Source organism: Gymnoscopelus microlampas, assembly GCF_963454915.1.
Source record: "Gymnoscopelus microlampas genome assembly, chromosome: 8".
In the NCBI taxonomy this organism is placed as follows: Eukaryota; Metazoa; Chordata; class Actinopteri; order Myctophiformes; family Myctophidae; genus Gymnoscopelus; species Gymnoscopelus microlampas.
Genome location: NC_139945.1, coordinates 16,773,638 through 16,845,726, shown reverse-complemented (window position 1 = coordinate 16,845,726; position 72,089 = coordinate 16,773,638). Strand labels below are relative to the sequence as shown.

General features: G+C 41.0%; 4 protein-coding genes and 1 long non-coding RNA gene across 5 annotated transcripts in view; 1 reads left to right on the top strand and 4 right to left on the bottom strand.

The window, feature by feature from the left end:
• Positions 1–10,011, bottom strand: part of clns1a (chloride channel, nucleotide-sensitive, 1A) — a gene marked incomplete at both ends in the record, with an annotated part of 192,086 nt that extends 182,075 nt beyond the window's left edge. Inside the window, 6 exons of the mRNA XM_084063780.1 lie at positions 5,917–5,975; positions 6,668–6,839; positions 7,363–7,517; positions 8,907–9,010; positions 9,149–9,331; positions 9,805–10,011. Of these exons, the coding sequence (XP_083919906.1) occupies positions 5,917–5,975; positions 6,668–6,839; positions 7,363–7,517; positions 8,907–9,010; positions 9,149–9,331; positions 9,805–10,011 (880 nt within the window). The remainder of the gene's footprint in view (positions 1–5,916; positions 5,976–6,667; positions 6,840–7,362; positions 7,518–8,906; positions 9,011–9,148; positions 9,332–9,804) is intronic.
• Positions 10,012–21,607: 11,596 nt separating this feature from the next.
• On the bottom strand, positions 21,608–39,065 carry LOC311050492 (uncharacterized protein; the record flags this gene model as incomplete). The annotated part of the gene is made up of 7 exons (XM_084064574.1): positions 21,608–21,773; positions 22,306–22,620; positions 24,911–25,112; positions 38,056–38,167; positions 38,263–38,387; positions 38,560–38,703; positions 39,029–39,065. The coding sequence occupies 7 exons, from the start codon at positions 39,063–39,065 to the stop codon at positions 21,608–21,610; spliced, it is 1,101 nt and encodes a 366-aa protein (XP_083920700.1).
• LOC311049881 lies at positions 25,362–26,280 on the bottom strand. The gene is made up of 3 exons (XR_014601252.1): positions 25,868–26,280; positions 25,553–25,677; positions 25,362–25,457 (listed from the first exon to the last, which is right to left on the bottom strand). It is a non-coding gene; the product is annotated as an uncharacterized lncRNA (long non-coding RNA).
• Positions 39,066–52,986: 13,921 nt separating the features above from the next.
• Positions 52,987–69,162, bottom strand: LOC311050490 (uncharacterized protein; the record flags this gene model as incomplete). The annotated part of the gene is made up of 10 exons (XM_084064573.1): positions 52,987–54,381; positions 54,681–55,040; positions 61,631–61,832; positions 62,669–62,780; positions 62,872–62,996; positions 63,713–63,923; positions 64,266–64,384; positions 64,793–64,893; positions 67,553–67,690; positions 69,080–69,162. The coding sequence occupies 10 exons, from the start codon at positions 69,160–69,162 to the stop codon at positions 54,243–54,245; spliced, it is 1,590 nt and encodes a 529-aa protein (XP_083920699.1). The 3' UTR covers positions 52,987–54,242.
• LOC311050307 (DNA polymerase lambda-like) lies at positions 58,099–59,796 on the top strand (the record flags this gene model as incomplete). The annotated part of the gene is made up of 1 exon (XM_084064318.1): positions 58,099–59,796. One exon carries the CDS (start codon positions 58,099–58,101, stop codon positions 59,794–59,796), a length of 1,698 nt encoding a protein of 565 aa, XP_083920444.1.
• Positions 69,163–72,089: the final 2,927 nt, after the last annotated feature.

The following is a 72,089-nucleotide window of genomic DNA, read 5'->3' as shown; positions in this document are numbered from 1 at the left end:
GAAAGCATCAACGAGACATTGTGAAAGCGAGACTTCTTCTGCGATACAGTGCATTCAGTTAGGAGCTGTGCTCATATTAGACTCAGATTCATAACAGTACTGTATGTTTTTTGGAAAATATTTTTTTAATGTTACTTTAATGTTATTTTAAAGTAATTAATTGACATATTTCAACCAATACTAGTAAAATAAATGTATGTTTAGAAATATACAGAAATGTACAAAAAAATAACATTTTGTAGACTTTTGTCGATATTGTAGATGGGGCACAGATGGGGTCTCATCCTCTGTAATGACGAAACATGCACACTTTATCCTGCCAAAAAAAGGTGGGAATCCTGGGCGTTACAATGGTGCCGTGCCCTGGTTGGGTTTCCCCGTGGGAGGAGGTGAATATAAAAGAGTGGTTCACAACCTCAGTCTGATGGCCTGAACGACTAATATCTCCCCTCAGTCATGGGGAATTCCCTTTGGCTTGGTGGTTAAGATGTTGGCTTTATATGCGGGGGACCCGGGTTTGAATCCCGGGCGTTACACATGCACACTTTATCCTGGCAAAGAAAAGGCATAGGATTAGTGTTGTGTATAAATGCAGATAACCACTAAAGCTCTATATACTTCGTCGTGGGAAAAATTGTATAACTTGCAGATGTACAAGCTTGCAGATTGGCTATTCTTGCTATTTTTTTTAACATTTAGGAAAAAAATAATTTCCGGCCTAAAAACATGCCCCAAAAAGTAGGACAAATGTCCTATCTCCAAGATCACAAATGGTAATTCTCCCAGGAGCATACCTTTCTCTCACAGGCATCTGTTCGATAGTTTCAGGCAAAGGTTGACCAAAGGTCTCTGGAAGGAAGAGAGTGGCCATGGCAGACAGAAGAGCCAGAGAACCCAGCAACAGATATGGTAGATACTTGTAGTATATACCTGCATATGGAGAAGAGCACATTTTAATTACTTAATTTAGTATGCAGCTGCAGCATGTGCATGGTAGTTCACAAGTGTTGAAGTACCATACTTCTGTCAGGAAACTTTAAATGAATTAACTAATTATTGCATATGGAGATAGCAATTATAGTTTGGTGGTACACGCTTCTACTCTTGGGGATGCTCCCTGCAGCAGCACTACACAGTGTTCCCACACATTTATATCAATACATTTACACACACACACACACACACACACACACACACACACACACACACACACACACACACACACACACACACACACACACACACACACACACACACACACACACACACACACACACACACACACACACACACAGATAGAGCAGAACCCCCCACGAGAGAGAGCAGAATCTACACAGCTGGAGGCTGGGGTCGGAGGAGATCTTTTCCCATAGTAGCAGCAGCAGCAGCAACAGTAGATTTGATGGATCAGGAACGATGGGATAAGCTTCGCTGCCATCAAGTATAAGTATAAGTCAAACTATTCATCTATGTAGATCTTAAAAATCCCAGCCGTAGACCTATGTCATTTGACACAGGTCTACGGTTAGCTACGGTTAGCTATTCTTCTTCATATTCAAATTCAAACATTTTTGTACTTTTACTCAAGTCAATTTTGAATTCTGGGCTTTTACTTGTAACAGTACTTCTACATTGCAGTATTGATACTTTTACTTAAGTAAGATATTTGAGTACTTTTCCCACCCCTGATAAGGAGCTGCTTGTATGTTTCAATCAAACAAATGTTTTAAATTAGTTTGTTTCATTTATTAAATGATAAATTGTCTGCATTCATAGGTTCTCTAATGACTTCTGCTTTTAAGAAGTAAAACTGTATCTTCAGTAGGCTAGTTGCTCTCCTCTGCTCTCCTCTGCCACCTACTGTCCACTTACTGTATTACAAAAATGAAACAAAACACTCCCCTCACGGCATAGCCACACCCCTACCTTTCAACCCCTCAGGGAATGATTTGGGCTATACTGGTCGCCTAGGCTGACGAAGTCAATAGTGAACCACTGTATAAGGACAGAAACGTACCCAGTTGCATGGCATAAGGAGCAAGGATAGCGCCCACTTTGGCAACCATGGCACAGGTGCCAACAGCTGTGTTTCTGAGGACTGTTGGGTACAGCTCTTCGGTGTAGGCAAAAATGGTTTGGAAACTGGTGGAAATGCACAATTTACCCAGCATCTCCAGTGCTATGGACAGGTCAGCTAGACCTAAGCAAACAGAAGAATAGAAGAGAATAAAGTAGAATAGATGCATGTATCTATTTAGATATGCTGTATGTGTGTGTATATATTTATGCATGTATGTATTTGTGTACATATGTGCATGCAAGTGCTTCACATTACTGAATGTATGGTATATCCAAAATTTGCAATAATTAGTACACACACAAACACACACACACACACACACACACACACACACACACACACACACACACACACACACACACACACACACACACACACACACACACACACACACACACACACACACTTCTGACTGGTATTGGTTTTATTTGGCATTAATGCCAAGTTAGCCGCTCTTGGAGCCTGGCCTTTCCTCTATTGATAAGATTACGTCCCAAAGCTGTATGGAATGCTGTTAAGGATGAAATGTTGTTTCATCTTTAGACTGAGAAGGAGTAGTCTTGTAACTTCCAACATTCAATAGTTTATGATACCCCCCCCTACAGTCACCTTGTGGCACCAGCTGAATCAAGTACAACATTCCGCCTCCGAGAACCAGACAGAGTGCCACAGTCAGCCGCCTTGGAAGATAATGCAGCGCCAGCAAGCTGGAGAAGGACGCCGGCAACCCCACGGCTGCCGAGATGAAACAGTTGAGAAATCGGTCGCCGTGAATACGGGATGTGTTCAGGGACAGGCCATAGTAGCCAGTGTTTATAGTGAACCTGGGAGGGACACACACACAACTGTCTTTGTAAGTACTGATCAATGATTGACAGATGGATGGATGATGGCTAGCTGGATGGGCAGACTTATAGATAGATATATGCATGCATATAGGGATTCATTTATATATATATATATATATATATATATATATGTACAATTTCTCCCTATAGATTCAGAACATTCACTAGAATACAGACCAAAACTGTACACTGTTTTGAAGCACACACACTGACAGATTCCCAATAATGAGACTCTTTGCCAACCCCTTCAGCTTTCGTTTTTAGTGTGCTACTCTGTGAATTTGCAGTCTTTTAACTTGAAAAAAAGTACAATTACTGATACATTTTCGAAGGTAAAATTTTCATCCCCACTGACATGCGCTCACATATTCACACGGATAAGAAAAGGCACCCTCCCTTTTCCCTTTGCTACCATCGGTCACAAGAGACACACACACACACACGGTGACCCACTCTGAGACAGTTGACACATACTCAGTGGTGGAAAAATACTCAAAATGTGTTACTTAAAGTAATAGTTGGTAACTTTTTCAAAAAAGTTAAATTGTATATCTTTTGTGAGTGGCAAATGTTTCACAACACCCATTCCATGAATTTCACCCCCGAAAGCCTTTTCTAAACATATTTTCTATTGAAAGTGGACAGGGGCGGAAACGACCGGAAACGACCGGTTTCCTGTTTGGCCCGGAATTACCGCGCTAGTAACAAAAAGGAATTTCACGCTGTTTTTATGGGATTATAGGATTTGAAGATGGATAAACAACAGCAAAAGAAAACACAGCTCACGGTAACTAAAGCTCCACTGGCTAAGAGAAACAATCTGCAGATTGTATAAAACAACTAAAAGAACGCTTTTTGAAACGCTTCCACCTCCCGGTGAAAACAAATGGAATTCTGGGTAATGCAGGCATCAACTAAAGACCTGCATTGACGGTAGTGACCAGTAGAGGTTGCTAAAAATCGTTATTTTTGGACTTTCCAAGTAGTATGGCTTTAAGTAAAAGTATCAATACTGCAATGTATAAATACTATATAATACTAATATCTGGAATTAAAGATTTACTTGAGTACAAGTACAAAAGTATTGGTATGAAAATATACTTAAATTACCAAAAGTAGAAAGTACTCATTATGCAGAATGTCCCATTTCTAGTTTTCAAAATGTATAAAAATCTTTTGAAAATAGCAGATTTACAAGCTCACAATGTGTCGCATTGTGAGCTTGTAGATTGGCTATTTTCAAATGGCCGAAATTGATATAAGGCTGTGGGTTGTGGGCTGTATGTTTTTTATTAATAATCTAAATCTAAAAAGTAACAAGTAACTAAAGTTTTCAAATAATTGTAGTGGAGAAAAAAGTACAATAGTTGCCTCTGAGATGTAGTGGAGTAGAAGTAAAGGTACGGAACATTTGAAATACTCAAGTAAGGTAAAAGTACCTCAAAATGTTACTTCTGAGTAAATGTACTTAGTCTATGTATCTTAAGACATGCAAAAGAAGCACATACATACCCTTCTACAGTATATGTGATAAGGTGAGTGCTAAACAACCTGTGGATACTCACCACACTAGGAAGAGTATGAGTGTTGATTTTCTGGCTTTGGTGAACCTTAGCAGGTCTAGAACGCTGTGACGCTCCTCTGGGTCACATCTGTCCTTTGCCATGTCACTCTGCAGCAGTAGTGGAAAAAGGAATCAAATGTTTTACTTAAGTAAAAGTATCAATACTGCAATGCAGAAATACTCTGTTACAAGTAAAAGTTCGTAATTCTAAATTTACTTGAGTAAAAGTACAAAAGTATTGGCATTAACATGTACTTAAAGTACCAAAAGTAAAAATACTCATTATGCAGAATGTGCTATTTCAAGTTTTCAAAATTGAAAATAGTAGATCTAGTAGATAGTAGAATAGTAGATCTACAAGCTCACAACGCGTCGCATCGCATCGCGACGCGTTGTGAGCTTGTAGATTGGCTATTTTCAAGTAGCCGAAATATATATAGAGCTTAAGTGGTTAATGTTATGTTTAGTAATAAAAAACTAGTAACTAAAGTTTTCAAATGATTCTAGTGGAGTAAAAGTACAATAGTTTCCATTGAACATTGGAAATACTCCACTAAAGTAAAAATGTTCATTGTGTATTCTCCCTCCATGCCAAAATGTTATAGACGGATTTCCGCGCGACGTCATCACAGAGCAGAATGCGCAATCTGCGCATGCTCGGGGAAAACGAATTGTTGCGCCGTTCACTCTGTTGTTATGTTCGGGAGTTAGATAGCCATAATTCTGCTATTATAGGCATAATAGGCATAATGCTGCTATTATATACAAACAGATCCAACTTCCGACAAATCATTTTTATTGAGTAAACAAGGTATTACAAACTGCATAATTTAATCTACTTTCATTAAACCCGGTGAAGATCATTTATTTTATGAATGGACATTTGAGCAGAGCTGCTGCGGGTAATGGCGCCCTCTATAGGCTACCCCCGGATCTGTACGGTCATATCCTCTCATGTTTACTAACAGGAAACCTGTCTATGTGTCTACGGCTGTCATCAAAGACAAATGTGAAGTCAGTTATAATGGTGGCTGTCTATTTGTGAACATAATGTTAGATGTAGCAGGGCCCTTTATACTGTGTCTATTAGGCTTCATGCCTTGCACTCCAAAACGTCTGTGCACAATGCTTTTTGAAGGGTTTTTGGTGACACATCTGGTAGCTACGTGGTCATTACAGCATCTGGTAGAAATGTGATTCCCAGTGTTGGGGCCAGAAAATTGGGATTACAAATAGTATTTTATAGTGTTTAGGGAAGTGTTCACTTCACACATGTATGTGGAATGGATATTGTGAAAAATATGCAAGTGAAGAATTATATATATTAGAAATAAATGTAATTTAAAGTCAACTTACATCATAACCTTCAAGGATAACCTTCGGAATCTCTACGTTGTTCTTCTTAGCAGCCTCTCTCAGTACAGCCTCAGCCTCCTCTATCCTTCCCTGGGAGATCAGCCATCGAGGAGACTCTGGGATGACCCTGCCTCGCAGGTAGGAGAGAGAAGGTCCACGCTTTGGTTATGGAACACAGTAGAGAGAGTTTCACGCTCAAACAGTCGGAAGGGCTTTACCTCAAAAGCAGTTCATGGTCCCATACAGGTGATTACAGCGAACAGAAAATATCATCCTTTTAAAATGTAATCATTTTAAGAGAAAAAGGCGTCTCCAATAAAACTAAAATTACCTTCAAATCTGAAGGTTATTCATTCAAGTCAAAGTCATTGAAAAAACACAGAACCAAGGTCACCAGAACCAAGGACGGGTGTTTTCAATGAATCCATCATGGTTAAAATGGAGTTACAATGGGTTTGTATAGGAAGGGGGCGTGTCAGACAAAATGAACATCAAATATCTAAATACTGAATCAAGCAACTTCTAGGGTGCTCACAAAAGCCTGAGTAGACGTAAAAATTACCCCAAACATGTTTGAAAGTGAAATATCCCTTTAAGGATTCAGTACCTGTTCTTTTTCTCCTGTAAAATGAAATAAAATGTTATAAAATAAATAAAAGAAAAACCCTTGAGAATTTGAATTCATAAAATAATGAAAGAAACTATTAGCATCTATACTACAGTGAGCTGTCACAGGTAATAGTGATAATATTAAGTCCCCAATATTATGAGTAAAAAAACCTCAGTAGTGATGGTTCGTCTACAATGACTAGAACTCACCACCAGAGGGGTGTGTAGAGCAGGCCAGGCAGAGATATAGCCAGCAGAAGATACTTCCAGTCCCTTATGAAATAAGCAAAGAGAGGCAGCATCATGTAGCCAGAAGTAAAGAACAGATTCATTCCCAGAGTCAAAAACAGGACACGTACGTTTCCTGTCAAGATCTCAGTACCTGGAGGGAAGCAGAGGGAGAGAAATACACAAAAATAAAACACGTTTATTGGCTAAAGCTCCTCCGTTCCACAGATTTCCATAAACCCCTTAACAGACGACGTCATACTGGCTGCGTGCAGCCAGTATGCGCGAAACGAAACCCATTATATCAGGTCTCGTTAGGACGCGTCTCACTAGCCAACACACACAAGAGGGGGTTGGGGTGTGCTGAAACCAGTGCACCCCGAAACAGGTTGGGAATTGATTGCGTGAAACAATCACCTGTGCGTCCAGGCTCAATGTTAGTAAACAAATAATTGGTCTATGTTAATGTATCATTTCATTGAATTCCTAATGCTGGAGTCGCAGGCCGAAAATAGCAGATCTACAAGCTACCGTGCCGTGTTGTGAGCTTGTTGATCAGTTATTTTCAGCCATGACTCCATTGCACAACAACATATAAATCAGGCTTAAATAGTAGGCTACATGTTACATTCAGCACATTCCCATCCATTCTCAACATGTGAGTAGTTGTTGCATACCTAAGACAAAAGCAGATATATGGTTGGAGTTCTGGCCCAAAGCAACGATGAAGAAGAGGATAGAGAACACCGTCCACGAGGGAGAGAAGATTTGGACAAAGGTAAAAAGTGTCTGGACTGCCATGGTTACAAACATAACGAGCTTTCTTCCAAACCTTAAAAAAAAGAAAAGGAGACAAAATTAGACCAACACGTCAACAACTTCTAGCTTTGCAATTTACATGTCAGCAGTGGTGGAAAAAGTACTCAAATGTTTTACTTAAGTAGCCTACAAGTAGCAATGCCACAATATAAAAATACTCTGTTACAAGTAAAAGGCCTGTGTTCAAAATGTTACTTGAGTTAATACTTAAAAGTACACAAGTATTGGCATCAAAATATACTTAAGTACCAAAAGTAAAAGTACTAATATGTTTGAAAATAGCCTAGGTATAAAACAGGGCCAAAGTGGTTAATGTATGTTTTATATAATAATTTATATCTGCAAAGTAACTAGTAACTAAAGTTTTCAAATAATTGTAGTGGAGTACAAGTACTATATTTGCCTCTGAGATATAGTGGAGTAGAGGTATAGTATTGAATATTGGAAATATAGTAAAGTAAAAATATCTAAAAAGTGTACTTAAGTACAATACTTGAGTAAATATACTTAGCTACTTTCCACCTCTGCATGTTAGACATTTTGCAGATGCGCATATCTAGGCGGACAACTTACAAAGTGCAAGATCAGAGTAAATGGCTGGAACCCTAGTCAACAAATGACAGGGTCAATGATCACGTAAATAGCTTGTAGATCTGCTATTTTCAAACATTTTTTGTACTTTTACTTTTGGTACTTTAAGTACAATTGATGCCAATACTTTCGTACTTTTACTCAAGTAAATTTTGAATTCCGGACTTTTAATTGTAACAGAGTACTTCTACGTTGCAGTATTGATACTTTTACTTAAGTAAAATATTTGATTACTTTTTCCACCACTCACAATAACCAACATACATCTGGATCATTTAATCAAAAGAGGCCTTTGAGCAGTTATAACAATACAAAAAAGTTTGTCATTCTACTAAAACATTATCTAGAAGTGGTACTTTCACCCAACATACACGTTCACAGATAAAATAAGTTATCTTCTTTTTAATAGGCCAGCCATACACATCTGGACAAAGGGTCAAACTGTTAGTTATTATTGGTGGATTATAGACCAGATAGACCAACGATAACACAGGATAACAGACTATCCTGAAGGTCAAAGGCTGCAGTCACATGACCATGAATCCTTATGTCACACATGGGCAGTGGAGGACAGTAACGGTGTACATGTACTTGAGTACTGCACTTAAGTACATTTCATGAGTAGTATCTTTTTTTGTATACTTCTTTGATTACTTTCACTCCACTATACATTTCAAAGACAAATATTTTACTTTTGACTCCACGGCAACTCTAGGAAGGCTGTGAAGTACTCAGGCCATTTCCCCACAAGCCTGAAGAGACAGAGTGTCATGGGTCATTATTAAATAATCATGCCATGGGTTTCAAATACCTGTCTGAGATCTGTCCAGAGAAGAAGCATCCACACAGAACTCCCAGGAAGTACACTGCGGAGGTGAACGGTTGCTTCCACTGGTTGCTGCATACCAGGTCAAACTGCAGGTTGAGAATTTACATTAAAGAAAGATTGACACTTCCGGGTGCACCTTTGGTTAAAATAAAATTGTATTCACTAAAGTTATGGATTGTGTAGCGTTAACTTGAAAGTGCAAACACATGCATGCACGCACTGACCTCCGTGACGATGGTGGACTGGTAGATGTCATGGCTGTAGCTCCATCCGTCCACACAGCTCTCCTGTCTCAGTTCAGTGAGGTTCACGTCCCGACCGGGGATGTAGCCCAGAGCAGACAGGTTCCTGACCTCGTCCAGTCTGTACCGGTGGCATCGGCTCTGCTCCTCCTGTCCGTTCACCACCTTGTCAAATATAATGACCTCTATTACAGTGCAATAAGCTGTATGTATGGTATGTATGGCGACTAGGGATGCACCGATATGGAAATCCTGGGCGCCTACTGATACCAATGTTTATAATTAACAATTTGACCGATAACAGATAGCCGATACCGATGTATATTAACGTTTGGAAACATGTCGTAAAGCATTGGTTCTCAAAGTCCCCCCAGGGGTCCTTAGGGCGGGTACCAGGGGGTCCCCAGCAAAATTAGTTAATAAAGCATTACAATCATTTTAACCCCTTTATCCATATTGTATACTTTTAAAGCGAAGATTTGTACTCAAATCTTTGCTTCTGGGGATCCCTGGAACAAAATATTTTTGAGATGGGGGTCCGCGGTCAAATACAGTACATATCATTTTGGGGGTCCTTGACATGAAAAAGTTTGAGAACCACTGTCGTAAAGAACAATACACTGGCATCAGGTGCTCACCTCTACTGGGATCATGGCCTTGCGCCACTCTGCAGTTAGGTTGACATCTGGAACCAGGCAGTGGTGGCGGGGGGTGTCAGCCAGGAAGATGACAGAGAACGCACTGAGGCCATTGGGAATGGTGCTGGCACAGAGCAGGAAGAACACGATCTGCTGGAAGCGTCCCCACTGTCCAAGGAAGGCTGTGGTCTCCTCGTAGTCCTTCATGGCCAAAGACGCATTGGTCTCCTCGCAGTCCTTCATGGCCAAAGAGCCAGGAGTCTGAGAATCAAGAGAATCAAGATGCAAGACTCTCCTCTTCTTGGTGACTCTAAATACCTCATCAAGTTAGGTGATGTGTCAGACACGTCCAGGTCCCATGAGATACAATCGGACATGGTAAAAGAGGAGGCGTGAGAGCGGACCTCAAGGGCACTCGTTAAAGTAAATTACAAAAATAAAGCACTTGTCTGACACCTCTCTGACAGCACCCGTGTTATCCTCTAACTCTGTTGCCTAACCAAGAGTAAACACAATAGGCCTGACACCGTCACCGTGCAGGGATGAGATGAGATGTCAAGACGTGGCCTATGCCACGTAGTAGGTTAAAGACTAGTAAAGGTAAACAAGAAACCATTAAACAAACTATTTAAACACCTAATGCCTGATTCATACTTAGTTGTGTGCATCATGGCACACAGAACATAGCAGATCTACAATCTCACAACGTGCCACGATGCAACCAACGCGTTGTTCGCTTGAAGATCTGCTATTTCATAGTACATCAGGCTTAAGGAAGTGCAGGTGTCTTTCCGCTGATAACACATTAGCATTCTGCAAATACTCTGCACATATTTCAGTCTACTGGGTGGTCTTTATTGAATGTGATGATAGTTTAGTGCAGTGGTTTTCAACCCTATTCATGTCAGGGACCCCAACTTGACACTTATTAGCCCGCAGACCCCCATTTGAAAAGATATGCCAGGGACCCCCACAAAATATTTTTTACGTCTCTAGCAGTGATCCCTCAACCATTTTAATTTGAAGGACCCCCAGTTTGACCTACATTAGGCCCCCCATTTAATGGTATTTATATCCCCAATTTATAGTGTAAAATCAATGTTAATTTAACTCTGACAGTGTACAAATGGAACCAAATGGACCCGTTAGAACCATGGGTTTAGTGTATGATATTTTTTTCTTTTTTCATATATATAAATATATATATATGTATATATATATATATATATATATATATATATATATATATATATATATATATATATATATATATATATATATATATATATATATATATATATATATATATATATATATATATTATCATGAACAGAGTTTTGCATTCTCTAGTCAAATGATGGAGACAAGTCCCCAGGACTTTTTTGTGTTATACTTTTATCCTTTAATGTCTTACAGTACCACGTTCTAGCATTATGAGATGAATAACAGACCATATCATTGAGATTTGTTACTGATCAAAACATTGCATTGGTCCAATGTATGAACCTGTCATGAAGAAATCAAAGCCTAACTCCCTCTTGCCAACATAGTATATGTATATTTATGTGTTGATTACACTAGAACTAGATGTCATATTTATGTACAATATTTATGACACCTGCGTGGTATTTGACTGGAGGCTTATTCTCGTATTCATAAATCTTTTCCCAAGCTGCAGGCATAGAACTCAAGTTCACACAGAACCTAAATTTGTTCCATAACGGTGATTGAAAGCTGCTTGCGGCTGTTGGAGTGGTGGGTAATAAAGTTATACAATTATGTGAATTGCTCAGTGTGTAGCGCGGGGGCAACTTTGATGATGGAGGAGAGGGCCACTATATTTCCACACTCACTCCAGAGGGCCACATTGCATATACGGCAGACACCTCTTATCTCCGTATTTTAACTTTGTTCTTAAATTAATGCCGTACTTCGCCATTCTATGTCTCACAAAAGTAGCTTAAATAGCCGATCTACAAGCTCGGATTTTGTGGTGCTATTTTGGAATTAGAATCCTGAAAAGTAAAATTTTTATTTCATTTGAAATGCATTTAGTTATACTTATGTAAAAGACAGTACAATTGTAATTCTAGTCATTAAGCTACTAATATAGACTGAACTAATTAAAGCGGGTCATGTTTGCATGTTTGGAATTGTAACAGCTGAAATCAATAATAATGTTGGGCCGCATTAAGTGAAGGTGGGGGCCGCCAGATGCCCATGTATGCCATAGCCTAATGGTTTGTCACGCCAGCCTGTTACTGCAAAGTTGTTGGTTTAAAATCCCTGGATTGGACTAGAAATGATTCTGAATGGATAAAATGCTTTCCCTTGAGGGAAGCATTTCCATTCTAACTTAATATTATAATGTGAAACGTGTTTTTGATTCATTGTTTTTAATGAACAGGTATAAATGCAATAAAATACAAATACACACATAATCAAAAAGGATGATACACAATATAGGCCAGTGGCTTATTTCCATTGAGGCCAACAAATAGGTTAGTGTAGAAATAGCCTGGGATCAATACAATTTTCTGGGTTTCTGATCCGGTCAGGTGGCCGGAACCCTCACAACCCGGAACCACGGGTGCCTGAGCATCACCCCAAAATAATTCCCCGCGATCAAGGACATTTTAATTTTTAGGGCCTATCCAATAAAACCCTTGATTCGGCGTAGTTTAGCTTGTAGTTTGTTTGGTATATCCAGCCTTTAATCCAACTCGTAGCGACTGGCGAGACTAAACTAGCGTTTAAATGCTAACTGTATTTAGTACTGTCACTCATAGGCGGAGTTTAACATTTGTGCGAGGAGGGGGGCAAAAAAAAAGTCATGATAATATACGCATGCACGCACACAGGCGAGCATGCACAAACACACACGCACGCACACGCACACAGGCACATGCACACGCACACACGCACGCACGCACGCACGCACACACACACACACACACACGCGCACACACGCACGCACGCACGCACGCACGCACGCACGCACGCACGCACGCACGCACGCACGCACGCACGCACGCACACACACACACACACACACACACACACACACACACACACACACACACACACACACACACACACACACACACCTGAAGCGCAGACTCGCACACAAGCACAGCCTGATCCAAATTAGTATGCCTGTACAGTACACTGTTTACAGCAGGCTGTAATAATGTGTCATTCCTTGTCTTACTTTGTGTAGAAGTGGCGTCCCGCATTATGTCCACCATCTTCTCAGGTGACAGCTTTGCTGTTATGTCATCCTCAATGTTCAGAATTGTAAGTGAGGAAAACTTCTATCTCCCATTGTTGACCGCAGCCAATTTAACATTCTCCTAATGGCAGAGAAACTCCTCTCTGTGGTGGCAGATCGGAGTCATAGAAACTCCTCTATGTGGTGGCAGATCAGAGTCATAGAAACTCCTCTCTGTGGTGGCAGATCAGAGTCATAGAAACTCCTCTCTGTGGTGGCAGATCGGAGTCATAGAAACTCCTCTATGTGGTGGCAGATCGGAGTCATAGAAACTCATCTCTGTGGTGGCAGATCAGAGTCATAGAAACTCCTCTATGTGGTGGCAGATCAGAGTCATAGAAACTCCTCTCTGTGGTGGCAGATCCAATGGGCAGATTCAGTGCCAACTGTTGCATATCGTACAGATTCGGATAGCTGTCCTTTGTAATCCTTTTTAAGATGATCAAGTGAAACAGCTGTGTCACGGGAGGGTTTCACAAGATCCATCTCTGGGAATTCTGATCAAATCGGCTGCTTGGGACCGCAGTGTTTTCCCTCAAGATCATCCACTGATGGTCCCGGGGCCTCGCCCTCACCGGCTCTGCTGGGGGACCCAGCGCTGGTAACTCTGATGCTGTGGTGGGGCTCGTTGTCGTTTCTACCCGCTGTATAGGGTCAGAGGGCATAGAGTTGCTGTAAGACTCACTTCCGTCTCAAGTCATTACGAAAATCCTGTCACATAAAATTGATTTATACCTTGTACTCCAGCACAGGCAGTCTGTGTATACTGTGCTGTGCATGACTTTCATCGCAAGACTAGATGGCGTTGTCTGTCATGTATTTCACTCTGTTGGATAAAGGAGCACAGAAGGAGCAGAGTAAAATTAACTCAGAGGCACTTCATTGTGTGTTCCTCATTTGCGATGCGATGCGACGCGTTGTGAGCTTGTAGATAGGCTATTTTCAAATGGTCGAAATATATATAGAGCTTAAGTGGTTAATATATTTAATAATAAAAATCAAAATCTAAAAAGTAACTAAAGTTTTCAAATAATCGGAGTGGAGTAAAAGTACACAACATTTGCCTCTGAGATGTAGTGGAGAAGTAAAAGTACTGAAAATTGGAAATTCTCCAGAAAAGTAGAAATACCTCAAAATTGTACTTGACTAAATGTGCTTAGTTAGCCTACTTTACACCACTGGCAACAAGTGTTATCCTTTTAGCCTAAATGTTTTACTGTACTGAACCTATGTGCTGTTTCAATTTCAAAATCAATATATTCAATATTCAATCAATCAATCAATCAATCAATCAATCAATCAATCAATCAATCAAAAAAACGCTCTAATAACCGCTTTCTGCTGCTGTTGCGAGCATCATGGCCATCATCAGGGTTGGACGCTGCTAAGGGGCTGCATGCCGTTATCGCTGATGGGGCTTTCATGGCTGTCATCATCACTCATTCATCAGAACCTGCTGCTACTGTTTGGCCTGCAAAATCTGGGAGCGCCAATAGAGGGAGACGGCTGCTTCCCTACTGGCACTGCCTGGACCATGCACAGAAAGCAAAATATTGTCCCTTGTCCCTTTGCCCGGGACAAATGACGTCCCGTAAGGGATGCGCCTCTTTAGGTCAAAATACGGGGCATCCCGGCAAATACGGGACTGTTGGCAACCCTGATTCTAGACTAGACTGTAATCTAGAATCCTTGTTATAATCATGTTTCACTCATCAGTTACAGTATCTGTGGCGAGGGTCACAGTAATAGTTGATGTAACTCTCACTACAGATTGAATCTATCATTGCATCATGAGCATACTCCGTACAGCCCCCCCCAACCCATCAGATGCTATGCATTGTGGGATCTGTGGTCTGAGAGGTGACAGAAACCCTCCAAGGCTGTTTTCACAAAACTACAGTTTGAGTCTATAAGCTGTGTTTCTAAAACTGGTGGCTCAAACTGTACAACCAATGTTTCATTTCATAGCTATGATTCTCCACTTACTATGAAGTATAACTAAGAAAAAACTTTATTTGTTTTTTTTAAACCAAACATTTTAAAATACTTAGCCTTTGTCAGATTGCGCCATATGATCCACAGATGATGCATACATTTTGTTTTCATGCCCAATTATTTCAAAATTCAACAACAGATGATTGGAACACAGTATTATTCACAAACAGAATATTTTAAAAGTCTAAAAACTTGTCACTTGCCTTCTGAGGTCACAGGGCTGGTGGCTGCTGAAGTGCCGTGGCAGTCCTGTCACTCTTGGTTCAATAAAACCCTAAAGTCCAGTTTATAGACGACATACACAGAAATTACCGTTCACCTGAGTTTATTGACAAACAAGGGAGATTCTCTCTATCATGTGAATAAAAGAACAGCAAATTAATGATATTAAAACAATACGACCTGATATATCACGAAGGCAGTTCGCTCCACATCAGAATCTGCATGCAAACAAGCGTTCAGTTGAGCGCCTGGAGAATTCTGAAGTTCTTATTTATTACATTCAGTATATCAACGCTGTGGCTATCAAGGCCTGTTTTCTAACTAGAGCACTTTTCAGAATTTTCAAAAAGAATCAGGATCTGGGCCCCACACGGCCCTCACACTGCCCCAGGAAGGAGCTTTGTGCTGGGAATGTTCCATTTATACCTAATGGCACCAGTTGGCCCTCCCCCCAGGTCATAAATGTTTACGACCTGGGGGTCGTAAAATGTTTTTCAAAAAGCTCCAGGATCTTGGCCCCGCGTGGCGCAGGGACACCCCCAGGAAGGTGCCTCACGCCCGGGCATGGTCCCTACCTATCCTATGGCACCAGTTGGCCCTTCTCCCCCGATCCAAAATTTCACTCAGGGGAGAGGCCAAGAGCCCTAGGCCTCTTTGGGCCTCCCAAAATGGTGTGTTTTTCAGATTTTTGGGCCGCACTTGGCCCAGGTAGCGACCCAGGAACCCGGGGGGTAGGGTGGGGGGAACCACCGCATGCGCACCGCCGGCCCGGATCCAACGAGCCCTCCACCGACCCACGGCGGTCCGAAAAAGTTGTTATCCTCTAACTCTGTTGCCTAACCAAGAGTAAACACAATAGGCCTGACACCGTCACCGTGCAGGGAGGAGATGAGATGTCAAGACGTGGCCTATGCCACGTAGTAGGTTAAAGACTAGTAAAGGAAAACAAGAAACCATTAAACAAACTATCTAAACACCTAATGCCTGATTCATGCTTAGTTGTGTGCATCATGGCACACAGAACATAGCAGATCTACAATCTCACAACGATGCAACCAACGCGTTGTTCGCTTGTAGATCTGCTATTTCATAGTACATCAGGCTTAAGGAAGTGCAGGTGTCTTTCCGCTGATAACACATTAGCATTCTGCAAATACTCTGCACATATTTCAGTCTACTGGGTGGTCTTTATTGAATGTGATGATAGTTTAGTGCAGTGGTTTTCAACCCTTTTCATGTCAAGGACCCCCAACTTGACACTTATTAGCCCGCGGACCCCCATTTGAAAAGATATGCCAGGGACCCCCACGGAATATTTTTTACGTCTCTAGCAGTGATCCCTCAACCATTTTAATTTCAAGGACCCCCAGTTTGACATACATTAGGCCACGGACCCCCATTTAATGGTATTTATATCTTTGGGACCCCAATTTATAGTGTAAAATCAATGTTAATTTAACTATGCTGTCAGAGTTACAGACCCATAAGGGTCCATTTGGTTCCTAACTTACCATTATTTAGCTGGGGACCCCCTGGAACTCCCTCAAGGTCCCCTGACCCCACTTTGAGAACCATGGGTTTAGTGTATGATAGTTTTTTCTTTTTTCACACACACACACACACACACACACACACACACACACACACACACACACACACACACACACACACACACACACACACACACACACACACACACACACACACACACACACACACACACACACACACACACACACACATATATATATATATATATATATGAACAGAGTTTTGCATTCTCTAATCAAATGATGGAAACAAGTCCCCAGGACTTTTTTGTGTTATCCTTTTATCCTTTAATGTCTTACAGTACCACGTGCTGTTTACATTTCTGACTAATAAAGTATTCAATCAAAAAAAGCTGTAGAGGTTGCTGTTGAATTCTAGCATTATGAGATGAATAACAGACCTGAACCATATCATTGAGGTTTGTTACTGATCATGAAGAAATCAAAGCCTAACTCCCTCTTGCCAACATAGTATATGTGTTGATTACACTAGATGTCATATTTATGTACAATATTTATGACACCTGCGTGGTATTTGACTGGAGGCTTATTCTCATATTCATAAATCTTTTCCCAAGCTGCAGGCATGAAACGTCACACAGAACCTAAACTTGTCACTTGCCCTCTGAGGTCACAGAAGGCTAACAAATCAAGCAGATGTTTTATGATGGTAAGGTTGACATTTTAACTTTCTCTGAAACTAAACTTGATCATACGATAAAGGACTCTGAGATTCAAATTGAAAAATACAAACTCTTCAGAAATGATAGGAGCATTAATGGGAGAAATGGGGGTGGTGTATGCATGTATATACACAAAGACAATGACTGCATCCTTCGGGAAGACCTGAAAGATGCAGCCATTGAAGCAGTGTGGGTCGAGATCATTTTTAAACATGCTAAACCTGTGCTAGTCGGTACCATATACAGACCTCCTAACCAGACCGACTTCTATGATAGACTTGAGGAGTGTTTAGCTAAGGTGGACCATGCGGAGACGATACTTCTTGGCGACTTTAACACTGACATGCTCCGTAAGGAAGCGTCAGTGTTTGAGTCTTTCAGGGGATTTTGTAATCGGCACTCACTCAGCCCACAAGGCTGAGTGCTTCCTCTCAAACTACCATAGATCTCATTCTAACAACGGACAAGGACAAAATCCTCAATAGTGGTGTTACTACCTGTGGCATATCTGATCATAACATGATCTTTTGCACCAGAAAGAAACGTAAACCTAAGACCGGTTACCACAAATCAGTCACGATCAGAGACCTCAAAAACTACAAGAGTGAGGACTTAGATCACAGACTAGAGGAACAGGACTGGTCCGACGTTCTAAACAGCACACAGGTAGACGAGTCTTGGCTTGATTTCAAAACCAAATTCATTCAAATTTTGGACAGTGTGGCTCCCATGAAAACCATTAGGGTCAAAACCCGCTCGGTACCATGGATAAATTCGGACATCCTCACTACCATAAAAGTCAGAAACAAAAAGTGTTCTGAGCTTCATAAAGGTAGGATCAAACTCGTCAAATGCTTTAACAAAGGTCTCGAATCCCATGTAGCTAAACTCGAAAAAGAGAGAAACAAGCTAAGAAACAAGGTCAATGGCATGCTCCTGTTAGCAGAAAAAAGTTACCTCGATGACAAAATTGAGGAAAATCAAAGCAAACCACGTGAGCTTTGGAAGCTATTCAACAATCTACTTGGCTGCAGCAAGAAATTGAAAACCAGGTTTACAAACATAAACCTCATGGTTAATGGCTCTCTCACTACAACCAAACAGGAAGTGAGTAAAATCCTCAACATTTTCTTCACGACCGTAGCCTCAGATTTGGTTGAAAAACTACCCCCTTACTCTGGGAACTATGGTGGAGAGTATGTTGACTCATTTTACGAAAAACAGGGTGTACACAAAGATGATTTTAAACTCTCCCCTGTGACAACAGATGAGGTGTTTAAAAAATTGGGTGCACTCCAACAACACAGAGCCACTGGTCTCGACAACATCCCCGCCAAATTTCTAAAAGACTCAGCCGCCTCCATTGCTCCAATCATTACTCACATAATAAACCTCTCCATCATACAGGGACGGGTCCCTAACGACTTCAAAAAAGCAAGGGTGACCCCTCTGTACAAAAAAGGGAACCAATTAGACCCTGGCAACTATCGCCCTATTTCTATTCTAAGCTCCATCTCGAAAGTCATGGAAAAAATAGTCTATGAACAGATCGATAAGTACCTTGCCGAGAACAATCTAATTTACAAATTCCAATCTGGCTTCAGAACAAACCACTCCACTGACACAGGCCTTCTCTATTCGAACGACTCTATCAAACAAGATGTCGACAAGGGCAAATATTGCGGCATGGTCATGCTGGACCTCCAGAAGGCCTTTGACACCGTTAATCACCCAATTATGATGAATAAGCTCAAAGCAATAGGTTTTGATGATACGTCAGTAAACTGGATGAGATCCTACCTGGAAGGGAGGGAGCAAGTGGTGGAAGTAAACGGCACCCAGAAGTATACTAGGACCTTTACTGTTCCTTATATATGTGAATGACATGTCTTCAGCTTGCGACTGCAAACTGTTCCTGTTCGCAGATGACTCGGCTCTGCTGGTCTCGGACAGGGACAGGCTGCAGGTTGAGAAAATTCTCAGCACTGAACTCAACAAGATCTGCATCTGGCTCTCCGACAACAAACTTTCATTACACCTGGGTAAAACTGAATCCATCCTCTTTGGGTCCAGTCCTAACCTTAGCAAGGCTGAGAGTTTCACGATCAAAGTGGGTGATGATGTTATCACAAGAAAGGAGGAAATTACCTACCCGGGTTCTATCTTGGAGGCAACCCTCTCCGGTAACAAAAACGCCGAAAAAGTGATCAAAAAGGTCATCCAAACAATACGCTATTTGTGGAGGATTGATCGTCTAGTCTGAAAATTCTTGCAGGGGCCCTCATACAAGGTCATTATGATTATGCATGCACTTCATGGTATCACAACACCTCCAAGGCCTTAAAAACAAGGCTCCAAACATCCCAAAACAAACTTGTAAGGCTACTACTTGGCCTCAATCACAAAAACCCATCTAACCCCTGCTCATTTTGCTAGGATTGGATGGCTTAGGGTTGAGGACAGAGTACAGCAACTTGCTATGGGCCTGGTCTTCAAGATACGCCACAACATTGGGATCCCCCTGTATTTGTCAAAATACTTCCAAAATGTGAATCAAGTCCATGATCATAACACCAGAGGCAGCTCCACAAATCATGTTCAACCCAGATTTGGCTCAACAAAGGGAATGAACTCGTTCTCATTAGGGGTGTCACGATTCACTTACCTCACGATTCGATTCAAAATCGATTCCTAGGGTGCCGATTCGATTAAAATTGCGATTCTGCGATTAATTGATATTCGATTCGATTCTGCGATTTATTGCGATTTTCTAGGGTGCCGATTCGATTAAAATTGCGATTCTGCGATTTATTGCGATTTTCTAGGGTGCCGATTCGATTAAAATTGCGATTCTGCGATTAATTGATATTCGATTCTGCGATTTATTGCGATTTTATAAAAAAAAAAAAAAAAAAAAAAAAATTAAAACAAATTTAAAAAATCGATTTTAATATTTTGAATCGATTTTTAAAATCGTGGCATTAAGAATCGCGATTTATTCATGAATCGATTTTTTTTGACAGCCCTAGTTCTCATGCTATTCATCAAAAATGTGGAATGCCCTACCAAAAGGAGTAAAGGAGTGTAAAACCCTACTCACTTTCAAAACTGCCTTAAAGTTACACCTTCAGGAGGCTGCAATTGAAAAATGGCCCCTGTCCAAGTCCTAACCTACCCCACCCCCCTACCCCCCCCTCTCTCTTTCTTCTTTTGTACATATTTTTCACTCCTCATACCAGTAACCTGTAAACTGATTGTATGACATTCTATAGTAGCGTGTATATCTGTCTGTCTCTTATATGTCATCATGATTTGTGTGCGTGGGGAACTAATTTGAAACAAGTTCAGTGCTTTAATGAGTCTTCCAATTTAGTAGACCTCGTATTGTGAATTTGTACTTTCATGTACTGTTGTAAGTGTTGTTCTCATGTCTTACTAAATAAAGTACATCAATCAATGAATCAATGCTATGCAGAGCAGCAGAAGCTGCAATTTTACAAATTGAGGCTTCACCACATCGACAAAAGTTTTTCAAAAGTGTTATCTTCCAGGATTTTTTATTATTTTACTTTATGCATGTATTTGTTTGTTTATTTATTTACTTACAAACCATTATATTATAATGCTCTGCGTTGTTTAAAAAACACATTTTAAGATAGTTCAACTAGCCGATCTACATCGGCACGTTGTGAGCTTAGATTGGCTATTTAAACTATTTGAAAATATTTTTCAAAATAGTAAAAAATGGCAAAGAAGTTTAGGTATAATGGGCAAGGCGGCGCCCAACAAAGGGCCCAATGTATTCTTTGAGCAACAAGGCAGCGTTTGACACTTGAGTATAAATTGGCCTTTAGCCTACTGTACATATTACTGTGTTTTATGACATGAAAGGCAACTATTGTGCTCAGTGACATCGTTATGTTGTTTTATGTTAAAAAAAATAATCTTTTTAGCCTTCCTTTCTTTATTCATACCACATAGCCACACACAGCTCCAATGTCATCATCAAGTATGCTGACGACATGACGGTGAAAGGCCAGTTCGTCAACAATGATGATTCTGACCACAGAGTTGAGATCAGTTTACTGGCTCTCTGAGGCCAGGAGAACAGCCTCGCCCTCAGCATCAACAAGACCACGGAGCTGATGGTGGACTTCAGGAGGCCGAGGAGAGAGCATGCCCCTATCTTCATTGATGGAGATGCAGTGGAAAGAGTCAGTGAGTTCAAGTTCCTCCTTCGAGGAGGATCTCAAATGAAATGCACACACACCACGCATGTGAGGAAAAAGGCTCAGCAGTGACTATACTGGTTCTGTTGACTGAAGGCTGTTCTACAACAGCTCCAATGAAATCGTTCTGTCAGGCTGTGTCTCCGCCTGGTATGAGAACTGTACTGGCGTATGGAAAGCCCTACAGTGGGTGGTGTGGACAGCAGAGCGCACAGTGGAAGAGGAGCTTCCCTCTCTCCAGGAACTGTACAAGAAGTGGTGTCTACTCTGTGTGGAGTTTGCATGTTCTCCCCGTGTCTCTCAGGGTAGTTAAAACCCTCACAAAAACATTTAGAAATTCTGGTCGCTATACCGCCTCCCCCATGACAGCTGGGGTGCCTGATGGAGGGGAAGGGAATTGGTTGGGATAACGTGTTCCTTCCACGCACTACGTCCTACCGGGGAAACTCCCCCCTGTCAGGTGACAAGAAGGTCAGTTGGCTCTCATGCATTGAAGGAGCTCGGCCCTCGCCTCCCTAGGCTGGTGAGGGGAGTGTAGCGCCCAGGATTACCTAGTATGATACATCTTTGCCACGTTGTTGTCAACCCAAACACAATCCTTCTTGGAGTCCACCAGGCCGTGGACCGTGGGGCTCCACACAGCCTGGGTGTTGACAATGATCTTATAGTTGGGTTCATGGAACAGGTGTGCCAGGATGTTGATCCCAGTTACTCCCTCCCACTCTGGGCAGCATCCGGCTAGATGCTCATGAGGTTGAGAGGTGGGAGGAGGACGTGAGACAGTGTAAGGAAACACGTTGTTATGAAACTTGTAGCCGAAGTCTGCACCGTATTTCTGCTCTAGTAGTGGAAGGAGCTCTGTCCAGCTGGTGATACAAAAAGAAAAATATTTCAAGGAATGAATGTTACTCTCTACCTAAATGTTGGTCAGTGTAGAGTATCTGTTTGCAAACATGTTATATGAAGTGGGGTTTCTCCTGGCAATCCTATCTTGTTTTGTTAAAGCTACAAACTGGAACTTGTTTTGAATAAAATGTTACTTTCCTTCAGGAACAATAATGCCATATAGATTAGATGTAACTATTTATTGCAACAAATGGTATACAGTTATACTTGCCGTTAATGGCTCTGTTCATAAGATGCTCCATGAATTACCCAAGCAAAATGCTAAACTAAATCAGGGAATGAAATGCAGAAACCCCCCATGAGTATACAAGAGCATTGAATTTCAGTTTAACTTTAGAGCCATATTGCTCTATCCTATTATAATTCTAGTAAGCTCACGGTGGTGGTTGGTGGTGGTGGTTGGTGGTAGGGTGGACTCTTGATCAAACTGCGCATGCGTCGTTGCCAGGTTTCGTTGCCAGGTTTCGCGAGAGAAACAAGCAGCAAGATCTATGAAAACGAGGCCAAACCAAACGAACCCTATACCACCAACATTGGCCCTACAGCGCTTACAGTACGCCGACATGGCAACACCCAGACCCCGCCCACTCTCTGACTACGTCTACAATTCTTTCTGTGGAAAGTAAACACATGACCAGACGGCCCGGGCCGGGCGAGTAACATGCCTACGCCATTCTCCGTGCTGATATATATATATATATATATACGCCCGTGGGGAGGGGTGACCGCGGGCCGGGGGGGGGGGGACGCGCGGGGACGTGCGCGGCGGAGAAACCGCGCGACAGGACGTGCATTAACCCCAAATTTGCAACTGGGTAGCGTTAGCAATTAGCATGCTACGGCTAACAGCTACGTTAAACATCTTACCAACAACCTGTATGAACGTTCTTCCAGTCGTTCCTTCACAATAAAGGTTGCATCATCAACTCACAACGCGTCGCCATGCGTTGTGAAAATAGCTGATCTACAAGCTCACAACGCCTCGCGATGCGTTGTGAAAATAGGGAGATGGGGAGAGAGAGAGAGAGGGACGGAGAGAATACTCAAATACCTTGAGTAAAAATACTTCAGAGTACTCAACATGAGTACAAATACTTAAAAGTACTGAAAAGTTGAAAAAAAGAGTAAAAACACTTAAAGATTGATGAATACACTACACATACCTAAAAGTTGATAAGAACAGTAAAAATACTTAAAAATCTGTAAAAAAAACTTTAAAGCTAATAAAGTCATTAAAACACTTTCAAGAAAATACATTGAGTAACAATACTTAAGAGTACTTCAAATGAGTAAATACTACTACTACAAATACTCTTTTAGTACCGCCTCTTTTAGTACCGCCTCAATACCAGCTTCAATGCATTACTGAAATTACATTTATATGAAATACACAACACCCTCCTATAATATTAAAAAAACAGGCGAAGGGGTCCGCCATGTTCCACAGGGGTGCGCGGGGACCCCCAGGAAAATAAAAAAGAAATGTTGCATTTTTTTCTTTTTTCTTTTTCACTTTTGGATTTTTTTGTCCCACGCTTTTGGTACCCCAAAATAGGGGGGCGCCACGACGGGGCGCGCGCGGGGGAGAAACCGCGCGACAGGACGTGCATTAACCCCAACTTTGCAACTACTTTCGCCTGCGCCCTTCACCGGGTATGGTCTAGTGAGTCTAAACTAGAAAAGTGGGGATGGGCTGGGGTGGTGGAGGCATAGCTTCACCATCTTGAGTCAAGTGTGACACCATGTGGTTAAATGTGGTATTACTAGTCCGGACTGGTATTATGCTTTCCACCAAATTTCAACCTTATTTGTTGATTAAATGATTTCATGACATAACTAGAAACTGGAAGTAGTGATTCCGTTTACTCACATTAGATGGTGGAACAGGTCTCAAAGCACACTTTTATCTTTAATGCAAGTACAAGAAGAGTTGTCTATGGATATGACCTGGTAAGACATTTTCAGGAAGGTAATCACAGTGTACAACCCAAAGTTCTACCGAAGTTCAACATCACTTTAACTTTCTTAATCAGTCAAAACCGCAATAATTTGTTTCATTCTGTCTGTTGGCCAGTCGGTTTAATATTTCATATAGCCAAATTATGGACAACTAGACCATACCCGGTGAAGGGCGCAGGCGAAAGTAGTTGCAAAGTTGGGGTTAATGCACGTCCTGTCGCGCGGTTTCTCCCCCGCGCGCGCCCCGTCCGAATTAGTGTTTTTACATGGTACAAACACTCCACAATATACCTGTCCACTTGTTGAGGCAGTATGAGCTCATCTATGTCATGCAGGGCGATGTACTGTGTCTGGTACATGTATCTGTAGACACAATCATTCAGAGCAGGGATCTGGCCATAGTAATGCATCTGACCAGGACTGAGTTGAGGCAGCCAGCTAGCAGACATTTTCAAATGCCTGGACATAGACCAAGGAATCACTTCCACCAGACCTTAGAGGGAGACAGAGGGAAATAAAAAAATAGTGTAACTTATAATAGGACCCACACGCACAGGCACACGCACACACACACACACACACACACACACACACACACACGCACACACACACGCACACACGCACACACACGCACACGCACACACACGCACACGCACACGCACACGCACACGCACACGCACACGCACACGCACATGCACATGCACACAAACCCATCTTCTACCTGTATGTGTACTGTATAGTAGTCCAGAATCCTCTGTGTATCTGGGCTACAGCTGGTCTTATAGATGACCACTCTGGTCACCCCCAGTAGTCTAAACATCTCCATGCTCTGGACCAGCTGAAAGGTTCAACACACACTGTAAATGATTCACAAGGGTCACCTAAACGTTGACAATGCAGTTACTGAATATGTTGGGTGTTTAAGACCAGTACCTGCAGCACATTGATGAAATTAAACATGGTAGAGAGGCAGACGGTGAAATTATGAGGAAAAAATGCACTTCTCTTTTCCTGGTTCAACACCTCCAGAAACACTGGCTGCTGCTCTTCAATCGTGACTGAGAGGACAGACAAATATTTAAATAAAAAAATCCACTTTTGTCAATTGGCCACTTCTGCTGAGTGCTGACAGCTTAATCTTTAACGACCAATCATAATAATTCATGTTTAATACTGTTGTGTTTTCAACTGAATCAAGTGTTAACATGCGTCACAATGACAATTAATTAAGATATATGCCATTTGTACCGTCTTTGCCAGTAGAAGTCACAACGACGTGAGAGGGGGCCCCACAGCCCACAGGGAGGGGACACAGGATATCCAATGTTCCGTACTCAAAGCCAAAATGGTTTGAGTGAAAGCTACTGTCACCCACAGAAACGTGATACTGACCTAGCATGAATGAAAGAATGAATTAATGAATACATTTATTTGATGATTACAAATAACAACCTACAACACTGCACTGCAGTCGTTGCATACATTAGTATGTACATTGCCTACCAAAGGCACCCCCATACCTTCAAGGCCTGATCCAACTCAACAAGGCTTCCCGCTCACTTAGTTCAGCTAACACAGGAATGCGCTGCACGAGCCTTTCCTAAAAGGGTTAGCGTTAGGGTTTCCTAAAATACCCTGGACAACCCTCCACACGTCCTTGAATCTTCTCCCTCCTGGCTCCTAAAAGTGTGTAATGAACTCCCCCACCTTACCCCCTAGCACTTCACTCTCCCTGTACCCCTTCTTGGCACCTATTCTTTCAAATAATATGGTGATTGACCAAGATGTACTATGCAGACATGTCTTGGTCACTTGTTCTCATATTTGTTTGTTTTTCCCTACCACAAATGTCAAAAATGTGGCTGTGAAAAGTAAACATATGGGAATATGAATGTGAAAATGGAAAAAATGTATGTTGTGTATTTTGATGAATGTCTAAGAAAGAAGAAAATATGGGTTTATTGATATTTTGTGAACATGTGATAATATTGGTGAATACAGTAACTAAAACGCTTTAAAACAAAGAAAGAAAAATAAATAATGGATTGTTAATAAATGAGATGCACAAGGTAGAGAGAAAGAACAACACCAAAACTGACTCTGTCTCCAATGTTTCCCTGTTTGTTCAGGTGAACATATATATTGATCTCCTCCTGACCCCAGGAGGAGATCAAGTTCTACCACCAGTACACACCATGTGTGTGTGTGTGTGTGTGTGTGTGTGTGTGTGTGTGTGTGTGTGTGTGTGTGTGTGTGTGTGTATATATATATATATATATATATATATATATATATATATATATATATATATATATATATATATGTATATGTATATGTATGTATGCATATATAGTTATCTCATACAGTATATACGCAGATATACTATCATCGTAAAACATGTAGCACATTGCCATAGACATTATGGCACATTAGGAGTTAATAATGTACTGTATTTCACTTAAAATTCACTTATTTTGTATGTCTGTGGCAAAAAAAACATTTTAATGTTCAGTCGACTTTTTTGTGTTTATCCACGTTGATGTTTTTTTAAATGGTTGTACTGTACACTTAAACAATAATAAAAACAATTAATTAAAAGATCTATAGAAAATTAAAAAAATAAATTCAATCTCTGCCCGTTGTGACCTAACCCGACGAGATGGGGTTGGTTTGGTCTTTATTTCTCACACTATTCCACAGGCTTACGTTTGGTTCAAGTTTTAAATGAAGGCTATACATTTATAGTTCCAAGCTGTTTTATTAAATACAAACATTTGGAAACAGGTAGAATGACCCATGTTCTTGACAAAGAGCTGCCGCTGTCAATTTGAGAAACCTAGCTGTTTAGAAAAATGTTGGCGTGTAATCAGGTTCAGGCTTAAAAAAAGGTACCAAGACGTCTTAGTTCGACATCATTTTGACAGGCTTGGGCCTTGTCGAGCTCAACTTGTCAGGGACAATTAAAGCTCTACAGTACAGTACATGCCAGTGGGCATGGGGCACAATTTAGAATGACCACAAAAATGGAGAACGGGATCTGTTCATATCAAAAGTGGGGAAGAGTGGTGTGAAATAAAAAAACAATTATTTGCTAATAATAATGAACAGTAACATATCTTGCAAAATAATCAGTAATATAATTGTAGCTGATTGCACACAAATGTAAACAGATATAGCCTAGAGAGACACAGAATTCCTGCGATAGACTAAAGGCCTTTGCAGACAGGGTGCGATTTTCCGCATGGTAAAAACGGACAATATCATTTTTTAAATTAACACATTGTGGCGGTCCGCCCCCTGATTTTATTTTCACGTCACGTTCATTCACTAGTTCCACTCCCCATTCACAAAACTGGTCAGCCTATCACCTCCCTTCTGTCTCCGCACGCTCTCCACCCCGCTCCCTTTGAAGTGCAAACCAGGAACTCACCTCGCTGGCTCCGTCACTGTCTGTGTTTGTTTGTGTAGCGTCTGTGTCTCACAACTGAAGAGGCTGCGTCCATTCGGCTTTGTGTTGGCCTATGCTAAAGTGTTTTTAGCGTCCGTGCGTCGCGAGTACAGTCCGCGTCGGGAGGACCTCCGTTGGATCCGCGAAAACGAAACCAACAACAAACGACACAAACAAACAAAGTGGACGTCGGCGAGGCGACAACAACGGCGGATCAGGACCGGCCATTAATCCGGGATTCCACGCCACGGTACCAAAGGTAAAGGGGAGCCTGGTTGCTGGAGCTAAAGTGTTCTTTGGAGCCTATTAACAGGTGGAGCGCGGAGGTCGGGAGGAGTTTGGACGGGGGTTTAATTGTTTATTTTGGGCGTGAAACTGTTTTCTAAGCAGCATTTATTTTTGGATTTTTTGGATTAACTGAGCTATTAACTGTGGGTATTTTTGTGCGTGGAAGTGGAACTGAACTGAACTGAGTTGAACAAAATCCTACAAGGTACTTTTTGAAAATAACACTGCGTGTTATTTTCTTTAATGTGAATGGTATTGAAATTGAGTGTTGAATTGGGTCTTTTCCTCTTTGTGACGTTGTGGTGTGTAATCTAAGGGTTCATGTTGTACATGCAGGTTGCCTGACTGATATATATCCTTGTGGTTGGTTCGCTGTAAGGTATTCACTCTAAACAATTTGTCGGTTGAAAAGCCGGCTGGCACCCCAAGCAAATGTGAATTTAAAGAGTAAACCGCTGCAACATGGTTCTCAATGACCTCATGCACACCCTGTGCGGCAATGCGATGCGTTTTTTTTCCAATCGAACCCAGTTCGATTTGTGCGTCTTTTCGCATGCGGTAAAAACTGATTGACTAATCGCACCCTGTGTGCAAAGGCCTTAAATAAGTCTGGGTTCCCCAAGTACAGTGTCTACATGAGGACAGTCACATGCGAACGCTCCTTGCTACTCGGTATGGTCCAGTGGTATGAGTCCAGTCTGTCTGAGGACAGTGTTGACAGCAGGGATGAGATATGGGCTGTAGTTTAGCAGTCGGCCATCATACACCAGCTGGTCTGCTGTCAAATGGGTCAGCCATGGAGCTCTATAGAAGAGATGGAACATACTGTATGTAGCAACAAATCATAATAAAGTCTTTAACTTATTCTATACTGCTACCACTCATGCACTCTCCCTTGTGAGACACCATCAACCACGTCTGTCTGAACATTAAGGTCTTCTCAAAATTCACAATGTGGGAAGTACATTTATATACAGAACACACATGAAAACCCATCAAACCGTCTTCCTTACCTAGTATGATACAACTTTGCCACGTTGTTGTCGACCCAAACACAACCCTTCTTGGAGTCCAGCAGGCCGTGGACGGTGGGGGTCCACACAGCCCGGGGGTTGATGATGATCTTAAAGTTGTTGAAACTGGGAGGGGTGTGTGAAACAGGTGGTTCACGGAACAGGTGTGCCAGGATGTTGACCCCAGATACTCCCTGCCACTCTGGGCAGCATCCGGCAAGATGCTCATGAGGTTGGGAGGTGGGAGGAGGACGTGAGACAGTGGAAGGAAACACGTTGTTCTCAAACTTGTAGCCGAAGTCTTCACCGTGTTTCTGCTCAGTGGAAGGAGCTCTGAGTAGCTGGTGACGCAAGTTCTTATGTTAAGGGAATGGATGTTACTCTCTAACGGTTTGTCTGTGTACAAGTATTTGTCTGCAAACATGTTGTCTGAAGTGAGGCTCCTCCTGGCACTTCTCCAGTTGGTGAGAGAATTTGTTTTTTTAAGCTACAAACTGGTATTTATCTTAATGAATAGATGGAATACAGTTATACTTGCCGTTGATGGCTCCGTCCATAAGATGCTCCCTGAATTAGCCACGCAGTATGTTAAGCTAAATCAGGGAATGTAACGCAGAAACCCCCCATCTATCTATATACATTTGCAGCTTTTCGTGTGCGCGCACGGTCGGCTTTCCCACCCCCCGTGAGATCTTTTGATTGCTGTTTGCTGTGCTGTTATCCAACATTTACACCAACACTGGTTAGCTATCGAGGCCAGCTTCTGTGACGCCGTTCCGCTAGCTGAAACCACTAACTAGCTAATAACGTCGTATTTACTATCTTCTCTTTGCAGTCACTCGCGGTAATGTCCGTACTCCATTATAGCGACCCAAGTCGCGGTAATATTTTCGTTATTTTCATATCATCTACATCCCAAAGACAACAGGCAGTTGCCAGATTATGTGAGTGAAACAAGCGGCCAGGTCTCTGAAAACAAGCAGAGAGAGAGAGAGAGAGAGAGAGAGAGAGAGAGAGAGAGAGAGAGAGAGAGAGAGAGAGAGAGAGAGAGAGAGAGAGAGAGAGAGAGAGAGAGAGAGAGAGAGAGAGAGAGAGAGAGAGAGAGAGAGAGAGAGAGAGAGAGAGAGAGAGAGAGAGAGAGAGAGAGAGAGAGAGAGAGAGAGAGAGAGAGAGAGTGTTACTGGAGGCCTGAACATGCATGCAGAATTGATTGCCTTAACTAGAACAGTCTTCCTCAGAGCGCAGATCTCTGCCAATCTCCGCCAGGCCGGGTGTCTACCCTGGGCCCGGTCGCAAACTTTGGAAGGTAGTCATAGCCACTTTGAATGGGAAAAAAGCTTAACTTTTCAAACGTTGAAGAAGAATCTGAAAATTTCAATGGCCGGGTTTCCCAAACAAATTTAAAGCTCATGCGTAGCCTAGAAGCTGCGTGCAGCTGCGCAGTAGCAACCCCGCTGCGCCCTATCTTCGTTAGTATCAGCTGTGTGTACCCAACGTGCCGTCTAAACTGGCTTCTGGAGACAGCATTGCCGCAGGTTCTCAAGCGCACGGTGTTAACGTCTGTGCTAAAACTACACTCCGGAGGCAGCATGCACGTAAAGAGCTCCTGGACGTAAGCCTACGTCAACTACGTAGTGCTGTTCTACTATAGTTTAAACACCATTTGCATACATATATATATATATACAGAATTTAGCAAATATACAAAGATAAAGTCGCACCTTTATCTAAATTACCTTTATATGTATTGGACACTTACATTTGTTTAGGTACATTCTGTAACGTATTAAAATGCATTTTAAGGTGACATTTCAATGATCTTAAATGAACATGGCGGCCATTGTTCGCCGTTCAAAAAAATTCAGAGGACAGAGGGGGCGTCCCCCTGCATGATTGACAGCTTTTAGCACCAATGGGGGGAATTTACTTTAGGAAAGTTTAGGAATATATATATACTGTATATCTATATATCTATATATATATATATATATAGATACAGATATATATAGATATATAGATATATATATATATAACGGCGCGTAACGGGCGACGCCTCCCCAAAAAAACAGACATACATACAACAAACACACTGCGACATGCCGTGTTGATATAACTTGCAGATCTGTTATTTTGGGGCGAGCGGCTGTTAGGTAGCCCCCACACTCAAATTAGCGAGAAGTGGCGTGCAAAAGACCTAACTATCGGGCTCAGTCTTATTGGCATGACTGGTAACGCGTTGGGCTGGCGAGTGGGAACTTCGGGTTTGATCCCAACTCACTGCTTCCACTACATATGCATGAACCCGGCGTTGATAAATTATAGCATGATCCGATAAAAATGCTGTCGGTGACAGAGCCAATTGTCAGATGTCCTGAAGCAGTCCACTGTAAATACAACGTTTGAATAATATATTTATGCATTAAATTACATCTACAAGCTTATGAGGCGTTGTGAGCTTGTAGATCTGCTATTTTCAAAAGATTTTTTAACCATTCACAGCTGTCACTTTGTGAGAGGAACTGCACTTTCATCATAACGTTTAACTATAAAACTTCGAAATTAAGGAAACATATTTAGCTCAGCATCATTTATATAACTTTAGTTAACTTGGCATATGCTTAATATTTTTATTAGATGATCAGATCATCCGTGAGAGTACGATTTGTAAACTTCGGGTTCATGCATAGAGGACGAAGCACTGCAGCCGCTCGCCCTACCCAAAAGAACAGATCTGCAAGCTATCGACACGGCATGTCGCAGTGCGTTGACAGCTTGTATGTCTGTTTCTTTTTGGGGCACGTTACGCACCGGCCCGGCCGTAATATATATATATATATATATATATATATATATAAAAATGACGGCTGTGTGTGTGTGTGTGTGTGTGTGTGTGTGTATACAGTGGTTGTACCTTCAAAGTGTCAGGGGTGGTGCCTCTCTGGTGCCTCTGTGGTACCACCTACTTTTGTGGTACCACTTTTTTCTATGTGGTGCCACTAGATGGCGGTAGAGAGCAACTAATGGCCAGACACAGGCATGTTGTGTCTATTTGAGACAGGGCTGCTTCCAGTCAACAGATAGAAGCTGCAATTGAAGCTGAACTTGTTGAGAAGTGAAACAAATAATTGTATGGGTTATATTATCAAGATGTATTTTGGTAAATTGCACTCAGTGGGCTATTAAATATAACCCTCAGGAATGAAACATTAAAAAAGTAAAAGTACTAAAATGTTTTAAAGTGGCTATTTTCAAATGGTATAAAATAGGGCTAAAGTGGTTAATGTATATGTTTTATAATATAACAATTTATATCTGCAAAGTAACTAAAGTTTTCAAACAATTGTAGTGGAGTAAAAGTACAATATTTGCCCCTGCAGATGTAGTGGAGTGGAAGTAAAAGTACAGTAATACTCCAGTAAAGTAAAAAAACACCATAATTTTTCATAAGGTTCTAGGCGACCCAAGTGGGAATCGTACCCCAACCTCTAACTTTACAGATCCCTTTCATTAACCACTACACTATTGGTATAGTTGATGTGATAGCTGTATCAGATCACAAGACACTACACACAGAAGGGGCATCTCACTTCAGCTGAAACAGAGAAGTGTTACTTGAGTAAAAGTACAAAAGTATTGGCATCAAAATAGACTTAAAGTACCAAAAGTAAAAGTACTAAAATGTTTGAAAGTAGTCAATCTACAAGCTTGTAGATCGGCTATTTTCAAATGGTATAAAATAGGGCTAAAGTGGTTAATGTATATGTTTTATAATATAATCATTTATATCTACAAAGTAACTAAAGTTTTCAAACAATTGAAGTGGAGTAAAAGTACAATATTTGCCCCTGCAGGTGTAGTGGAGTAGAAGTAAAAGTAATAAAGTATTGGCATCAAAATATACTTAAAGTACCAAAAGTAAAAGTACTAAAATGTTTTGAAAGTAGAAAAAAAATGGATTGGAAGAGGGAGAGAGAGAGAGAGAGAGAGAGAGAGAGAGAGAGAGGGGGGGGGTTACATTATTTGAGGTAAGGGGGAAGGGATCTAGAAGTGAATTGATCTACCAAGCCAAAACAGGTTATGCTAATGCACACATCCTGCCAAGGAGTCTGTCTGGTCTCCCAAAAACATGTTCTTGACAGTGAAAATCATATACTGTATTTGAACAGAGCTGCAAGAACTGTTTCAAGTTAAAGTTATTGTTACTGTTATATTAGCCCTTTAAAGTTGTTTCAATGGTTACATTGAGTGAGGCCTGCAGTGTTTAAACTGGTACACAGGATTGCTTTGGTTTTTGGATTGGATGATTGCAAAAGAGATTGTTTCTTTATAACAAATATGTTTATTACAGTAAAGAATATTAGCCAAACCAACCACATTAAAACAGTGTGAATCGGAAACAACAGTTCCATAAAGTTATTTGCCTCCCAGCAGGAATTGAACTCTGATCTCACTCTTGGAAGTCAGTCTCACTAACCACTGCACTAGTGGTGCAGATGGTGTGTGTGTGTGTGTGTGTGTGTGTGTGTGTGTGTGTGTGTGTGTGTGTGTGTGTGTGTGTGTGTGTGTGTGTGTGTGTGTGTGTGTGTGTGTGTGTGTGTGTGTGTGTGTGTGTGTGTGTGTGTGTGTGTGTGTGTGTGTGTGTGTGTGTGTGTGTGTGTGTGTGTGTGTGTGTGTGTGTGTGTGTGTGTGTGTGTGTGTGTGTGTGTCTGTCTGTCTGTCTGTCTGTCTGTCTGTCTGTCTGTCTGTCTGTCTGTCTGTCTGTCTGTCTGTCTGTCTGTCTGTCTGTCTGTCTGTCTGTCTGTCTGTCTGTCTGTCTGTCTGTCTGTCTGTCTGTCTGTCTGTCTGTCTGTCTGTCTGTCTGTCTGTCTGTCTGTCTGTCTGTCTGTCTGTCTGTCTGTCTGTCTGTCTGTCTGTCTGTCTGTCTGTCTGTCTGTGACTATCGTTGTAGACAGACTATTGTCAACTATCTGAGATAATGATTTTCACTGTCAAGAACATGTTTTTGGGAGACCAGACAGACTCCTTGGCAGGATGTGTGCATTAGCATAACCTGTTTTGGCTTGGTAGATCAATTCACTTCTATATCCCTTCCCCCTCAAATAATGTAAAACCCCCCCTTCTCTCTCTCTCTCTCTCTCTCTCTCTCTCTCTCTCTCTCTCTCTCTCTTTCTCTCTCTCTCTCTTTCTTCCAATCCAATTTTTTTTCTACTTTCAAAACATTTTAGTACTTTTACTTTTGGTACTTTAAGTATATTTTGATGCCAATACTTTGCTACTTTTACTTCTACTCCACTACATCTGCAGGGGCAAATATTGTACTTTTACTCCACTACAATTGTTTGAAAACTTTAGTTACTTTGCAGATATAAATGATTATATTATAAAACATATACATTAACCACTTTAGCCCTATTTTATACCATTTGAAAATAGCCGATCTACAAGCTTGTAGATTGACTACTTTCAAACATTCTAGTACTTTTACTTTTGGTACTTTAAGTATATTTTGATGACAATACTTTTGTACTTTTACTCAAGTAACACTTCTCTGTTTCAGCTGAAGTGAGATGCCCCTTCTGTGTGTAGTGTCTCTTGATCTGATACAGCTATCACATCAACTATACCAATAGTGTAGTGGTTAATGAAAGGGATCTGTAAAGTTGGAGGTTGGGGTACGATTCCCACTTGGGTCGCCTAGAACCTTATGAAAAATGATGGTGTTTTTTACTTTACTGGAGTATTACTGTACTTTTACTTCCACTCCACTACATCTGCAGGGGCAAATATTGTACTTTTACTCCACTACAATTGTTTGAAAACTTTAGTTACTTTGCAGATATAAATTGTTATATTATAAAACATATACATTAACCACTTTAGCCCTATTTTATACCATTTGAAAATAGCCGATCTACAAGCTTGTAGATCGGTTACTTTGAAACATTTTGGTACTTTTACTTTTGGTACTTTAAGTATATTTTGATGCAAATACTTTTGTACTTTTACTCAAGTAACATTTTGAACACAGGCCTTTTGGTTGTAATAGAGTATTTTCATATTGTGGTATTGCTACTTTTACTTTAGTAAAATGTCTGTGCACTTCTTCCACCATGAAACACAGTTGTGTTTAAAGAAACAATTGCTTTTGAATTCATCCTAAGGACTATGCATTATTTTCTATGTTTACAAAAAATAAAAATAACAATCACTTTTAAATGCATTCACCCTTCCCCTGCTGCTAATAATGTAGTGTTCAAGGACTCACATGCGCCACATCGTGGGCGTTCAGCCACACTACACCTTAAAAAAAGGTGTCAAATGTGGCACCACCAAGTAATGGTGGTACCACAGTGGCACCACAGAGGCACTCAGATGGTATTACTGCCATTCTCAAGTGCTAACCACTGTATGTGTATATGTCTGTCTGTCTGTCTGTCTGTCTGTCTACATACATATATATGTACATGTACATATATATATATATATATATATATATATATATATATATATATATATATATATACGCACACGTGTGTGTGTCGGTCTTTTCATAGATCTATTTCGCTACGATGGGTGTTACAAGCGCACTCGAGGCTACGTCTCTCCCAGGAGTAGGCGGGGAGTAGGCTGCGTGGCAGAATGTAGTTTTAGCACACACGTAACTCTGTGCACTGGAGAACCTACGACTATGGTGTCTCGTGAAGCCAGTTTAGATGGCATGTTGCCAGGTTACAACCACCTGCTACTAATGAGGGAGCGTAGGTTTGCTGTGTAGGAGGCGCTTACGCAAACTGAGTAGGCTGCGCATGACCTGAAATCTACGTGGCTGCTGAGGGCATGACCTGAAATCTACGTGCCTGCTAACGCCTGTGACGACACACGTTAGACCCGTCGTAGGACCTGCGCAGCATCTCTACGAAGCTGTTTGGGAAACCCGGCCATTGACAATAAGGTTTAGGAGGTAAGGAGTTCCCAAAGCAGCTACGCCCAAATATGGAGTGTGTTGTCAATGTGTCATCATGGCATCAGGCACAAACAAATCACTCATCATATGGCCACAAAAGGGGCCATGCCCATTATTGGCATGTACTAATAACATCGGGGATCTCTATTTATGGCCATAAAACATGGACTGACAGATACAAAGATGTCAATATATGGACATATCGGTGGTGTAACGTAGGCGTGAGGGCCGTGTAGCGGCCCGAACCTCTAGTGAGTATACAAGAGCGGGGCCACAGCAAGACAATGAATTTCAGCTTAACTTTAGAGCCATGCAAGAAACTGATGGAAAAGTGGAGGCTGGGGTGGTGGAGGCAAAGCTTTGTGTCGTAGCAATGGAGTAGCAGATTCAGTATAGAGCATAGCAGTGGTGGCCATTTTGGGGTTCCACAGATATAAAGCCAATACAAATATTTATATTAACTTTCTATCTGTGGAACCACAAAATGGACACCGTGTGTGTGTGTGTGTGTGTGTGTGTGTGTGTGTGTGTGTGTGTGTGTGTGTGTGTGTGTGTGTGTGTGTGTGTGTGTGTGTGTGTGTGTGTGTGTGTGTGTGTGTGTGTGTGTGTGTGTGTGTGTGTGTGTGTTTGACAAGCAGCCAGGCGGGCGGGGGAAACTCTTTCTTATTAGCTTAGGGTGTTCCGAGAACATTTACAGTAAGGGCGTTTCGAGAACAGAGAGAGGGCATGTTATTTAAATGACGGTCGGTTTCAGACATGGTATTTATCAAAGTTCCGACCAAATGTACGCTAGGATTAGCTGTATATGATCCTTTGATAAATGTCACTTGGACGTTGGTGTAAGGGAAAATAAAAGGCAAAAAATAAGGGGGGCCAATATACCTGTCCACTTGTTGAGGCAGTATGAACTCATCTATGTCGTGCATGGCGATGTACTGTGTCTGGTCACCTGATTCGGATGCTATCAATGCATAGAATGGGAGATTATCACGTTCTATCAGACCATTGAATGGGCGAAGTAGGCGACCTACCGTCTACCCCGCGATTTGTCAGACCATTCAGTGGGCGTAATCAGGAGCTACTGACCTACCGACGGAGATGACTTAAATACTTTAGTTTCGGTTTTGGTTTTGGTTGTTTCGGTTTCGGACCATGACGGAGGCGCGCAGTCTCAGGCGAGGTGGAGCCCCGCGACGGGCCACCGAAGGAGCTAAGGCGACTGAGTTGCCGTCCGGAGCGGTGCGACCCTCGCCTGTGCCTACTCAGCGCCGTTCGAGTTATGTACCGATATGGACAGAATCGTAAATATTGTTGTGGGGACTGCTCCGCCTCCGTCGGTAGGTCAGTAGCTCCTGATTACGCCCAATGAATGGTCTGACAAATCGCGGGGTAGACGGTAGCTCGCCTACTTCGCCCATTCAATGGTCTGATAAAACGTGATAATCTCCCATTCAATGCATTGATAGCATTCGAAGCCGGTGGTCTGGTACATGTATCTGTAGACACAATCATTCAGAGCAGGGATCTGGCCATAGTAATGCATCTGACCAGAACTGAGTTTAGCATTCCAGCCAGCAGACACGTTCAGGTGACTGGACATAGACCAAGGAATCACCTCCACCAGACCTTGGAGGGAGACGGAGAGAAATAAATACATTGTGTAACTTAAAATAGAACAGGATCCCCCTGTCTTCACTGAATCAGGTTGAAAACACATGTTTACCTGTGTGCGTGTAGTAGTCCAGAATCCTCTGTGTATCTGGGCTACAGCTGGTCTTATAGATGACCACTCTGGTCACCCCCAGTAGTTTCAACATCTCCATGCTCTGGATCAGCTGAAAGGTTCACCACACACTGTAACTGACTCACAAGGGTCACCTGAACTTTGACAATGCAGTTACTGAATAAGTTGGGTGTTTAAGACCAGTACCTGCAGCACACTGGTGAAATTAAACATGGTAGAAATGCAGACGGTGAAATTGTGAGGAAAAAATGCACTTCTCTTCTCCTGGTTCAACACCTCCACAAACACTGGTTGCTGCTCTTCAACCGTGACTGAGAGGACAGACAAAAAAAAATCCACTTGCATCAATAGGCCGCTTTTGCTGACAGCTTAATATTTAAAGACCAATTCATAATATTTCATGTTTAATACTGTTGGGTTTTCAACTGAATCAAGTGTTAAAACATTGACAATTCATTTTGTTCACTTGAAGTACTTTTGTACCGTCTTTGCCAGTAGAAGTCACAGCGACGTGAGAGGGGGCCCCACAGCCCACAGGGAGGGGACACAGGATATCCAATGTTCCGTACTCAAAGCCGAAATGGTCCGAGTGAAAGCTGCTGTCACCCACAGAAATGTGATAATGACCTAATGAATGAATTAATGAATACATTTATTTGATGATTAAAAATAATAGCCTACAACACTGCACTGCAGTCATTGCATACATTAGTATGTAAGTTGCCTACCAAAGGCACCCCCATACCTTCAAGGCCTGATCTAACTCAACAATGCTTCCCGCTCACTTAGTTCAGCTAACACAGGAATGCTGCACAAGCCTTTCCTAAAAGGGTTAAAGTGATGGTTTGGAATAAACTCCCCCACCTTACCCCCAAGCACTTCACTCTCCCTGTACCCCTTCTTGTCACCTTTTCTTTCAATTGATGCTAGCAATTGACCAAGATGTGGATACTTGTCTTGTCAGACATGTCTTGGTCACTTGTTCTCATGTTTCAGCACGTTCTTTAGACAGATGCTAGGTTCATTGTTTACTGTACCTGGTATTCAAGTTTCTTTGAGACACTACACTGTTCTCTCTGTGCGCTTTATGTGATTATTTACCTTGTTTATTGACTATAGTGGTACATGAGACTTATGGTATATAGAGCTTTGCAAGATACCCAAAGTCGCTTTACAAAAACAACAAAAACCTAAAACAGTTAAAATCATAAAGGCACTGTATAGGGGAAGTGGATTGAATAGGCAAGGCAAGTCTGAAGTTTTTGGTTTTGAGGGCAGTGGGACAAGAGGGAGGGAGCAGCAATGGCAGCCTTTTCTATAAGGCCATTTTAAACATACATACTAACTCGATTTCTGGATTGTACGCTGATTATTCCATTCCCATTGTGTTTCTTGGCATGAGAGGATGCAACGATAGGCCACTGCTTCTGTGCGCTGTGCCATAGCAATGACACGGACCTGAGAGGATGAGGGAGACAGAAATGAAGACATTTCGCTCAGTGGTGTCCAATCATGTGCTTCCAAGCTTTCATCTCAGCCAAACATTAAACCAGCTGACTGCAGTCATTAGACTTGTTAGAGGTGATTTTTTGCCAAATCAGCTGAACGAAAACCTGCACACTTTTGGTGTTTAGAACATGATTGATCTTAGGAGGAGGACTGCATTTTCGTTCTTTTAATAAAAAAATTAAAAAAACGTTTATCTAGCCTGCTGACCTTTTGTGTTGATGTTCGGTGCTCCATGAATGCCGACAGTAGCAGTGTATGCGTCCCATTGACCACCACTAGGGGAACCTTTTCTGTTTGGTTCTGGGCCTGGACGGTACTTCTAGGAGGGCTGTACAGTAGGTCCAATGAGAACACGTCTGAGTTAATGTGTCTATTCATAGCGTGGCTGAAGGCCAAGCCATCTAAAACAAGCCTTTTCTGTACGTATGTCCACTCTAATGTTGACCAATCACAGCTCATGTTTCTACATGCATGATGAAAACAGAACCACCTATGATATCTTGACATATCAAGTTAGCAATTACCGTACATGCTCATTCCCAATTAGGTTCATTTTAAGCCTCCTATGACGTAAGGCTGCACACTTCATGCGTCGAAGCCCTGACTTTGACAATGACCTGTTACTGCTGCACGTTGAGCAGAGACAGATAAAGAAAGCCAGGAAGCTATGGATTCGAGGTATTTAAGTCTATTTATTTAGTCCCCTCTGCTCTCCGCTGCTGCGTCATGGAGACAACTCATCTCTGTCTTATATATTCTTGTTAATAAGAATATTATATATTATGCTTCTATATTCTCTTGTTAGTAATAATAATGATAAATACCCAAAGTGGTAACACTTTACTTAAAGGTTGGGTCGATAATGCATTATTATCACATTTATTACTGTATGTAAGACACTTTATAACTGACTATGTTATGGTAGTTATAATGAGCTGTTCCACTGAGCTTATAATGCATTATGGCCAGTACTTATAATATGTCATAAACCTTATAAGTTGTCACATATTATTACAAACATTTATAACGTTAACAAGTGTTATAATGCCTTATAAACTCATTATAATGCATTAGAAATGTGCTTACAATGCATTATAGACCTGACCTTAATACAGAGTGTTACTTTTTAAGACCAACATGCTCATGGAGGCACAAATGAGTGCAAGAATTTGGTAATTATTCAATGTTTTGCACTGGGTGCAAGATAGGGCCCTGGGCCATTTACATAATTGATCTATTGCAATGTGATATATTATGATTTGCGTTTTGTGTACAATCAGACGTGTTTGACATACCTGTTATTCCAAAGCAGCAGGGTGAGAGAGAGAATGGTGATGACAAGACTCGGGTACGTCAACCGCTTCAGTTTCCTTAGCTGTTGATTGTAATGCCAAGTAAACCTGCCACTTGACATTTTGACAAGGCGTGCCTGCATGCACGCCTTGTAAGTAAGTAAGCGTGCGTGCGTGTGTGTCACTATATTATTGTGTATTCTTCTGACCTGTGGTGATTATCTGCTGCAACTGTGAACATACAGGATTAAATACAGTACCAGACAGACAGACAGTTCAGTTGTCATCGGCTCCGGCTGTTAGATGTGTATATGCGCGGGTGTTTGCGTGTGTTCTGTGCCTCCACGACGCGGCGACGGGATGTGCAAAAAACTATCAATAAAGGCAGAAAAAACAAAAACAAATCTTAAAAAAAGAGAAAAGAAACCAACTATCTCCATTTTCCAACTTTTTTTCTTTTCTGTTTAATACATTTACTTTATTTGTTTATTTAGATAATAGATGGATAGATGGATAATAATGAAGAATACTTATCAATGTAATGTAAATACACCGGATTTAGCAAAGATGCTAATTTACATCCACCGTCCCCACAAAAAACACACAAAACAAAAACAGGCAGACAATAGAGTACATTACATTACACAGGGAAAAGAGTGCTATTGAACACCCTTTACGTCTGTGTGGGTTCTACAAATATTGGACCAATGAAAAGTATTAAAAAAACGTTGTCATTCTAATCAATGATGGACAAAACAACTCTCTCCACATTAATGGTCAAAAACTCCACTTGAGCTGTATTCGGATAAAGTGATGATAATATAAGGACACATTCAAGTATCTGACAAGTCACCATACCAACTTTGATGAGGCAGTATTGTAATGTTTTAAAAACATGTTTGTTTTTTTCATTTCCTGAAAAGTTGGTTTCTGCCAGACAGATGCAGAGATGTTCTTTCATAGTTTTGATGTGTTCAGTATTAATCTATGTGTAGAACATAATACAATGAAGAGCAACCATTGAATGGAAGGTGTCTGTGTCCAAACTTTATATATATATATATAAAAATGGAACTTACTGTTAATATTTTGGACATAGTTGGTTTCTCCCGACAGCAGAGATATGTTCTTTCATAGTTTTGATGTGTTCAGTATTCATCTATGTGTAGACAAAAATACAAATAAAGAACAACCATTGAATGGAAGATGTGTCCAAACTTTATAAATATATAAAAATGGAACTTACTGAACGTCACATGTTATTTCAGTGTTTGTCGATAAATTGAGCTTAGAATGTTCAGTCTGGTTCAGGAAAGTAGCAAAATTGTCCACAAAGGGGATGTAGCTGTTCCTGCAATGTCCTTTAATCCAGATGTAGCTGTTGTAGGCGTCTGAACTTAATGAACACAAAACAAGGAGCGGGCAGTAGGATGGAGATGATGCACTGCTTACCAGTTTGGAGAACGCTATGAGGCTGACAAAGTCCACATTCTATAGTGTCTTTGAGATACTACAGAGGAGATAAGAGACTCTACTTTATTGATCCCCAGATGTCCTATAGCAGCAACAGCAGTAAGACAGGAGAGGGCACAGGTAAAAGTAAGAAAAGAACCAGTAAGAACCAAACCAAGATAAATAAGATAAAACAAATAAAAGATTTGATTCTGACACTAGATATCTGCACTGTGTCTCTGAATGAATACTGAATTTATGAATACATATACACATGTATATATATATATACACACACAATTTTTACCAAGGGGGAAGGCCCAAAGGGAGCACCCCTCCTGCCTCTACACACACCCACATACACACCCACCCACACCCACACACGTAAAATGTGCACCTCCCAATATAGTAAGGCGGGAAATTGATACAATAGTGCACTTGGTGATACAAGCGCGAAATTTGGCAGAGATGACCATCATATGACCCTAATTGATAATCAACCTCTGGCCACGCAGAATTCCTAAGATTTCAAGATGGCCACCACAAGTTTTCAAAATGGCTGCAACTGGGCCAATGTTTTGGACTATATCACTTTGCTGGGGCTTATTTTAATATATGAGAATATGTTCTGGAGGTATTTCTACCAAGTACGATAAAAAATAACATTAGGTTCCAATATGGCGGCATGTTTTCCAATATGGCTGCCGATAAATTGCAGAAATGTGTATCTGCTTATGGTTTATCCACATGAGCTTGTAGTACATGTATTTGTATTAATTACCATACACAGAATCCATTTATGGAACATTTGAAAGTGATGTATTAGCTTGGTAAAGCTTAGTGCTTACTTTTTGTTTTGTTATCAAGTCATTATAAACACATTCTCATTTACAATGGTGGCTGGGCAAGTGACAGGCCAGTGTACTAGCAACTGCAACCACAGAGGGGTGTGCAGATAAGTCCAAACTTAAAGCATTTGCAGTGTCCAGAACATGCTTTTTTACATCCACATCGTGTCAGCTTCTGGCATAATTTGGCAAACAGGACTGCACAAGAGTGACTGGCCCCATATATGTCCTGCTTGGAATGCACTTCACTTGCATTCACTTCCTTGTAGGAACTACTTCTATGAAGTTCTATCGTACATGAGTACTATGAACTTCTCAATGACTTGCATATGTTTATAATTTATTGCAACAGGTGTTGAACCTAATTTGGAGAAGCTGTCTGCCATGCTGACCTTTTTCCCTTTCCATGGAAGGACGAAACTGTGTGGTATCCCCTGAATGCATGAAAGAAGCAAAGACCTGATGACTTTGATTCAATAGCTGATGCAATTTCATGAACGGGGATCCATCTGAGATCCTTCCCTCCTTCCAAATGCAATCCACAGCTATTCAAGCCAAGTCTTTGAACAAGTGAAACTGCTATGTCAACAATGTCAGTATCTGAGGCAGAGCTGCAGAGTATAGCATCTGACACATCATGATTCGCAGCTCAGATACTGATGTTGTTGTCATAGCAGTTGCACTTGTTCATATTAAGTAAGTCTGAGACTTATTGTCAGTATCAGCTGAGAACGCAGGGGTCTTATAGACCCCCTGGTATTGCTGAGGTGGAGCACCACACTCACCGTACCTACTCATACACTGATCCTGATCGAACCCATGACCATGTGATCCGAAGGTGAAAGCTCTACCGACTGAGCTACCCAGACACAAAGACTTGGCTTGAAAAAGCTGTCGAAGGACCTCAGATGGATCCCCCTTCATGAAAATGCATCAGCTATTGGATCAAAGTCATCAGGTCTTTGCTTCTTTCATGCGTTCAGCAGAAGCCATACAGTTTTGTCCTTCCACGGAAAGAAAAAAAGGTCAGCACCTGTTTGACAAAATATCCCTCTATATATATATATATATATATATATATATATATATATATATGTGTATATATATATATATATATATATATGTGTATATATATATGTGTGTATATATATATGTATAACCTACAGTAAGGTGTCAAAGTGTTGAGACACAAAGGTGAAGCCACATAAGTTGGCAAGGTTATTTTGTTTATTTTGTCTTTGCATTTAAGGTTAACTGTTTTTTGTTTGCACTTAAGATTCTCTTGGTAAACAGAAACCTGTTTGACTGCTTAAGGCAGAAGAAGTGTATAAGGTTCTTTGTAAAATGTATTTGTATTGTACACATGATTTAAAGGTTGTACAAAGGTTTGTTTATTGTACAGATTAATTTGAAAGAGAAAAGGTTACTGCTTGAAGCAGAGTGTTCTTGATTTTCTAAAGGAAATGTCAAATATTTGACTTAAAGCGTTTAAGGTAAAGAAATCTAAAATGTAAGATTTGGTGGGAGTGTAACTGCCAGAGTATTAATTTTATTTCTTATTTTTGTTCTTTATTTAATATAATTAATTATGCCCATTATCCATGCCCATTTGTTGAGTGACTTTATTTAATTAGAAGTAGTATTCTGGCAGTTACACTGTGTATGGTAATTAATACAAATACATGTGCTACAAGCTCATGTGAATGTACATTTATGCAATTTATCGGCCGCCATATTGGAAAATGTGCCGCCATATTGGAACCTAATATTATTATTTTTTTATCTTACTTGGTAGAAATACCTTCAGAACATATTCTCCTATATCAAAATAAGGGGGAAATCAAAGATGTACAGCCCCAGCAAAGTGAAATAGACGGATTTCCGCGCAACGTCATCACAGAGCAGAATGCGCAATCTGCGCATGCTCGGGGGAAACGAATTGTTGCGCCGTTCACTCTGTTGTTGTGTTCGGGAGTTAGATAGCCATAATTCTGCTATTATAGGCATAATAGGCATAATGCTGCTATTATATACAAACAGATCCAACTTCCGACAAACCATTTTTATTGAGTAAACAAGGTATTACAAACTGCATAATTTAATCTACTTTAATTAAACCCGGTGAAGATCATTTATTTTATGAATGGACATTTGACCAGAGCTGCTGTGGGTAATGGCGCCCTCTATAGGCTTCCCCCTCCTCTGCGCGGTCATATCCTCTCATGTTTACTAACAGGAAACCCGTCTATAGTCCAAAAGGTTGGCCCAGTTGCAGCCATTTTGAAAACTGGTGGTGGATCTTGAAATCTTAGGATTTTTGCGTGGCCAGAGGTTGATTATCAATTAGGGTCATATGAAGTACATCTGTGCCAAATTTCTCGCTTGTATCACCAAGTGCACTATCGTGTATTGAAAACGGCAATTTCCCGCCGTACTAATAGACGGGTGCAGTACGTTAGTCCGACAGCGCATTCCTCCGACAGCGCAGCGCTCCGACGTTTCCAATACTAAACCCGAACCAAACCCGCACCCTAACCCTAACCGCACGCGGATGCCACATAGTCGGAGAAAAGGTCTGTCGGATTAACGCATGCCTCCCCTAATAGACATTGTTGCAGGATGTATTCAAAGTAACTATACTGTAATCTCCACCTCCCTACCTTCCAGCCTGGAGAAAATGCATACACAATTCTATTGTATCCTCCTTATCTCCCTTACAATTGTCTTTTTTTCTAATAACTGGATTAAAGTAATATAAAGTAAACCGTTTTATGCAGTTGACTGATAAGATAAGAACTTTATTGATTCTGCAAGGGAAATTCATTCGCCAAAGGCAGCACTGCAGTCAAGATACAGAAAAAGCACCACAGCAGGGTAAAGACATAAATAAGTAACACCATCAATAATTGTGAAGTCAACTTGGAAAATCCTCACTGGATATCAAAGGGTTAAAAAGTCGGGCCGATTAAGTGGCAGCTGTCTGAAATCATTCCCCAATCACTAATCAGCGTCGCTACAACTTGTGGTTCTCAACCGAACCCCATAAAGCACCGCACCTGAAAGATGCCTGTAAATCAAACCACAGAGGCAGAAGGAGGAGAATCGTCCACAATCCTCCATTATTTCAAACAAACAAGCGTGCGTCCAGCAGCAGCAACGTCACGCAGAACACATCAAAGCAGCCATAAAAAGCTGGAGAGGCAGCTGGTGAGAAGGTCCGGGTACTACTTTAGTACCCGGCCGGACGGACCTGAGAGACAACTGTTTGTTTGTTTAAGAGTCATAAAACGGAGTCATAAAATAGTCATAAAACCGGTTGTGGCGGCAGTGGCGCACGTTAGAACGTGCGTTGTAGTTCAATGTCAATTGTTTGTTTGATGTCCTCAAGTTAAACAAATGTATACACAACCGTCTATCACCCTCAACAAAGCTTGCATTATGACAAAATAGATAATGAGAAATGAAGAATACACCCAGTTAACCATGTCAGATACTGAGCTGGTAGTATCTACAGTATCTACGCATTACAAGCAGGGCCATTTTACGGGCTTCGCATTAAACTATTGTGACACTGCATACAATTAAAATCCTGGCATGCCCTTCATTAATCACTCATATATAGATATACATATCTTTTTTTGTCAGAGAGAGAGAGAGAGAGGGAGGGCCGGACTTATGCTTGGACTACCATGGGCTTATCGTAGGCCTACAGGCAGTCTATGGATAAAAAGGGGTGAATATAAGCAAATTTGTTTGTTTTTTAATCAATCTGCATTTGTGCCTGGAGGTAAAGACAGTTATGCCACTAGCAAACAAAGATAATTATGATGGTTCATAGGCAGAGAATAGATGAGCTGATTGAGTCTAGTTTGTATCTCCTGGTGTTCTCAAGAATATTCTCATTTGTTTCTGAAAAAAATGAGGCTTGTTTAATGTTATTCTTTATTCTTCTTTTATTTATTTTTTATAAATGCTTGTCATTACAGTACTTTATTCACAGCCAGAAGTCAATCTTGTAATCTTAAAAACAAACATACATCCCACCTATCCACTCCATCCCAGGGACTGGACGTAGGCACGCACAAACACAAATTGATCAGAGTAGTTGATTTCCTTTTTTTAAATCAATAATTTTTCCTTTTTTGTTTGGTAGTTTGTACATGTTTTATCATTTGAAAATAACAAAATAACATATAGTAAAATAAACCAACTGGACCAACAGGGCTCAATAACACTTAATCAAATAACAACACCTCAGAACTTTTGAATGCTTTTAAACAGCAAAGTTGCAATTTGGAATGGATGGACAATGGACATTACAAGTCACATAATAGCTGAAATAACAGCTACTATACAAATGGACAGTTTTCATATTATGCTGGTGATACATGTAACTAATGCTCATCCATTTGGATTTAATTGTATGATTGTATGTATTGGTATTTTGACTGAAAGGTCAAATAAAGTAGTTTGGAGTAATACAGTACTGTGCCTTTGCACAGGTGGGGGTGCAGCGAGGATTGAAATGTTTGGGAGGTCTCTGCCCCAACTGATCAACTACTTAAATACTTAATTTTGGTCCTGCACACACAGAAGGACCTTTAAAACAACAATAACGATGAAAACAACAATACAATACAATAACTCAACTAGTAATCACTGAGGAAGATTTGGAGATATCTAGAGTCTAGATGTGTAGTCTAGATTCTAGACTACACATGGGCAACATACGACCTGAGAACCATGTACCATTCTGTAGACAATCTACATTTTGAGGCAAATGAAGTCCATGTCCAAGTTCATGGTAATTAATAATTACCATTTGATTGCATACCTGCGACCAGTTTATGCAGGTATGTACTCAAATGGTGCAGTAAATATTAAAAGTGTATAATTGTGAAACAGTCTGCTTTCGGTGCATTATAAGATGATGCAATGTTTTTTTCAGTGACAGTGATGCAATGGTGCATATCAACAACTGACAACTGGCAAGATATAAATTAGTACACTCATTTAAAGCTGATAATGCATTGAAGTGGATTGTTTGATGTCATATTTTCATTGTAACCTCAGAGTACAACAGAACGACACATAGGCCACAGCTGTATAAACAACAACAAAAAAAACAACAAAAGAAATGTCATCATTTTGTAACAAAATTCTGTTTGCGAAGCAAGGACCCATGCCTTTTGGCCTGACAAATAACCTATTGCAAAGCACTCTATCACCTGTAGCAGTAAGAGATCATACAGAGATAAGGAGCAAACTGAAGCAGTGAAACCTTCAGTTGAACAGAGCAACAGAGACCACTGGGGCTACCAGGAGCAAGAGGCTAACAGCAGTGCTTGTAGCGCTGTTGCACAAGTCACCCTCACAGCAGCCGGCTTGAGTTGTCATGCCTGGAATCGCTTGAGTGTCTGATGCCACACACAGGCTCTTTGAGATGCAGCCCTTCGTGATAGTCTCACTGCCTCCAACTTCCACTGTGAACAGAAATAAAACACATTATTGTCTGTACACTAAAAATAATTCAATGTTCTTCTGAGCTGAATATGTGTAAAATATTTGGGTAAGCAGGAGAGGCTGTGGTCTGACGTCATAGACGTATTACCTCTTCCTGAGAAGCAACGATCCTCGACCCCAGAACAGGATAGCATGTCGGAGCAGTCGTTGTCTTTGCAAGTGTAGCACTTCTTACCATTGGTAGAAGGGCTGGTAGGAGCTGTAGGTTTTACATTTAGAAATTGTCATATTGATGATTTCTTCAACCCTTAACCTCATGTACAACAAAATAACTTTCACATCTTTCCATAGCAAGTTAAACCACAAGTTTATTACAGTTGGCCTCTGGCACAAATGGAAGTTATGCAACTCTCAACGCTCTTCATAATGTCTTATTTGAGCGGTTGATAATAGGACTGACAGTTGAAGGATGAATATGACATCTTTGTCTGAGAGCGGAGTGATGCATTACATTTTCGAGACTATGTTTTGTGTGTGTGTGTGTGTGTGTGTGTGTGTGTATATATATATATATAAAATATATAAATACTATTAGAAGACGATGGGCTGGATGCCTATATACATTTATATACTGTATACACAAACCCCCACACACACACACACACACACACACACACACACACACACACACAGTTATATATTTTTTCCTTTCCCCCTGCTTTTTTGTATATACAATCTCGAAAGAAAGAAAAAAGTACAGTAATTTTCTCTTTTGGGGGTCTGGCACAAGACCATTTCAGACAGGCGTCTGAGAACAAATACATTCAGTTTGGGGGTCTTTGACAAGAAAATGTTAGAGAACAACTGGATTAGAAGACTAGAAGTGACTTACGTGTGGGATATTGGACATTACAGAGGGTAGTGGAGCAGCACTTGCTGCTTAAAAGTATCCTGTTGTTTCCATCGTTCACTGAGCCAATAAGATCACACGCAGCAGATGGCATGCAACCCTTCATTTTACCATCCACGTTAATCCCACCTAAAAACAAACAAGATATTACCCACTGCCAAATAATGTCTTAATCATACTACAAAGTGTTTCACAAAAATCAAATGCAGAGGTTATACTGTACCTCTTATCACATACCCACATATGTCTTGAATGTTGTTGCACCACATTGCTGGGAAGCAGGACAGTCTTGTGTGTCAGTGCAGGTTCCCGTGGCTCCCTCCGTGATGCACACGTAACATTTCACGGCAGAGGCTTAAGACAACAGGTGGGCGATATCATAGAGGTTACGACTGAAAGCTAATGTAAACTTTACACGCAGTCCACCATGCATGTGTATTGGAAGCATGACTTTCTAAACAAACAATTCTAATTAGTACATTTCTCAAAAGACACAAATGTGTTGTGAAAGCTGTTTGAGAAGACAGCTAGCAGAATTTGGGTGGAATGAATGAATGAAAAAAGAAAAAAGAAAACAAATAAAAATGTTTAACCCCAATTTATCATTCAAAAAATTACTTACCTTTTGGGAAAAGCAGAACCCCAAGGAACACTATGACTAGATGCATTTTGTTATTCAACTGAAAAAATTGGCAATGACTAAACCCTTTTAATAAGTCTACAAAGGGGGTGTGGTGTGTGTGTGTGTGTGTGTGTGTGTGTGTGTGTGCACGCGCGCGCAATATGCATAACTTTCCATTTCTTTCAATTTCTTAACTTTCATTTCTCTGAAGTTGAAAACAATACCACCCAGAACTATCTAGAATCTAGCTTGTAGGTCACTACTAGCAAATAAATACCTGTACAGTTATGGTGGTTCAAAATGCAGAGCCTAAATGTGCTGCTTTGTTCAATAGTTTGTGTAATTCTGGTTTGTAAACAGACCAATAACTAAAAATAAGCACAAGCTTATAGACGGACAGGCACTGCATTTTATTCTCAAACGATATTTTATATCGACCACAAACATCATATCCACAGCAAGGTTATAGATTTGAATTTTTCATTCGTTTTTTCTTTAATTTCCTTTTCACTTCATGTTTTTAAATTTCAGTTAGTTTTAATTTGTTTAGTTTTTATTTTGTGATAATGCTTTGTTTAAGTAAGTGTTTATTAGTTTTAGTGTGTCAAAAAGCTCAGTAAAATAGCAGCTCTAAGCTCTCTATGATGTGAGCTTTTCATTTATTTATTTTAAAGAAAAATAGGGAGACGTTTCATTTCCATTCGAAATATTAGGCTTATGTTGACAAAACTAAGGACATTTTCTCTATGATTAGCTGTTCACAGGCACATGGCCAGACAGACAGACAGACAGACAGACACGGACAGGAGTGAAAACATGAAAACATCTCCGGCCTGCAAACAATAAATACATCCTAGCAGTTAAATGCATGCACCAACTTCTTTACATCATGGTGTAACAGAATCTGGTCATGTTCTTGTGGTCGACATGGATTTACAGAGGTGGTGGTGTGAAGGTTAGTTGAGGGTCAAACCTAAGGTGGAGAGGGAATTGTTCTGATCAGAGAAGGGGAGGTGGGTTATACAGTAGCAGTGGTTCTCAACCTGTAGGTCGGGACCCCCAGATGACTACTAAGGACTTTTAAGAACTTTGTAATACCTAAATGAATAATAAAGCAATCAAAAACTATACTATAAAAACTGGTCAAACATTAGCCAATTTGTCAAATAAGAAAGAGGCAACGATTGTGAAAATAGCTGATCCACAAGCTCACAACGCCTCAATGTAATGCCTCAACTCCTACAATTCCAAGTACTTGTCAGGGTGGGGGGTCCCCAGTTCCAATATGATTATTTTGGGTGGTCGCGGCCTGAAAAGGTTGAGTCCAACATTATGCCGTAAACGTTTTTGGCATTTTTTACTATTTTGAAAAACATTTGAAAATTAAAATAGCCGATCTCCATCGACACGGTGTGAGCTTGTAGATCGGCTATTTTAAAATGTTTTTTTTTAATGGTAAAGAATGTCTTAGGAGCTTAGGCATAAAGGGTAAGGCAGCATGCAAGATAGGGCCCAATGTCTCTCGTAATCCTGCCAATGCTTGACTTGACTCTGTCTGACTGGTCTCACTCCACTCCACTACTAAATGCACATTGTGCAGTGAACAATGGTAAACCACTGTGTGTGTGTGGGAGCCAGGAGGTGTTGGGATGTGTGTGTGTAATACTTAGGTTTCCATTTACTATTGCACAGGTTCATGTGCTTAACTTAAGTTTCGATATGAGTCTCTGCTGAAATAACCGTGCTGAAATAACTTCTCTGAAACATTGTGAAAACATTACAGCAATTCATTGCATCTTGTATGGTTGTATAGGAGTAAAAGTATTCAGTTCTGGTTCCTCAGTCATTTCTATGTTTTTATTGGTGTTTCTGCTGGCTTTGTATAATGAAATGGTTTTACAAGCAAGCACATCAGTGAATGCAGTGCAGGTGGTTTCAGAGAGTTACTTCTCTGAAACATTGTGAACAACAACAAAATTAGAAATGGGACAGTCGGAACAATAGTACTTTGGAACGGGCCGTCTAAAACAGACAGACAGACAATATACCACTTAAAAAAACGTTTAATACTGTAAAAATATTTATTGACAACATTTCAGCAATACCAAAACAATTCATTTAATTTAGAATGCCCACAGAAATTGAAACCTTCATCTGTTCATATCAAATGTGGGGAAAAGTACAGTACAAACTAGAAAAAGTGCTCCTCGGAGCGCAGGTCTCCACCAGGTCAGGTAGGTTATTGTGGCCTCCTGGTGGCGCTATAATAGGCCAATGTGAAAAGGGTGCCATTTCTTCCTCTACATAGTGGAAATGTGCATGCAAACTTTTACGTTAATCGCACACTGTGTTCATGATTTGAGGCATTTTGTTCAAAACAGACTTATCCTGCTAACTTTGGAAGCCAATGTTAGCCAATTAGAATGGAATATGAAATATCGGACACATCCGTCTTGATCACATGACTACAGAGATACTGTGTGCTGATTTGTGTGATTTTTGGACAGAATCTGAAGGAGTTAGAGCAAAAAATTGTTTTACAAAAGTCTGCCTCCTGGTGGCGCTCTAAAAGGCAGATGTGAAAAATACTGGGCAAAAGTTTTTCCTTGGCCTTTAGGGAGTGTGCGTGCAAAGTTTCACACAGATCGGTGCAGTTATACAGTAGGTGAAAACGCGAATCGGCCTGTTATAGCACCACCATGAGGCTGATTTTAAAAAAAAATCAAGTGGCATTTCTTTCTCGGCCTAGTGGGAATATACGTGCAAAGATTCACAGAAATTGCACGCTGTGGTCATGATTTGAGGCATTTTGTTCAAAACGAACCAACCCTGCAAACTTTGGAAGCCAATCTTAGGCAATCAAGATGGAATATGGACAATCGGACAAATCCGTGTTGATCACATGACTATAGAGTGTGCATATATATACTGTGTACCGGTTTGCGTGATGTTTGGACAAAATCTGTAGGAGTAATATAAAAAAAAATGTTTTGCAAAAATCAGCCTCCTGGTCAGGCCAATCTGAAAAAAACGGGGCAGAAGTTCGGCTTTGGCATCCAGAAAGTGTGTGTGCACAGTTTTGCAGCGACCGGGCCAACAGTGCCGGAGATTAGCTGCTCACAGACAGACGGACATACACACAGACGGACGGACACACAGACGGAGAGACAGGGTGCAAAACATAGTCTCAGCCATGCCTTTCGGCCTGGCGAAAACAATACGATTTTTCCTTGCTAATAATCATTTACAGCAACACAACATCTTGCAAAAAATGATCCGTTTTTTTATCGGTTTTAGTTGATTGTACAGGTATACGTAAACAGATATACAGACACACAATGCCTGCTATGGTTAGGGTTTGGTACCGGAACTGCCATACTGGCACCGGTTCCTATACGACAGGTATCTACCGGACCTTATCTCAAAGCACATTTCAGTGCTTGGTGCCATGTTCTTACCATCTGCACATCTATCTTGTGCAGACAAGATACAATGTTTATAGAAGTCTCAATCAACATGAAACCAATTGCTGCACATTTATTTTCAACCATCAATACCACAAACTTGGTATTGAAAATAAACTGTCATGGCCAATGTCAAGAATGTTCCAACTATCCATTTATGATTCTGACATAAAGGACAGATCGATCTGATAGATAGATATTTATGATACAAGTTTCACATTTATTTACTCAATTAATTTTCTGATCACCATTTCATTTAATACTGGGTAGATGCTTTTGTATTTATATACTGAAGTATTCTTTAAACTGTTAACATTTTATGTATTGTTACATTTAAGTTGTGTACCGATTTGATGCTGCATCTCAAGGGGCTATCCTTTCAATACATTCTGACCAAGTTCAAATGTATTGGTTCAGGCACCATTTTAAAAGTATTGTTTTAGCACCAGTAATGGAGAAAAACATTAAAATAGATTTCCAAGTAACCCTAGCTATGATAGTCGGGGTTCCCTGAGTCAACATGAGGACAGTCAAACACACCCCCTCTCACTCTCTCTCTCTCTCTCTCTCTCTCTCTCTCTCTCTCTCTCTCTCTCTCTCTCTCTGCTACTTGGTATGGTCCAGTGGTATGAGTCCAGTCTGTCTGAGGACAGTGTTGACAGCAGGGATGAGACGTGTGCGGTAATTTAGCAGTCGGTCATCATACACCATCTGGTCTGCTGGCAAATGAGTCTGCATTGGAGCTCTAGAGAAGAGATAGAACATACTGTAGTTACAACAGTCTCCCTTGTGTGACACCATCAACCACTTCTGTATGCACTTTTGGTCATCACATCATTTATGATGTGATGCAGGCCTACATTTCATATACCGAACACACATACATACCCATCATGCGCATACTATACACATAAAGAATATGTAGAAGTAGGACCCATGCACACAGCACCTTCAAGCACCTCAAGGTGTGCTATGACGTACAAAAATGTGTATACGTATACAAAATATTCAATCATGGATCTTGAATCAATACTTCTCCCTTACCTAGTATGGTACATCCTTGCGACGTTGTTGTCGACCCAAAAACAACCCCTCTCGGAGTCTAGCAGGCCGTGGACGGTGGTGCTGAACACAGCCCGGGGGTTGACGATGATCTTAAAGTTGGCGAATGGCTGGTCGTTGGTTTCATGGAACAGGTGTGCCAGGATGTTGACCCCGGATACTCCCTGCCACTCGGGGCAGCAGCCGTAGTGACGCTGATGAGGAAACCGGGAGGTGGGAGGAGGAGGAGGAGGAGGAGGAGGAGGCAAGGCGATGGTGGCGGTAGAAAACACATAGTTCTGAAACATGTAGCCGAAGTCAGCACCGTATTGCAGCTCCAGCAGTGGAAGGAGCTCTGGCCAGCTGGTAATAAACATAGTAAAAATAATCAGTCAATAATCTACAATATCTGTCTACCTGTCCGTGCATCTCTAAGCAAACATGTTGTCAGAAGTGAGTACAGTATCCTCCTGGCACTCCTCCAGTTGGTGAGAGAATTTATTTTGTTAAAGCTGTAGTCAGGGACTTACTTATTTTAATGAATAAAATGATATCTTAAACAATCTGGTCGAGAATATTACAATACAACACAACCAGCGGATATGCAATGGTTGGAGGTGGTCTCCCTACTCTTCCTTTGAGAAAGTTAGACCCTGGTATCAGGTAGGACACCAGACTGGGTAACAACGGCAATAAAGTTATTTGAAGCATATGGCACACTAGATTGGACACCAGATTTGGGCCTACAGTGTTTGGCTTTGGTGTTCACCCTGCCTAAATGAAATGTCAGCATTGTTTGCGGTCTTCTAATACCTTGTTGGCTGCTGCTTGGCTATTTACTTGTCACACACCTGTGATTTGCATACTGTAGTACAGTCTGACAATCTATGGTAAGAGCCTTTCAAGGCCTATCTGATGCTATTTCTCACTTCTATGACAACTGAAATTCCTTCAGGATTAAGGTCGATATCTATCAATCTGTCTGATATCTATCTATCTATCTATCTGTCTGTCTGTCTGTCTGTCTGTCTGTCTGTCTGTCTGTCTGTCTGTCTGTCTGTCCGTCCGTCCATAACTTTTGCCACCCCTGTTATTACCTCAGGTTTTATGTAGGCTGATGGGGATTTTCCAGTCTGAGCTCTTAACAGAACTCATTAGAAAGTTGTGGTGTATTTCCACTCTTAACACACAGAACTCATTAATAAGTAAGTTATTTATAATAAGTTATTAATATTAACCAGCCTACTTTATTAACTGTTTGCTAATAGTACAGCGGTACAATTTTGAGTCTCACTCATATGACTTGTTGGAAAAAGTCGCCAAATGCACATTTCAGCACCAAATCAACAGGCATAGTCTACAATCTCAATATATTTTGCCTATAAGGATTCGAGATTTAACAAAGGTTTAGCCTAACTAACGAATAAGGAGAAGATAAATATCACCTCGTAACTAATTAAATAGCCCACACTTTCACTTTAGGAGCCTGAACCAGTATGAAGAAACAACCACGAACGCACACCACGAACAACCACGAACGCACACAAAGTAGGCCTAATGAATTAATGCCATTGCACCGACATTATGAAAGGAGGCATTTATTGATGATCTCACAGATCTCAAGTGCTAAACACTTTTTTAAAATATTTAATTGTGGAAGAAACATCTCTCTCCCTCGCTCGATCCCTCTATCTGTCTCTCTCGTTGAATGTCCCTCTTCACTCCCTCGAGTTGGTGCTGCTATCTATGGATTGGCAATCCATGACATGCATGCTGTGAAGTGTGTGTACACACACACCTCTTCACACCTACGAAAGCTTTACAAAAGCTGCCTGAGTGTTCAAACTGGGGTATTTTTGGGGATAGAAGAGAGGTAGGGGAGACCAAAAACACACAAAAAAGAAGAAAAAGTTAAAATTCATGGTGTATTCCCTTTAAACTTTAGAAGAACAGTTGAGTTGAAGGGTTGTGAGAAATAAATAAAAAGTGATATGTGACTGTCACTCTGTAGTCCTGATTGTGGTTCACTCTCATTCATGAGCTCTCATTATATTCCTGAGTCAAGTGCGACACCAAGTGGTTAAATTCAGTACTAGCGGTCCGGTATATACTTACCAAATATTGTCAGTCAACCTTATCTACTGATTTTATGCTGCGTAACTGAGGAACTGGAAGTAGTGAGTCCATTTACTTTCATCACAACAAAATCACACTTTGACACATTAAAACGTAAGCAAACACAGATTATTTTACAGCCTATTAGATCAAATGGTCCTGGTACTGTATGTACTTCAGGGGAAGTGAAATGGCTGTGGGTTCATGTTATACTACCCTTCTCTAGCGCAACAAAAATGATGTGTCACTATTATTGGTGTAACTGATTAGGCAAAACTAAATTACGTACCAGGACAGTTTTATTTTACGGCGGGGATCGTAAGAGGCGCCAAGAAGAGGGTCTGTCTGTCTGTCTGTCTGCCTGACTGCCTGCCTGTCTGCCTGTCTGTCTGTGTGTCTGTGTCTGTGTCTTAGCTCGACCGATAAGTGCCAGTTTCCTGTACACCCTGCCTGTAGGCAAAGCAAGTATCTCCATATTTTTACATTTTATTTTAATACATTTTAGAATGGAAGTTGGCATATAGTTGGCGTATAGTTGGCATTCGGGTCAGGATGAAACCATGCCCAAATATGTAGTCATACGTCGTATATACGTCATAGATGACACACAGACTGGGAACATGAAGGACCCTTGCTAGTTTACTAGTTTACAACCAGCCAGCGCCCATATTGTCTATGTACCAAATGTGAAATGAGGTAGACGCATTGTTGGTGCATTTCTATCTTATGGGGAGCGATTAAAAAGTCAGAAGGTGATTGTTGTTTGGACCTAGAAGGAACTGAAGTCCAGCACAGTCTAGATTCACTCACTGGAATCATTTCCCAGCTATTTAGAGAGGGCATTATTCAGCCTATGTAGACATTTTGCTGACAAAATCCATGCATCTGAATTTACATGGCAATAAATTCATCAAACTCTCATTCAATATGATAAATAACTCAACATTGAGGTTAAAATATTTACCTATACAGTATACAGAATATAATACTTCATAGTATTTGTTATGCTGTCCATGCTCTCCACGCTCGATATTGTTTTGTTTGCTATTGTAACATTTTCTAACCCTGTTGTTGCAAGTCCTTCATAATGTTCAACTGTAGGTTAGAAATTCATGTCCAGTCAAGTGCCACTGCCTTGTTAAAACATTGTTCTGTGTAACAGATAAGGATATACGTACGCCACTTTTTGTACATCGCGTTTGTAGGTTAGATTAAAGTAGAACTACGGTTTTGTATGCTTTTTATTTTGTGTTGGACAACTTCTGTGTTGTTGTGGTTCAAAGCAGGTGGCTTCCCTTTTGACGAAATGAAGCCTTACCTTGGGATCGTAAAGGCTTTCCCTAACGTTAAAAGAGCCAGACTGCCAGAGATTAAGGATGCAACCCCAATGAAGACTAAATCGGATGAAACTAATGTCACAGGCACTATTTTCCACGGTGTGACAGTGTATTTCCTCCCTGCTGGCATAGGTAATGCCAGATGCCAGATCTTCCAAAGACAAATCCAACAGAATGGAGGACAGTCTGAAAGTTTGCTCTCTTCTAGTGTCACTCATGTAATTGTAGACAAAATGGACTGGGACAGGGCGCTCCGGATACTGAAATGGGATAAGATGCCACCTGCAGTTCAACTGGTAAAGTGCGCCTGGCTGAGTTCATGCATCACAGATAAACAACTACTTGGTGTAGCTGCCTACAGTCTAATCTCTCCATATAGTGATTACCGTGAAACACACCAAGAAGATGGAAAAGAAGACTTGTTCAATGGCTATCCTGCTATACCGGACGCAGTGGAGCCACTGTTGGATCAAGCAAAACCAGAGGAAAGCACAGAATTGGTCTCAGAAAGCAAAGAGGAGTTAAGTGACGAAGATGGAGTCTCACAGGTTGACTTGAATGCTCTGATGACTGGCCAACACTCCAAAGAGGAGACCTCTGGACCCAGTCTCGATCCCAGTCCAAGCACTCGACGACAGAGGCCTGTGTCCAGCAAGTGGGTCTGTTCCCGGTCCTCTCAGTCCAAAAACAATAACTACAACAAGCACATCACAGTAAAATTTGAAGTATTGGCCAAAGCTTACACACACCAAGGGGACAAGTGGAGGGCGCTGGGCTACTCTAAAGCTGTCAATGCACTCAAGACTTACCACAAGCCTATATCATCATATCAGGAGGCTTGTCAAATCCCAGGAATTGGAAAGAAAATGGCTGACAAAATTGACGAGATCATGGAGAGTGGTCATCTCCGTAAACTAGATCACATTGGGGAAGGTGTGCCAATTCTTGAACTTTTCACAAATATCTGGGGTGCAGGAGCCAAGACAGCGCAATTATGGTATCAACAGGGATTTCGGACTTTAGAAGATATCCGCACAAAAGCTAACCTGAGCAATACTCAGAAGATTGGACTCAAGCATTATGATGACTTTCTAGATCGGATGCCCAGGGGAGAAGCAGCCTCCATTGAGGAAGTGGTAAGGAATGCTGCCCTAGCCACAGACCCAGGCCTTCTGGCCATAGCATGTGGTTCATACCGTCGGGGGGAGGCGACATGTGGAGATGTCGATGTCCTCATCTCTCACCCTGATGGCAAATCCCACAAGGGGATCTTCTGTAAAGTGCTACGTACTCTCCATCAGAGTGGATTTCTGACAGATGATCTGGTGAGTCATGAGGAGAACGGGGATCAGAAGAAGTATATGAGTGTGTGCCGTTTGCCAGGACATGACCGCCGCCATCGCAGGATTGACATGATTGTGGTGCCCTACAACCAGTTAGCCTGTTCGCTCATGCATTTCACTGGTTCGGCACACTTCAATCGTTCTATGAGAGCCCTGGCGAAGACGAAATCCATGAGCTTATCAGAGCACTCACTGAACAAGGACGTGTTGCGTCAAGGTACTTTGAAGATATATAATGGCACTCCGCTTCCTACACCTACAGAAAAGGACGTTTTTTGCCTTTTGGGCATACCATTCCGTGAACCTCATGAAAGGAACTGGTGATTTTAAACCTGTAGTGTTGAGTTATGCAAATGTCTTGTCTGTTTTATAGAGAAAAATATGATCATGCTAGAACAGCGGTTTGAGGTTGAGGAGGTGACGTGAAGGTGAAAGGGATAATAGGAACGATCAACAGGACATTAAACTCCTTCTGATTTGCGCAACAAAATTCGCCAACCCCAGCTAGGGTATGGGCACTGATGATGCGGAGGAGAGAACACGCCACCAGCATCCCCAGCGGGAATGAAACCCAGGACCTTCTTGCCGTGAGGTGACAGCGCTACCGACTGCGCCACCGTGCTACCGCTAAAGAGTACTTCTTTCGGATTCTTTATTTCTCTCCTGATGGATGCTGCTCATGCTTGTTTATTTGAGACATCACATGTGTATATACTTAAAATGAATGGTCAGTTGTAGCAGTGGCACACCTCGTAGCAGCATAGCAAACGTATACATTTGAATTATCATTTGAAAGTGACAGATTGACTTATTGACCCAGTGTTTTAACTGGTAATAATGATAACTAGAAAAAGTGCTCCTCGGAGCACAACTCTCCGCTGTTGGGAATGTTGGGAATGTTCTATCTGTATAAGTGTCCTATCCGTCCTGTCTGTATAAGTGTCCTATCCGTCCTGTCTGTGTAAGTGTCCTATCCGTCCTGTCTGTGTAAGTGTCCTATCCGTCCTGTCTGTGTAAGTGTCCTATCCAATTGTTACAGTATCCGCCATTTCTCAACCATTTCGTGATTGTTCCTGTCTTACCTCACTCTTACCAGACTTGTGTTGGGAATGTTGGGAATGTTCTAATTCTTATGTTCTAACTGTCCTATCCATCCTGTCTGTATAAGTGTCCGATCCGTCCTGTCTGTATAAGTGTCCTATCCGTCCTGTCTATGTAAGTGTCCTATCCCTCCTGTCTGTGTAAGTGTCATATCCCTCCTGTCTGTATAAGTGTCCTATCCGTCCTGTCTGTATACTGTAAGTGTCCTATCCGTCCTGTCTGTATACTGTAAGTGTCCTATCCGTCCTGTCTGTGTAAGTGTCCTATCCCTCCTGTCTGTATAAGTGTCCTATCCGTCCTGTCTGTATACTGTAAGTGTCCTATCCGTCCTGTCTGTATACTGTAAGTGTCCTATCCGTCCTGTCTGTGTAAGTGTCATATCCCTCCTGTCTATGTAAGTGTCCTATCCGTCCTGTCTGTGTAAGTGTTCTATCCGTCCTGTCTGTATAAGTGTCCTATCCGTCCTGTCTGTATAAGTGTCCTATCCGTCCTGTCTGTGTACTGTAAGTGTCCTATCCGTCTGTGTAAGTGTCATATCCCTCCTGTCTATATAAGTGTCCTATCTGTCCTATCTGCCAATTATGTATCAGCCATGCAGCCATTTCGTGATGGTTCCTGTCTTACCTCACTTTGACAGTGTCAGAGACACTGTCAAAGTGACGCCATGTATTTATACAGTATTTCACCGTATTGTCACGTGTCACGTGAGGCTTGACCAATCGGTGTGTCATATTTAGAAAGTGAAAACAATACTCTCCTGCGGAGAGTAATAATAAACACTATATGCATATGAAAAAATAGGCATTAGCTGTGTTGCTTGCACCGCAAACAACACAGGGGTCCAGCCCAGGGGTCCAGCCCTTTACTGGTTGTTTATACCGACCTCAATCCCTTGGTGCTATTGCAGCGACAGCGTATGCATAACCACAACCACAGCAAGTGACACAAGTGATTTTGGAAATATTCAGATCTGAAAATGTATGATCTGGAATCTGGAAATTAATGAGTGTAGCATGTAGCATTTTTTACAGGAAATACACACATAGACATACAGTACCTGTCCACTTGTTGAGGCAGTATGAGCTCATCTATGTCGTGCAGGGCGATATACTGTGTCTGGTACATGTATCTGTAGACGCAATCAGTTAGAGCAGGGATCTGGCCATAGTAATGTATCTGACCAGGACTGAGCTCAGGCTGCCAGCCAGCAGACACGTTCAGATGACTGGACATAGACCAAGGAATCACCTCCACCAGACCTTGGAGGGAGACAGAGAGAAAGGAACATTACATAATACAGCCACAATCTGTTAACAATGCTGCTGCTGCGGCCATAGCCAGGCAAGCGATACCGATGTATCAAGAGCAATTCCACCAGACTACTGAACTGTTTCCAACTGACATGACCACCATCAGGTTTCGAACAGGAAGTGAGCCCTGTCTGTCGCAAGGCTGTTCTGATGACACAGGCCACCACACAGTATAGGACTGCAGGTGTGTTTCACTGCAGCTGCACTGGCACGTACTATACAGTATGTATACACTGATATGATATATATATTTGCTGCTAAATAATGTGTCACTTGCATGACAGACTATACGCACAAAAGAGACTATGTTTCTACATCTGCTGCTATTCAACGGCCTCATTATTATTATTTTTTAACCATGCACCTTATATAAGCTACTATATACTGTTACTATAGCTGCTGCAATTTTAACTGCTTCATTCCATTACCTTTTGTACTGGTAGAGTAAGTTATATTTTCTGTTAAAACGGGAAAATTGTAAAAGAAATTGAGTGCTTGTTCAATAACAGGGATATCCCCATCTCTCCAGCTCTTTAGTAAACAGAATATAAATGTTCAGGTGTGTTGCCAATTTCATCCAATCAGGAGAGAGTACCCATTTACCTATTTAGTTTTCCAATTCCAATTTTGTCTGCTCATTTTTGTTTTTGTTTCATCACTTCTAATTTCACTTTATCCTTTATCCTGCATGAGTTCTCTCTCCTGATTGGATGAAATTTGTATCCTGACCTGGAAATGTATTTTCTGTTTACTGGAGAGACGTTACTGATGGAACCATCTTCTACCTGTATGTGTGTAGTAGTCCAGAATCCTCTGTGTATCTGGGCTACAGCTGGTCTTATAGATGACCACTCTGGTCACCCCCAGTAGTCTCAACATCTCCATGCTCTGGACCAGCTGAAAGGTTCACCACACACCATACATCACAAGGGTCACCTGAACTTTTACAATGCAGTTACTGAATATGTTAGGTGTTGCAGACCAGTACCTGCAGCACATTGTTGAAACCAAACATTGTAGAGAAGCAGACAGTGAAATTGTGAGGGAAGGAGTCGCTTCTCATCTCCTGGTTCAACACCTCCAGAAACACTGGCTGCTGCTCTTCAACCGTGACTGGGAGGACAAACAAAAAAAGAAAAAGAAAAATGCGGGTTGATGTGACATCTGCAGGGGACGCTTTTGAAAATACGAAACGAATTGCGTCCTGTATTGGTTCAAAATGTGACGTGAGATTTAATTGGCAATTGAAGGCTGATTCCTTAATACTTTAATACTGTCATATTTTAACTGAATAAAGTGATTTTCAACTGAATAAAGTGCAGACATGTCGTGTTGACACTTTGCTCTGTTGAAGATACTGTATGCATCATTTGTGGGCCAACAGAGAATTACAGTCTTTAAAGGAGGAGTTCACCCAAAAAATGACTTATTTTCTATCAATTACACACCCCATGAAGCCTTGATTTCATGGATTTATTTTTGTTTTTGTGGCATTCCTAAGACAATAATTTGATGACCGTGTGTATTTCCGGTAGGAGACACAAATAATCTAGTTTGTGTCTCCTACCGGATACATTAGCCGGTAGGAGACGGGAATCAAATTATTAGTTTAGGAATGCGACAAAAACAAAAAATAATCCATGGATTCAAGGCTTCGTAGGGTGTGCAATTGATAGAAAATAAGTTATTTTTTGGGTGAACTCCTCCTTTAAGTTATTGATGCCGCCATCAGTAGCATTTCAAATGTTCCCATTCTAAACTGATGGAGTGTTCTGTCTCTTCTATATTTTACTCTCCGTTTATTCCATCCAACTAGTAACTTCCAGTACCGTCTGTGCCAATAGATGTCACAGCGACATGAGAGGGGGCCTCACATCCCACAGGGAGGGGGCACAGGATATCCACTGTCCCATACTCAAAGCCGAAGTGATCAGAGTGAAAGACGCTGTCACCCACAGAGATTCTGCGCTGTCCTTGGCATGAGAGGATGCAATAATAGGCCACCGCTTCTGTCTGCAGTGCCACAGCAATGACACGGACCTGAGAGGACGAAGGAAGGACGCAGAAATGAAGACGTTTCGCTCAGTGGTGTCCAATCATGTGCCACGAAGAGCCACGAGTGTGCAAGCTTTCACCCCAGCCAAACACTACACCAGCTGATTGCAGTCATTATTCTGGTTAGAGGTGATTATTAATCTAATCAGCTGGTTGGTGTAGTGGAATTAAAACCTGCATACTAGTGGCCTTCAGGACATGATGGAACTCTGCAGATTCATTTCAGATAGGATGACTACATTTGGTTCAGATATGTGATTATAATAGTACTTTATATATATAGTATTTTAATTGAATAATACATATTTATCTGCAGATAGTGCAGACCTCTTGTCTGAATGTTCGGTGCTCCATGTATGCCGATAGCAGCAGTGTATGCGTCCCATTGACCGCCACTAGGGGCACCTTTTCTGCATGTGGGTGTGCATTGAACATCAGAGGGGAGTCTATAAGGAAGTTGTCATGAGGTTATCAAAATAGAACAAACAGACCTTCTGTATACAAATACAAATAAATGTGCAGCCCTTTCTTTATCATACACGTTAAAATAGTGTATGTGTCAGTGTCTCGCATATGCTGCTGCAGATTTGTATGGATTTATTCGCATTCAGTTTGTTTTGAGTGTGCTTTCACATCCTATACAGCAAAAATAAAAAAGCAAATAGCATTTTTATACTCCACCCAATTTCACTTTGTACATCACATCACAATGGCAACCCAAGTGGACCCAGTATGTCCACTTTTAGCCAAACTAAATAATGGTCTAAAGTGCCTCTGGAATCAAAATATACGACTACAGGTTGCTACTGGGAAACAATTAACAGCTGAGAAACACAAACAAAACTAGACATCACCTGGTTGTTCAAAGACAGATTCTGGAGGTAAAGTTGCTGGGTTTTGGGCCTGGAAGGTAGATCTGTAGTACTGGCTCCAAAAGTGGGTCGTTCTCGCAGGGCTGCAACAGTAGGTTCAATGAGAACACATCTGAGTTAATTTAATTGTCTCTTTATAGCATGGCTGATAGCCAAGCCATCTAAAACAGGCTTTGTGTCCCCTCAAAAGTAAGCCAATCGCAGCTCATGCTGCTACAGTACGTAAATGACATCACTAATTGGTTGGTGGACTGTAGGCAGTGAGGAAGGGAATTCAGGTTAATTCCACTTGCAGCATATAAGCTTACACTGCTTTGTTCCATGGGTTTCATGTAAACACCTAGTTCCTGTCAGTCTGTCATTATATGATGGACGAGGCTTATGATTCTTTCTCCCGGTCTGTGTTTTTTCCCCCCGATTCTACAAGACTCTGATACGTCTTTTAAAGTGATCGGGGGATCGATCATACAGGAGATAAATATTTTATGCTTTTTCAAAGTTAAGTGAAAATACTCGAAAATCGCTGGCAGTCAGTGTGTGTGCTCAATCTGTTTTTGCCCATATACAGTATCTAATACTGTTTGCGTGTGTGCGTGCATGTGTGTCTAATATGTGTAGCCTGTATGTGTACATGTATAAACAGAAATTAGGCTACTATCCTTCTTTCCCATTACTGAATGCCTTTGTCCCTTTTGGGATTCTTATGTTTCCCTAGTCGATACGTGTGGTATGCATGTTGGGCATACAGTATTAGTCTCAGTGCTTGTCAGTCAATCAGGGTTGAGTGAACCAAGTCTCGGGTAGCCAGATTCCACAATCTCTGAATGCTATATAGAGTCAGTCTGGAACTACACCTTCTGAGATCCAAGGAGGAGAACGTCATTTCCGTTCACGAAAATATATTTTAAAATATCTTTACATTTAAGAAAGCTATATATGTTTCGATGATTTTGATTTATATTAGGATACATTTGCACTATGCTTAATAAAACTATGCTTGTTAACTCCTGCAGAGCAGAGATCAAAGAGAGAGAGCTCCATCCATGACATCACCTTATTAACGAATTGTAAGTACCTGGCAGGCTTTAATTTCATACACAATCTATTTATAATGCGTAATTCCACTTGTATGCAAATGACAAATCCGTATGAGAACTCAATAAATAGCTAGATGAATCAATCGAAGAAAAAAAGTATATACTTTTAACACATCGGGTGCCAGCATTTTTTCATAACAACTTACCGTGGGTGCCAGCATTCTCCCCATTGACTGCGCTTTGCTGTTTCCGCGTGCGTTACAAGCAAATCCACGCAAAAAAAAGCATCGATTCATGTTCTGCCATGAGCCTGGCTACAGGCTGGAACCATAACATTCCCCTCGCGGGTTACAACGGGGGGGGGGGATCGCGCATGACCGGTTTTCCCCACAGGAAACAGATTCGGAGATATAGGCGTTTCAAAGTAGGAAATAGACAAGAAGAGCGATCTGGCACTTCCTTCGCAGGATTACAATGGGTGCTCCCAGAGCTGCTCTAGCCCCGCCCGCGCGGAGAAAAACAAAAAAAACAAAAAGACTGAAATCACGGTTCAGACCGTGTTCGGCACCGAAGCTTCGGAACCGCCACTATGTAAACACACGGTTCAGACCGTGTTTGGCACCCGATGTGTTCAGTATGAGTACATTTTTAATTCCGGACTTTTACTTGTAACAGAGTATTTCTACACTGCAGTATTGATACTTTTACTTAAGTAAAAGAATGTGAGTACTTTTCCACCACTGTCTACGTTGTAGATCGCGTCAGATGTTACTGGGTTGAGTATAGAGTTGTCAAATTTAACTCGTATATTGTAGGCTATTAATCACAGTAAAGTATTCAATCAATCAATCAATCAATCAATCAATCAATCAATCAATCAAACAAACATATCTCTCACCAAAGGCAAAAAATATAAATATTTTTTATCAATCAATATATCAGAACTGGGCTGGCCATATATATGGGGGTGGGGGGGCAAATGGCACTGTGTGTGACCCTGTAGTATGATCAAGTAGGGCGCTGATTTACGAAAAAACACAAAAAGTTAAAATATGGAGATAAGAGTTTTATGCCCGACAGCGACGATATGTTAAAGGTAGGGTAAGTGATATTTTTGGGTTAAAACAAAAAGTCTTTTGTTACAAGGTTAAAGCACTATATTCTGATAGTAATCATTGCTATAGAGTGTTTGTTCAGTAACAGGAGTCTCCCCGTCTCTCCAGCTCTTTAATAAACAGAAAATACATTTTCCGGTAGGTGTCAAAATCTCAGCCAATCAGGAGAAAGTACCCATTTTTAAGCTTCATTTTTATAGTGTTCCAGTTCCAATTTTGCCTGCTCATTTCTTAGTGTCATCACTTCAAATTTCACTTGTTTAATCTGTATCCTGATTGAGTTCTCTATCCTGATTGGATAAAATTGGAAATGAAACTGAAACCAAAACGAAAATGCATTTTCTGTTTTATAAAGAGCTGGAGAGAAAAGAAGACTCCTAATACTGAACAAACACTCTATAGCAATTAGTACTCAGAATATCAGAATATAGAGCTATTTAACACTTATTTTAACCAAAGAAAATCACTTACCCTACCTTTAAATATGTCATGTCTATGTAACACTGGAATTTCAACTAATTGATAGCCTATATTGCAATATGCTATATCGTAATTAGAATATTGTGCAACATCAGACGTGGTTGACATACGTGTATACCCAAAGCAGCAGGGTGAGGGAGAGAACGGTGATGACAGGACTCAGGTACGTCAACTTCTTCAGTCTCCTCAGTTTAGGCTGATGGTGATGGTGTCCTGCCAAAGGCATCTTGGCCAGTTCGTATTGGATGCTGTCAGACAGGCAAACAGAGATTTTATTAGAAGACAAGAGCGGAAACAAAACTAGTTTCTTGACAAGATGATACATTTTAGGTATAAGATATAAGTGGTGGAAAGTAACTAAGTACATTTACTTAAGTACTGTACTTAAGTACTACAGTTTTGAGGTATTTGTACTATTGTACTTTTAGGTATTTGTATTTCCAATTTCCAATACTTTTACTTCTACTCCACTACATCTCAGAGGCAAATATTATACTTACTTTGAAGATTTTGATTATTTTTACAAAACATACATTAGCCACTTCAGCCCTATATATACATTTCGGCCATTTGAAAATAGCCGATTTACTAGCTCAAAATGTGTTGCATAGCGACACATTATGATTATGAGCTTGTAGATCTGCAATTTTCTAAAGATTTTTTATACATTTGAGAACTTAAAATTGGACATTCTGCATAATTACTTTTGGTACTTTAAGTACATTTATTTATTATAATACTTTTGTACTTTTACTCAAGTTACTTGAATTCCGGACTTTTGCTTGTAACAGAGTATTTCTATATTGCAGTATTGATACTTTTACTTAAGTAAAAAACTTGAGTATTTTTTCCACCACTGTGAGATATTAGTTAGTTTCATTTATTGTCCACGTGTGGAAATTTGTCTTCGGTCTCAACAACAGTAAAAAACAAACAGTTACAACAACAGCAACAACACACAATTATTTTCTCGTGGCAAAAGAAAAGTGCAGGACAGTGGCAAATACAAAAGAAAAAACAACAAATCTAGCGAGACATTGTATCATTTAGTGCCTTAATGGCATTAGGGATGAAGGAATTTTTAAAAATGTTACGGTTACGGTTAGTTCTTGGTACTTTGTACCGTCTACCAGAGGGAAGTAGTTCGAACTCCCTGCAGAGTGGATGAGAGGGGTCGTTTGCTATCTTGACAGCTTTTTTACGAAGTACCTCCTTGTAGATACAGCTTAAATGTTTCTGTCTCTTCCCAATGATTTTTTAGGCTAGGTTCACTATTCGCTGCAGCTTGCCTCTACCTTTTACATTAAGATTGCCATACCACATTGCCATGTTAAAAGTCAAGATTCCCTCTACAGTATCAGGTTTTTATAGACTGTTTCCATGATATGCTTGCTCACTCTAAAGGAGTTGAGCTTGCGTAGTAGGTGGAGGTGTTGATTACAAGTTTTAAAAATCTGGTCAGTATTTTCACTGAAATTGAGTTTGCTGTCAATATACTGTATGTGCCTAAGTATTTAAAATTGTCTACTACCTCCACTATTTGTCCACCAATTGTAATGGACTGCACAGGTTCCTTTTCATAAATGACAAGTTATTTTGTTTTGGTCACATTGATCCCTAAGGAGCTTTTATCGCACCAGTTCTGAAGAGATGACACATGTACTCTGTATGCTTCCTCCCCCGCTGTGTCCCCCTTCTTCAGTAAGGCGACCAGGGCCATATCATCCGCATATTTGAACAAATGAAATATATCCTGGTCTAACAGGAATTCATTTGTATATAAGGAGAAAAGTAAGGGGGATAAGATAGTCCCCTGCGGAGCACCGGTGTTAAGCACAGTGATGTCGGACAGAGTATCATTCACACGGACCTGTTGCTGACGGTCAGAGAGGAAGTCTCTGACAAGATGGATAATACCTCCATTTACTCCTATGTCAATGAGTCTCTGCAGAAGGGTGTGTATCTGCATGCTGTTGAAAGCAGAGGTAAAATCAATAAAAAGGACCCTGGCAAAGTGGGAGGGGACTTGGAGATGCTTTGACAGAGTGTTAAACAGACTGATAGTAGCATCATCATTTCCTCTCTGACTTTTATAAGCAAATTGGAGATGATCTAAGCTGTTAGAAACCATCGCTGTGATTTGTCTGCTTATAACTCTTTCAAAACATTTTCCCAAAATGGAAGTAAGAGCAATGGGCCTGAAGTCTTTTAGTTCTTTGGCTCCAGGCTTCTTGGGGAGAGGCACAATACAAGACATTTTCCATAAATTGGGCATTGTTTGAGAGTCAAGCAGATACTGGAATAACATCAACACAATACCTTTAAGTTCATGAACATTTTCTTTCAACACTCTACCTCTAAGGCCATCTGGCCTGGAGTTGGGCTTAATACAGGAAAGGCTAGCTACAATTTCATTTTCACTGAGTGTGATAGGGACATACTGCGGAATGGACATACACACACTATCATGCTCAGCACTGAAGTCATTCTTATCAAAACGTCTGAAAAAGATATTTAGATCATTAGCAAAAGAAGGAGAGGGGTGCGACAGGGGGGTACGCTTCTGCTTCGTTTCCCTGCCCATCATCCCATTTAAACCTTCCCATGCTTTCTTGGCATTCCCAGAAAAGTATTGGTGCTAAACTTTACAAGTGTGCAACGATCCCCCTCTCCTTGAATAAAACACTTGACCTACAGCTGTAACTGAGTGTAATTGATTGAATGCAGTTTTGAAAAGTATGCAAGTGTGCTTAGTAAACCTATGGGCCATATGAGGAAGTAAAAACAACAACAAAAACAACAAGTCTTATGCAAGGTTCCCTTTAGACAGCCTTTAGACAGAGTGACTGGTCTTGCATTCATGGAGATTTTTTAGTTTTTGTCACATTCCTAAGCCAATGATTTGATGACCGCCGGAAAGATGCCAATGTATCCGGTAGGAGACTCAAAGGAGACAGTCTCCTACCGGAGCTACCACTGGTCATCAAATTATTGGTTTAGGAATGTGACAAAAACTAAAAAATCTCCATGAATTCAAGGCTTCATGGGGTGTGTACTTGATAGAAAATAAGTCCTTTTTTTGGGTGAACTACTCCTTTAAGTCTAAATGAAACTGAACAGATGGGGTGATATCTTTCATAATACTACAGCATAAATTTTAATTCATCAGCATGCCTGAATTATCAGTTACCAGTATAAAACCAATTCACTTACTGTACCTTGCCCTTCACTTCTGTTCCATCTCCTTGGTGTTTTGAAGGGAATTGAGAGTTGCACAGAAATAGTTCCATAAAGACTGAACTTCCTTGTGTAATGATGCTGGTTCCATGGTGCTGTCACTGTGTCTATCACATATCACTGGCTGGCTGCAGACTGCAGTGAGCTGCACTGCCTGTGTGCGCCAGAGTGCAGCTACAGTCAAAACACACACACACACACACACACACACACACGCGCGCGCACGCACACGCACACGCACAGGTCCGTAAATACACAATATTTTCGAGCTGCGTTCGCGCGTCTTAGCTACTTGTGGAATAATGAATGTGGAAGAAACACACACACACACACACGCACGCACGCACGCACGCACACACACGCACACGCACGCGCGCACACACACGCACACGCACTAATTTCCCCCTTTTATTTCTCTCACTCACTATCAGTCAGCTAAAATCGGAGAATATAACGGCCGCCAGCGTTTTGTCTATTAGGCTAAGGCTAGATTGCTCAAATTAGAAGTGGTGTAAAGTACCTAACTGCATTTATTTACTCAAGTAGGCCTACTGTACCGTACGGTGAGGTCTTTTTTACTTTCTTTACTGGAGTACTTTTATACCTCTACACTACATCTCATAGGCAAATATTGTAGCCCACTTTTTATTCAAATTGTTTTAAAACTTTAGTTAGTAGTTACTTTGTAGATTTTGATTATTATTACAAAACATACATGTATCACTTCAGCCCTATATACATTTCGGCCATTTGAAAATAGCCGATCTACAAGCTCACAAGGGTTGCCATGCAATGCATTGCATTGTGAGCTTGTAGATCTGCTATTTTCAAAATACTTTTTTATACATTTTGAACTTGTGAAATGGGACCTTCTGCACAATGAGTACTTTCGACTTTTGGTACCTAAGTACATTTTTATACCAATACTTTTGTACTTTTACTCAAGTACATTTTCAATTCCGGACTTTTACTTGTAACAGAGTATTTCACTGCAGTATTGATACTTTTACTTAGGTGAAAAAAAAAGAGTACTTTTTCCACCAATGCCTACCTTGTAGATCGCGTCCGATGTTGTTGTCACTCACAGATGAAAAATGAAACTCATATTGTAGGCTAATCACAGTGGTCAAGTGCATAAAGTATTCAATCAATCAAACAAACGCATCTCTCACCAAAGGGATACAAAAACCTCCTCGGCTCCTCCTAATAAATAATAATTTAAAGAAAGTTGTCTTAAATATGACGTTATATTTAATATCCCCATGGCAGCAGCATAACCTCCTCAATGTAAACGTGACAGCCTGATTTAGTTGTTTTTTGCTGCTCTGTATTTTCGGGGCTTTCGCTTTTGCTAAATGAATCCCTGCAGTCACAGAATTCTATAGGGTGCCCATTGTCATGTAACACGAG